At 36.0% G+C, this 72,089-nt stretch overlaps 3 protein-coding genes and 1 long non-coding RNA gene across 4 annotated transcripts; 3 read left to right on the top strand and 1 right to left on the bottom strand.

The window, feature by feature from the left end:
• Window positions 1-25,269: 25,269 nt before the first annotated feature.
• On the top strand, window positions 25,270-25,792 carry LOC130461712 (kxDL motif-containing protein LO9-177-like). Its single transcript, XM_056829891.1, is given in 2 exon segments — window positions 25,270-25,467; window positions 25,469-25,792. Coding segments are annotated over 2 exon segments (471 nt in total). The 3' UTR covers window positions 25,742-25,792.
• A 2,158-nt stretch (window positions 25,793-27,950) lies between these two features.
• On the top strand, window positions 27,951-48,457 carry LOC130461713 (protein FAR1-RELATED SEQUENCE 5-like). The gene is made up of 9 exons (XM_056829892.1): window positions 27,951-27,980; window positions 28,315-28,459; window positions 42,086-42,101; window positions 42,148-42,242; window positions 46,951-47,233; window positions 47,363-47,487; window positions 47,583-47,871; window positions 48,174-48,338; window positions 48,454-48,457. Exons 1-9 carry the CDS (start codon window positions 27,951-27,953, stop codon window positions 48,455-48,457), a joined length of 1,152 nt encoding a protein of 383 aa, XP_056685870.1.
• Window positions 48,458-57,080: 8,623 nt separating this feature from the next.
• Window positions 57,081-58,010, top strand: LOC110802027 (uncharacterized mitochondrial protein AtMg00810-like). The gene has a single exon (XM_022007454.2). The coding sequence runs from the start codon at window positions 57,081-57,083 to the stop codon at window positions 58,008-58,010; it is 930 nt and encodes a 309-aa protein (XP_021863146.2).
• Window positions 58,011-64,478: 6,468 nt separating this feature from the next.
• Window positions 64,479-66,794, bottom strand: LOC110802008 (uncharacterized). The gene is made up of 2 exons (XR_002537052.2): window positions 65,824-66,794; window positions 64,479-64,885 (listed from the first exon to the last, which is right to left on the bottom strand). It is a non-coding gene; the product is annotated as an uncharacterized lncRNA (long non-coding RNA).
• Window positions 66,795-72,089: the final 5,295 nt, after the last annotated feature.

The raw sequence follows: 72,089 nt of genomic DNA on the forward strand, positions 1-72,089 counted from the left end.
ACAAAGATCGCTCGCACTTACGAGCACAATCCCAAACACGATCAAGGACATTACAAAATGCGTATCCCCAGGGAACCTCTTTGACAAGAAATGACCGTCAAGCACGAGTGCTTGAGGGCTCGAAAGAAAACATTGAGTATACAAAGTTAAAAAATATTCCCAGATTACGCTGTACGAAGTCCCGTGTTTGGATAAACTCAAAATATAAAACTGGATTACGACCTCAAGACAAAGGTCACCGTTGATACTAATACATAGTCCCCTAATCAAGGACCCACGTAGTGGCAAAATTGAGCCGCAAAGACTAGCTCAAAACCATGAAAGGTGATGACCACGAGACTATGGTCCATCTAAACAAATTGTCAACCCACATTCAGGTTGCAACTAAATCCGAGCATCCCTCGAAAGAATTCGCTCCTGCAAGAATGAATGAAAAGAAATTCTCAAAAGAAATCACAAGAAAAAAATAAAATAGGGACTTGCCCACCTCAATCGGGCAAGATCGCGGCACACGAATCCCAAATCGAAAAGACGAATTCAGGTTCGCTCACCTCCAACGAGCGGGGCGTCCACCCTCAGCGGACAGGGCTCTCCCACCTTCAGCGGGCGGGGTCTGCGTCACTAGCCGCGCAGGTCCTCAGTTTTCGACAAAAATAAAGTCTTCAAATTTAAAATAGGCTCGCCATCTTCAGCCGGCGGGGTCTACAGCGCAAACCACGTAGGTCCTTATTTTCAAAAAAGAAAAATAAATTTCAAAATAGATTCGTCCACTTCTATCGGACGGGGTGTCCACCCTTAGCGGACAGGTTCGCCATCTTCAGCCGGTGGGGTCTACGTCATATACCGCGTAGGTCCTTATTTTCAAAACATCAAAACAGATTCATCCACTTCTATCGGACGGGGCGTCCACCCTCAGCGGACAGGCTCGCCATCTTCAGCCGGCGGGGTCTGCGCCATTAAACCGCGCAGGTCCTTAGTCGCTGCAGCGATAAGTTTTGCTGGATTTTCCTTCGTTTTACGTCCTATAAAAACAAGGGTGCTGGATTTTCCTTCGTTTTACGTCCTATAAAAACAAGGGGGTTTTCTCGTTTAGCTAGCCCTGAAAATGAGAATCTTAAAAAACGTTTTACCTCGTGATTGGGCTTGGCCAGACCCAATTACACTTTATAGCTTTGATTTCGAAAAACTCTGTAGCTACTCCCAATGACAAAGTGAGGGAGTTTCTACGCACCTTTAGATTCTTCCAATGACAAAGTGAGGAAGTTTCTATACTATCAGTTGACAAATCCCAATGACACGTGAGGGATATGTCGACACTTCAAGTGATGACCCTTAAGTCAAATGTTATCACTCGGGGGCTCGTGAGACCCTCGCAAAACAGGTCACATACACCATGGCTTGTGTGACGCACTCCGTCTAATACTTTGACCATCGTCTTACTCCAAGACTCAGTCAAAGTGGGGGCTAACTGTAGACACCTACTTTTGTCTCCGTTCCCGCAAGGGAAAGGTTCGATGATGAAAACGTAAATCTCCACTTGACAACGCATCTCCTATAAAATAAAAGAATCTCGATTCCCCATTTCATTTCACCCGAAACCTGCTATTTATGGAAACCTGCTAAAAATAGTAACTGTCGTAAAAGGTAGTTTCTAAAAGTGGTAAATCATAAAGGATAGAAACCTGTCAGAATTAGGTGTTGCATTCCAACATAAATCCTAAATGAGATAGAAAACTGCGAGAATCCTATTTCTAATATGATTCGAAAATAAGAGTTACGTATTAATTAAAATCCTAACGAGCCTAGAGTTCGTAACGGGCCCAGACGCATTCCGTCATAAAATTGATACGCGCTAAAAGACTCGATTAAGTCTCGAACTCTACGGATTTCAGGAATCCGAATCTGACCAAAGAATTCTGCCAGACCCTATTTTCAAAGCCCAGCCCTGGGCGCCGAAAATTCCAGCGCCCAGAGCTGGGCGCCGAAAGTACCTGGGACGGATTCTTTTCCTAATCCGTTTTGTATTCAAATTCCTGAAAAACTATCTTTCTACGCCACTTTTTCCTAGAAATAGACCCTTAAGTTCGACGTGAAAAGAACACACACACAACAACACACAATTATATTCTGAGTATTGACTCCAACCCTTAGCCTAAGCCTCTCGCTGCGAAACTGTTCACGCGTTCTGTCGCAATCGATCCATAAATCGAACAGAACGTATCCTGTCCCATAATTGAGATTCGTTAAATAAAAAGGAGAAATAGCAAAGTCAAAGTGGTTAGTTTTCTGAGAACCGTGACGCACCTCTCAAGGGTGCGTCGTAATGTGTCCCTTTTCGATGATTTAACTGCTTTCCTCCCCCTTTTTATGAACTGTTAAACTAACCTAACCTGATTGTTCTATCACGCCTAACAAATATAATATTTTTGGGAAATCGGATTATCATGCTAGGTCCCTTAATGCTATTTAAATCAGATAATCACGATCGAATTAGTATTATATGTTGCATATTGCTAAAATCAACTCAGATTAGTTTAATAGTTAACGCATGTCCCTTCAATTATTTATGCTGAGCTAGTAAGGATATCCTGCCTCTGGAGTTATCGACGAGCGAAGTACTCCTCTCGGTAGTTACAGTCCCCCGAACCCTCAATCTCTACCTTGCGGGTGTATATTGAGAGATCCCCACACCAGGGATCACAAGGGAACCTACGGCCGTCGTGGTCAAACATAATTGCACTCCCTTTATGTCACGATAACCGGGTTTTGTCAGTTTTTCTCATTGTCGTTAAAAACTGAATGGCGACTCCTATATTACTAGTCAATTGGGTGTATACTCACAGGAAATCCAATTACACTTGATTGAATAAAAAGAATCGTCACACCCACGAGGGACGAGGTCACGCATTAGCCTCGCGCTTTTTCGACCCCCTCACACAGGGGACGCGAGAGGAGGAGAGAGCAGGGGAAGGAGTTGTGGTGATGGCATGGTGGTGTTCGGTGGTTCTGGGTGGTCGGGAGATGCGGGGTGGTGGAGTGGTGGTGAGGATGGTGGTGCGCGGTGGCTGCCGGAGGTGGTGGTGGTGGTTGGTCCGAATCAGGGAACAAAAAGAGGAGAAAAATTGAAATTGAATTTGGTTTTTGAGATTGAGATTGAAATTGAAATTGTGTTTTGTTTTTGTTGTTGAAATTTCACTTTAATTTCTGAATTTGTAAGTAGGTATACTTGGGGTCCAAGGATTGAATTTGGACTGAATTGAGGGAAGGAGAGGAAGTCAAAACTTCCTGGTTTATGCGTGGAGAGCAAGCAGAAATTTTTCCCCTTTTTTTTTTTTTTTTTTTAAATTTAATAAATTCACCATATTTGGCAAAAATCCAGAATTTGTAATTAATTTTCAGAAATAAAAATGTTTAACTAAAATAATTCCTTAAAAAAAAAATTATCGTTAACGAAAATAAATAAATAATTTCAGTTTATAAATTCGTCGTTTAAAATAAATCGTAAAAACGATTAAAATAACGAAATTCGATTATTCGTAATTTAATTAAAACGAAATCAAGTTAATAAATATTTTTAATTTTAATAAATCGAATTTAAAATTTCGGGGTATTACATCCTTACCCCCTTAGAAAAAGTTTCGTCCTCGAAACTGGAGCTCAGTAGAACTAGCCATTCATAGAAATCATACAATTCGTACTTATTTGTTCTATTCGCTATACAAACATGGAGGAATAACATTATAACATAATCGTTCAAATAACATATTAAAATTCATACATCTTATCGTTTCTAAACGAATAACTGAGGATATTTCGCTCTCATTTGCGCTTCGACTTCCCATGTAGCTTCAGATGTCAAGTGATTAGCCCACAAGACTTTAACCATTGGAATTACTTTGCTTCTAAGTCGCTTTTCTCTTCGTTCAAGAATTTCAATTGGTTTCTCCTCGTAAGTCAAATCGTTTCGCAACATCAAGGGTTCGTGCGTAATCACATGGCTAGGATCAGGAACATATTTTCTTAACATCGACACGTGGAACACATTATGCACCTTTTCCAAGTCGGTTGGTAAAGCTAGTCGATATGCTACTGCACCTACTCTTTCTAGTATCTCATATGGCCCGATGTATCTTGGGCTCAACTTTCCCGTTTGACCAAATCTCATTATTCCTTTCGTTGGCGAAATTTTCAAGAACACGTGATCTCCAACCTCAAACTCTAGTGGTCTTCTTCGTTGGTCGGCATAACTCTTTTGCCTACTTTGTGCTGCCATCATTCTTAATTAATTGGATTAAACGAATCTTGTCAGTAGTTTCTTGAATCAATTCTGGTCCTATAACACGTGCCTCATCGATATCACTCCAACATAATGGTGTTCGACATTTCCTTCCATAAAGTGCTTCGTAAGGTGCCATACCAATGGTGGCCTGATAACTGTTGTTGTACGAAAATTCAACCATAGGTAGAAACTTCTCCCAGGTTCCTTGAAAATCCAAAATACATGCTCTCAACATATCCTCGACAATTTGATTGGTACGTTCTGTTTGTCCATCAGTCGTTGGGTGAAATGCGGTACTGAAGTTAATTTTCGTCCCAAGAGCTTTCTGCAATTCTTTCCAATAGGTTGATTGATACCTCGTATCACGATCAGAAACAATCGAACTAGGCACTCCATGCAACCGCACAATAGTGTTCACATATAGTTCAGCAAGTTGATCTAAACTCGAATTGTTCTTCATGGCTAAGAAATGAGCTGACTTTGTTAATCGATCAACAATGACCCAAATAACATTCATTCCCTTGGTTGATCTTGGTAAACCTATGATAAAATCCATTGAAACTGAATGCCATTTCCATTCTAGCACATCCAGAGGTTGCAACAAACCTGCTGGTCTTTGATTTCTCGATCTTGATTCTCTAACATGTCAAACATTTAGCCACATACTCTGCCACTTCTTGCTTCATGTTGCTCCACCAATACACTTGCCTTAAATCCTTATACATCTTATTTCCTCCAGGGTGAATCGAGTATGGTGAACTATGAGCTTCTTCTAAAATTCTCTTTTTCAACTTCTCATCATTAGGCACACATAATCTTCCCTGAAACCTTAACGTGCCATCCTCTTGAATGACAAAACCAGGTGACTTCCCATTTTCCACTTCACTCCTTATTCTTTCTAATCGCAAGTCCTTACATTGCGCTTCCTTAATCTCATCAATCAAAGTTGGTTTCATTACCAACACATTCAAGCAAGCATCTCCTTTGATAAACTCAATTTCCATCTTTTGTAGGTCATCTTGGTTGACTCAGGAGAAAGTTAGGATAGAATTTAAGTGAGACTTTCGACTTAATGCATCTGCAACAACGTTAGCCTTTCCGGGATGATATTGAATATCAAGATCGTAATCTTTAAGAAGTTCTAACCACCTACGTTGTCTCATGTTGAGTTCTTTTTGGGTGAAGATGTACTTAAGACTCTTATGGTCGGTGAAAATTTGACACAAAGCTCCATACAAATAATGTCTCCAAATTTTGAGGGCAAAAACAACAGCTGCAAGTTCAAGGTCATGGGTAGGGTAATTTTGTTCATGGACTTTGAGTTGGCGTGAAGCATAAGCTATAACTTTTCCGTTTTGCATCAAGACACATCCTAACCCATTCTTGGAAGCATCACTATAGATTACAAATCCGTCAGTTCCAGATGGAAGGGTAAGAATAGGGGCTGTGGTGAGACGTTTCTTAAGTTCTTGAAATGCACATTCACAATCATCATTCCACACAAATTTGGTATTCTTTCTAACTAATCGGGTTATGGGTAAGGCAACCTTAGAAAAATCTTGAACGAATCTTCGATAGTATCCAGCTAAACCCATAAAACTCCGTACTTCGGGTACATTAGTTGGTCTAGACCATTCCACAATTGCTTTTATTTTCTCAGGATCAACAGATACACCTTTCTCAGAGATAATATGTCTTAAAAATGATATTTCCTTAAGCTAGAATTCACATTTAGAAAACTTAGCATATAACTGGTTTTCAATCAACATATCTAACACTTTTCTCAGATGCTCCTCGTGTTCCTCATTACTCTTCGAATATACCAAAATATCATCAATGAAAACAACTACAAACTTATCAAGGTATGGTTTAAAAATACGGTTCATCAAATCCATAAATACAGCTGGCGCATTGGTTAATCCAAAAGGCATCACAACAAACTCATAGTGACCATATCTGGTTCTAAAGGCTGTCTTTGGAATATCCTCGGGTTTAATTCAAAGTTGATGGTAACCTGACCTCAAATCAATCTTAGAAAACACTTTTGCACCTCGAAGTTGGTCAAACAAATCATCAATACGGGGTAAAGGATACTTATTCTTAATGGTAATCTTGTTTAACTCTCGATAATCTATGCATAGCCTCATAGTTCCGTCCTTTTTCTTCACAAACAAGATAGGGGCTTCCCAAGGTGAAACACTAGGTCGAATATATCCTTTTTCAAGTAACTCATCTAGTTGTTTCTTTAATTCTTGTAACTCAGTTGGTGCCATTCTATATGGTGCCTTAGAAATAGGGGTGGATCCTGGAATTAATTCAATGCTGAAATCTAATTCTCTTGGTGGGGGCATACTAGGTATTTCTTCTGGAAAAACATGGGGGTACTCACAAACAACGGGTATGTCGGTAATGGAAGGTCCAGAGGTATTTAAGTCAATAACACTACACAGATAACCAGATAAACCACTCTCAATCATTTTATGTGCTCTCAAAGCATGGACAATTTGAATCGTTGGTTTTCTTACTAACTTATGGAATGAAAATCTGTCTCCATCTGGCGTTATAAGGGTCACACTTTGCCTCGAACAATTTAGGTTAGCTTCATACTTAGTCAACCAATTCATTCCCAAGATTACATCAAATTCAGATAGGTCAAAAGCTATTAGGTCTGCTCGGAACTCAACTTTCTCTATTACAATAGGGCAATCCTTATACATGGTTCTACATTTCACAATTTCTCCACTAGGAAGGGAGACACTCATAGCATGAAAGTCACAACATGGTTTCAAATTTAAATATTTTGCAAACAATGGAGAAATAAAGGAATGTGAAGCTCCAAAATCAAAAAGAACATGAGTTGGTAAAGAATGGATAGAGAAGGTACCGGTGATAACATTATCATTCTCATCTGCCTCATCCTGTCTTATCACAAAAACTCTTCCAGCTGGCGGTGGTCGGGGTGGGTTGCGGTTTGAACCTCCTGTGTTGTTGTTGTTCCGACCACGATCGTTGTTAGTTGAAACCGGTCCTCTCGTGGTTGGGGTTACCTGCTTCGGAAAATCTCTGATGTAATGATCATGGCTCCCACATCGAAAACAAGTGTTCGATCCTACACGGCATTCACTCTCGATGTGGCCTCTTCTCCCACATTTGGCACATTCTTGCGCCCTATTATTCTGGTTTCCACGATAACCTTGTCCTTTGATTCCAACATCGTTCCTCCTTTGGTTTCCCTGATAGCCTTGGTTAGGCTTCTTTGCTCCTCCTTGACTTTGGTTTTCATTTCTCCTTTTATACCCAACATTCTTCGCTTCTCGAAGCAGTACCACTCGCTCTACATTAGCTGCAATATCAACCATATCCTGATATGAAGTAAACCTCTGAGTGGACAACCTATCCTGGTACTTAAGGTGAAGACCTCGCTCGAAACGGTTCATCCTGGACTGCTCTGTCGACACCAGGTCTGGTGCAAACCTTGACAACTCCATGAACTTATTTGCGTATTCCAACACGCTCATTGTTCCTTGTTGCAAGTGTAGAAATTCATCTTCTTTTTGTTTCCTCAAGGATGGTGGATAAAACTTTTCTCTCATTAACTTCTGTAGTTCGTTCCAACCAAATCCAGGCCCATTCTTTCGTTCCTTGTTAACTTTCCACCATAATCCTGCTTGACCCGTCAAGTAAAACACTGCGAAATCAACTCTCCATTTCTCAGGGCATTGCAGGGTTTCAAACAACTGATCAATGCGACTTATCCAATCCTCGAACTCAACTGGATCGGGCTTGCCATCATAGGACGGTGGGTTGAGCGACGAAAAGTTCTTGAACATCGTTGCGCTCTCGTTCCCACTAACATCTTTCTTTTTCCGAGAATCATGGACTAATTCGGCCAACATTGCACTCACATTTTCCAATCATTCCATCCTTTCCTAATGGCCATTAACATGGACATACTCCTCGTGACTAATGTCGTTATCATCGTGAACATGATGCTCGTTGCGAGCTCCGTTGGTAACATCGTTGATAGCATCAATGGTCGACATTCTGCATAACATATCTTATCAGATTGAAGCGAAATAATAGTATAAAATAAACCCTTTGATCCCGTTCCTACACTCACACTCATATTCATTTTAACTTAGCAAGATTTTAGAAAATTCTTTTTAACTCATTCCTTAAAATTCTTTACTTAAAGCCTAATGAATTCTATTCGTGCGAAAACTCGTAAGGTTTAGCACTTATGGTCCAGAACCTTTGCTCTTGATACCAAACTGTAACGCCCCGACCTCTAATTCAATTATTAAAGCATAATTAGCAGCGGAATTAACCTAATTGGGTCAGGGCATTACCTGCCGTAACTTCCTTTTCGGAAATTACAAGGCAACCATCAATCATAAGCCTTTAAATACTCCAAAATATATATATATATATATATATATATATATATATATATATATATATATATATATATATATATATATATATATATATATATATATATATATATATATATATATATATATATATAATCCTTTATATTATCAAAATGAAAGTACATAACTTACTAAAAGTCTTTAATTAAAAATTTTAAACTATTAGAACCGTAAACATAAACTAGGTGGATAATATTAAAGTGAAACTCCTCGCCACTACTCGTGTCCATCATCCCCCGCAGTACCTAAAACGGAAAACAAAACGGTGAGCCGAAGACTCAGTAACGAACTATTCTAGCAGCGTAAATTCATTTCAATTCATTTTATTTAACACAGGGAGAATAGAATAAGTAAAACATTTAATAAAGCATCATATTCAATTCATTCATAAACTTTGCAATTTAACATGCTAGTTGTCGGCAAGTACGAACCGTGAAGGAATTCTCCACTGGGCCTGGGCCCATAAGAGCCTGGGCTCATCGTAACATGGGGCCTGGGCCCTGAGCCTGGGCTCATAAACCATGGGAGCCTGGGCTCGTAATCCATGGGTGGACAGGTGTCCGTGGTGCATGCATGACCGGTAGATAGGAAGATGGTAGTTTATATACCGCCAGACAAACCAGGTCTTTCACTTTCATTTATCATGTTTTATGTATTTTTACCAAGCCTTGGCTTGTATTTCAGTTGAAATAACATAACTCATTTTATATCATAAAACATCATTTAGATCCTGGGATCCATAAAACATCATTTCATTCAACGCATCATATAAACATCATTTTATGAGAAAACTCAATCAAATCATATTATAAAGAATAATTCAACAAATCATAATTCATTCCCACAATCCATAAAACATGTCAAAACATTTAATTCATAAATCCAATCATAACGTCATAATTTCATAATACATTTATAAAGGGATTGCGGGTACTAGCCATAGCCGTTACCTCACTTCCACGACTTTGCTACGGATTTTCGTTGGTTCGTTCGTCCTGAGCTCCGAGTCCAATTTCTTTAAAAATATTAAATAATTGAATTAGTACCAAATTGATAAATAATTTAACTTAATAATTTCGAAACTTTATAATTAACCAATTTTCTAATAATAATGTTAAAAAAAATATATAATCTCATAGTTTTAATGAAAATATAATTAAACGCCAATTTTAGTGAAGAATATAATTAATTGAAATTTCAATCGAAATATATATATATTTTCCTTAATTAATTTACACGAAAATCTTATTTAAATTTGTCCTTGATAAATCCATTTAGTAACTTATTTTAGTAAAATCGATATTTGATAATTAAACCTGAAAATAAAATCAATTTATTGGTAAATAATTATATCATAAAAACTAATAAAACATAAATATTGCTAAATTTAAAATCTGAAAATTCAGATTGGTCTTACCAAAGGCCCAAATGGTTAGTTGGCCCAATTTAATAGGGGTTTGAGGAGAATAAAACAAGGCCAAAGAATCTGATTCTTATTTTGTTTGGTTTTGGTTGAGGCACGAGCAAAAAAAAACAGAGAAGGAAGAGAGGAGAGGAGGAGGGAGGAAGAGGGCGTGGAGGCTGGCTGGGCTGGGCTTCGTCGGGGATTTCGACGGCGATGGTGGAGGTGGTTTAGCGGCGGCGGAGCAGTTAAGGGAATGGGGGGTGGTGATTTGCGAAACAGGGGAGGGGAAGGTGCGAGGGAGAGGGGGGGGACGCATGGTGGTTCTGGGCGGTGATTTGGTGGATGAGGTTGTTAATGGTGGTCGGAGGAGTAGAGTGGTGCTGGTGGTGTTGTGGTTGTGGTGGTGTCGTGGGGAGAAAGAGGAGAAAGAAAGAAGGAGGCAGGGGACGCGAGAGGAGGAGAGAGCAGGGAAGGGAGTTGTGGTGGTGGCGTGGTGGTGTTCGGTGGTTCTGGGTGGTCGGGAGATGCCGGGTGGTGGAGTGGTGGTGAGGATGGTGGTGCGCGGTGGCTGCCGGATGTGGTGGTGGTGGTTGGTCCGAATCAGGGAACAAAAAGAGGAGAAAAATTGAAATTGAATTTGGTTTTTGAGATTGAAATTGAAATTGTGTTTTGTTTTTGTTGTTGAAATTTCACTTTAATTTCTGAATTTGTAAGTAGGTATACTTGGGGTCCAAGGATTGAATTTGGACTGAATTGAGGGAAGGAGAGGAAGTCAAAACTTCCTGGTTTATGCGTGGAGAGCAAGCAGAAATTTTCCCCCTTTTTTTAAAAAAAAATAAAAAAATTAATAAATTCACCATATTTGGCGAAAATCCAGAATTTGTAATTAATTTTCAGAAATAAAAATGTTTAATTAAAATAATTCCTTAAAAAAAAAAATTATCGTTAACGAAAATAAATAAATAATTTCAGTTTATAAATTCGTCGTTTAAAATAAATCGTAAAAACGATTAAAATAACGAAATTCGATTATTCGTAATTTAACTAAAACGAAATCAAGTTAATAAATATTTTTAATTTTAATAAATCGAATTTAAAATTTCGGGGTATTACAATAGTACTCTATAATATTTAGACAACTAAATTCGATAAATATAACCGCCAATTATTCTACTGTTTTATATGTAGTATATTTAGAAACTAATTTCAATAATTATCACCGACGTTGATAGTAATTATGTAACTTTCTTAAACATGAGTAAAACTTGCGTAATCTAATCTATATAGCTAAGTCTAAAAAATAACTTAAATTTTTAAAATATATATTGACATTTTACTTAGGCAAGTACTAATGTACTATGTATCTATTATTGTTTTCATTTCTAGCACCATTAAAAATCGTGAACTTTTTATCTTACAAAAGTATATACTCTTGATTTATTAATTTAATAACCATTTCCTAATTATATACTACGAAAGTTTTATAGACAAATTTATCAAAAGTTGGTGGGAAGATTTGCACAAGGAAGTGACACGTGTCACTCCTGGTGTTTGTTTTAGTATAATGTAATAAATATTATACTACAAATAATTAATCCATTATATAGAGTATGCAGTAGTATTTTTATAAAATTTTAAGAGTATTATATTGATTTGTACTTACATAATTAAAATACAAATAAATAAGAGAATCAACCAAGTCCGAATAAGATTATAAGGGTCTATAAAAAAATTACTATAGTACTCTATAATATTTAAACAACTAAATTCGATAAATATAACTGCCAATTATTCTACTGTTTTATATGTAGTATATTTAGAAACTAATTTCAATAATTATCACCGACGTTGATAGTAATTATGTAACTTTCTTAAACATGAGTAAAACTTGTGTAATCTAATCTATCTACTACTCTATTGCGCAATAATTAATATAATTCGTATATATTTTTCCTAACATCTTCTAATTACTTATGGTAATAATTGATCCTACTACGAAGTACGTACTTATTTACTTATGTCAATAAATTTCTTAATTTAAATATATATCTATGTACTCCCTCTGTTTTTAAATATTAGTCATCTTTTGACTTTTTCACCCGTTTCAACTCAATATTTAAACTTAAATATCTCCAAATACGTATGTTAAAAAGTATAAAATTTCGATATTGTACTAACCAAACATTGAGAAGAACGAAATAAAATATCATATAAATATGTTTTGAAATACTTATTGAAAATAAATTAAAAGATTTTCTTCAATTGTGAATAGCTAAAAGATTCCTGCAGATAGGATTAATATTCGAGAACGGAAGGAGTACTCCATATATTATAATAAAAGAGAGGTAAATCGACGTGGTGGAAAAATGTCACTCTCTGATTTTCCTCTCTTATAATGTGAATAGCCGAGTATCATGTTTTGTTTAGAAATTGTGTCATACTGCGTATAATGGATGTGAATAATGTATAATGAACGTTTACCTTTGATCGTTTATTATTTGTAATCCAAAGTAATTTTTTTGCATGAAATTTATGATAACCGACCGACATAGAAAATCTTATTATAGTTGAACATGTACTATCAATTAAATTATTATAATACTATCAACTTTTAAAGAATTTGTGTCATACAATAAATCAGGATATGCATAACAAACGATAACTCTTGATTTAGTATATTTAACAAGATTTTTTCAAACATTTTAGAGGCCCGATGTTGACTAACAAAATGAGACCCTTAGCCACATACTTTTTTATAACGGGCCCTGACCTATACTTAATCTTAAATATCAAAAACAAAAATTGCCACATTCTCATTATCATAATACTTTTATACGAAACACGGATAATAATTTATCCGCTCATATTATTGAACTCTTAAGGGCATATTGATTGAAATTTAACTAATCGTAATCAATTATTTCCAAAATCATAAGATTTAGATGATTAACTTTCCTTATTATTAACATGTTTGCAATGTCACATTAAAATGATTGCAATGTCACATTAAAATTTTGTGCAAAATTAAATTTATATATGTAAATGGTGCATCACAATTGATGATGGCGCGAGTTTCAATTTTAGATTGGGCTGACTACAAAGATAAACGTAGATGATTGCCTAATGTTGACTAATGCTGACTAACAAATAGAGATTTGTTGTTGGTAGACAGGTATACATGTACTCACTTTAGTGATGAGGAGAGTTTGAATTGATTTTTTTTTTTTTTTTGATAATTTGTAGTTGTTTTATTTATTATGGCTTGTTACCCAAGTTGGTACAGCCAATCAGGAGAGTTGTAATACATGATTACATGAGAATATGAGAAAAGGAACGTATATGTTACAACCATGCGATGAATTCATCCTGTCTACGGAGTCCTTGTTTCGCTAGGGCATCTGCCACCATGTTTGTTTCACGACCCTTATATATGATATCAATCCCCATTCCTTTTTTCCTTGCATTCTGTATGTAGTTGAGGATGAAAGTGAGATTCCAGGGACCTGGCTGTATATTTGAGCACCACTTAACTGCATTTTCCGAATCGGATTCCACCACTAGCTTGTGTTTATGAAGGTGCTCGTAGGCCATGAAAATTTTTATTGCTCTGTGTATTGCGAGGACCTCAGCATGGTTAATTTCTACTGGTGGGATAGGGCTAGAGAACACACATACAAAGTTGCCTTGGCAGTTTCTTAGGACTCCTCCGATCGACGCTCTATGCCCTGTCAACTTTAGGGATGCGTCGACATTCCATTTTAATGTACTAGTGCTTGGTGGTTTCCACAAAGGCTGACTTATGGACATATTTTTTGCAGACTGCACTGTTATTCTTTCGGCCCATTGGAGGCATTGCGGGTTGCGTATGATCTCGTCAGTGGAATAGGGGAAAGTTTCACCCCACCCCTTGATCCACCAACTTAGCCTCAAGAGAATAAGGACTTGGAGTTGTGATGTGGAACAAGCCTTATTTTCAAAGCATCTCGAATTTCTCTCCCTCCAAATAGTCCATAGGATGATAAAAAATGATGATGTCCATACCTTTTTGAAGAAGCTACCATACGCAGGATGTGACCACTGCTTGAAGGCTTCTTGGGTCGAGGTCGGGAAGGCCCAACAAAGTTTCCATAGGCCCAGCCACCAATTCCATAGGCTCCTTGAAAATCGACAATGGATAAATAAATGATCACTGCTTTCACTTTCCTCGTTGCATAGGGCACAATATGTTTCAGTTAGAGGGATAATGCCGCAGCGAGCTAGTTTTTCCTTTGAGATGATTTTTCCCTGTAGGGCCAGCCAGACGAACACTTCCACACGATGGGGGACTAAATTTTTCCATATTCCCTTATTGACAGTTATGGGCCGATTGGGTTCGATCTTTGCAAGTTCAAGTGCGAATGATTTGACAGAGAATTGGCCCGATTTGTGAGGGCACCACACCAGTGAATCCGCATTGTCCTGGGTAAGGGAGACCCTATCTAGGATTTGTATTAGCGTCGTCTGTTCACATATATCACGAGGTCGCAAGGCCCGGTTCCATGAGAAGGTCCATCTCCAAATAAGTCCGTCCCAAAACCCGTATGATGATATCATAGCATTCTGTGGAATGCTGATCAGGAATAATCGCGGGCATATCAGTTTTAGTGGTGTTTCACAGACCCATGTGTCGTGCCAAAATAATGTGTTTTCGCCATTTCCAACCCTTTTCCTTATTTTTGTCCAGATAAGGGGACCTGCGAGATGATGCTTTGAAATGGTTGAGCATATGTTTCTCCATGGACCACCATGAGGGGGGATTGTGATGGTCGGTGCTGTAAGTGTTGGCCCATAATCATATTTTTCTCGGATTAGACTGCTCCATAGAGAGTTTGGGTTGGTTAGGAGTCTCCAGTACCATTTGAATATCAATGCCAGGTTCCTGTTAAGGATGTTTCCAACCCCTAATCCCCCAAGCAGTTTAGGTAATTCTACAATTTTCCAAGAAATTGGAGCCATACGCTTCTTCTCCGGTGAACCACCCCATAGAAACTCCCTCTGGATTCTTGTAATTTTTTCCGCAACACCCGTGGGAATCGGGAAGAGGGACATGTAGTACAACGGGAGGCTTGATAAAGAGGCTTTGAGGAGGGTTAGGCGTCCCCCAATAGAAAGAAGGCTCCTTTTCCAGTTTGCAAGTTTCTTTTCCATCCGGTTTATCACGGGGTCCCATGAGCTAATTCGAGACACTGTGCCCCCTATAGGGAGGCCGAGATAAGTGAACGGTAATGCTCCTGTTTTGCACAGTAGAGTTTTTGATGTATCTCTCAACCAGTTTTCATCAATGTTGATTCCCATGATGGAACTCTTATGGAAATTCACTTGGAGGCCCGATGCAAGGTGGAAGAGAATGAGAGTTTTCTTTATGTTCATGAGATATTCTACATTGGGTGGGCAACACATGATGATGTCGTCGGCATATTGAAGATGTGATAGCTTGGACCCATTGCGGCAAATCTCGAGCCCTTCCCATAGTTGCATTGATGTAGCTTTTTGGAACATGAGACTCAGCGGTTCAACCGCAATATCGAACAAAAAGGGTGAAAGGGGGTCGCCCTGACGTAACCCCCGTTGTAGCTTGAAAGGGGTGGTGGGGGAGCCGTTAATGATAATTGACGCAGAAGCAGACATCACACAAGAGTTAATCCAGTTTCTCCATTGATGTGGGAAGTGCATTTGCTCAAGTACCCATTCAAGGAACTTCCAAGAGATGCTATCAAAAGCTTTGTGGAAGTCGAGTTTTAGAAGTGTCGCTTTCTTTTTGTTCCTCTTGCAGCTGTCTATTATCTCCCCTGCGATTAATGCACCGTCCAGAATTTGTCGATTTTTGATGAAAGATGACTGATGGTGCCCTATAATGGTGTCCATGACCCCTTGCAGTCTTCTAGCAAGTAGTTTTGTTATAATTTTATAGATACACCCTACCATGCTGATGGGCCGGAAGTCTTTGAGGCCATTGGGGCATTCAAGCTTCGGAATTAGGGCAATGAAAGCATTATTGCATCCCCTGGGGAGGCGAGAGGTCCTCCAGAATTCATCTACGATGTCATATATGTCATTTTTTATCACTTCCCATGCCTTTTTGATGAATGTGAAGTTGAAACCGTCAGGCCCCGGGGCCTTCGATGCGTCGCAAGAGGCCACTGCTTTGTCAATTTCTTCGTGGCTAAATTGGGCCGTAAGGGATGATTGTTGTTCCAGACTTAGGGTTTTGAAGTCTAGGTTGTTAAACACAGGTCTTTTCTGGTGACTTTCCTTGAATATCTCCTTGAAAAAAGTTACTGCTTCCTTCTTTATTTCATTTGGGTCTGTGATTTTTACTCCTCCCACCTCTACATGCTCAATACAGTTTCTTCTTCTTCTTATGGATGCTGTGGTGTGGAAGTAACGAGTATTCTTGTCTCCCTCCTTTATCCATTTGGACCGAGAGTGTTGACCCCAATACATTTCCTTCCGTTTTAGCCACTGCCAAAGCTGTATTTGTGATTCCTTTCTTTCAAGTAGTTCTGTTTCGCTCAGGCTCCTGACATTTGCTAGAGTGTCAATTCTTTGAATGTTCTCTTCAATTTCCCCAATTCGCACATCTATTCTGCCAAATTCCTCCAAGTTCCAAGCCTTGAGATTGTTTTTGACTTGTTTGAGTTTCTCTGTGGGGACCAGACCCGAGGAGTTTTCCCACGTTTCTTTAATCTTCTTCATGCATCCTGGGTGAGTTAGCCAGCAGTTCAAGAAACGGAATGGGCGAGGTCCCCAATTTCTGTTTTTGGTGGTTACAAGCAATGGGCAGTGGTCAGATAGGCCGCGCTTGAGTAATTTGACATTCATGGATGGAAAGTGTTCAACCCACTCTACGGACACAAATAATCGGTCAAGTTTGCTTTTTGATTGACCCCGGAACCATGTGAATTTTCCGTTTGATGGTGGGATTTCCAGTACCTGAATTTCCTGCAAAAAATTGTTAAAATCATTCGAGCCATTAGTTGAAAGTGTTTGACTACCTCTCTCATGTGGGTGTAAGGTCTCGTTGAAATCCCCAATCAATAAACATGGTAACCTGGAAGAAAACCAAAAGTCAAGTATGCTTTGCCAGACAAGCAATCTTTCGTTCACCGAGCAAGGACTGTAGATGTTGATGATTGTGCATTGGAGGTTTGAGGAAGGAATTTTTCCAGATAGGGCAATCCAGTGTTGGCTATGGGAGGTGGAGTTTATCTCGAAATAAGACTTGTTCCACAGGGTGATGATTCCACCAGAGCTTCCTATTGATGGGCTTGCAGCCCACTGAACCTCAGGGTCGTTCCATATGGATCCGACCAGTTTCTGATTGAAGTTTTCTATTTTGGTTTCCTGAATACATACAATGCTAGGTTCATGTTTGGCTATGAGTTTTCGGATTGCACTGCGCTTTACTTTGGCCCCGAGGCCTCGGATATTCCAAGACAACATCATTATCACTGGTATAGGGGGTAGAGAGAGGGTGGAAGAACTAGCATTGGGTGTTTACCCATTCTGAATTTTGCCGTTCGAGGATAGAGTTAATCATGTTATGGAGAGTCGAGATGGGCCCCTCGAGTTAAACCCAACCTTAATTATCTATGTTACTTTTAAATATATTTTTTTATCAATATTATAGCTAATACAATCAATTAAAATACTTTGTAATAAACTTATGTCAATACATTTAAAAGTTAGTTGGAAAAAAAAGTTGATTGTTTATCGATCAGATTGTTAGTGGGACGAATCTTTTGGAAGATCCCCCGTAGATCCCCTCCAAGTGGGCAGGGATGGAGGAAAATATGGTGGATGGTGGAGGTTAAAAATGTATATGGCGTGGTTGACGGGGCAAGAATGAATTTTAAATTAGTCCCGCCGGCGTCTCTAATCCTTCGTCTAATTGATTACGAATATTTTAAATAAAATTTACTACTAACTTATATATATTATAATATTTTGTTTATTTTCTCAATGTAATTACTCTTATTAGACAAACAAATTGTCAAAGACTCTAGAATAGAGTTGTAAAATTCAAAACTCCTTTATCAAAGTTTAGTCTAGGTGTGGGTTTGAGGCGGGTGTAGATACATGCGAGGGGGGGTGATGAAGAGGGGATGAATTTTATTTTGTTCCTCTCGAGACGGGGATTGAGAGGGGTGGGTATCGTCCCACGTGGATGGAAAATGATGGGTATGAGAACTATAGGGGGGCATGAGTGTGCAGGCCCCGCTTCTCCTAAAAGTCATCTTTAACTTAGTTCATAAACGGTGTAGGTAGTTGTTAAGAGATCGGGTAATGAAGTTGATTGGGATATTTTGCGAGTATTAAGTGCGTATTACTAACGAAGTAAAGAGTGGGTACTATACTAGTTACTGAACTAAACTAACTAACCAGAAAATAAACCAAAAAGGAACGGAGCCTGTTTCATTTCCTTTAAAAAAAAAAACACTACATAAATGGAATTTTTCTTAAACACATAATTTACTATTATTACTTTATTAGGTTAATAAAGAAAATTTCCCTAAAAAAGGTTAATAAAGAAAATTACATGTGTAAATACATTGTTTTCCTAAATGATTCTCATCCATTGTATACTTACACATTTGCTTTGATCCGTAGAATGTAGATGAGTGAGTATTAAGCAGACACATTAGAGTTTATCTTATAGGTTATGAAATTATTATTTATTACAAACATTAATTTACTTTTCTTTTATCGTGCTAGCTAGATGAAATATTTTTATATTCCATCAGGTAGCTGGTAATAAGAATAAATTTAAGTGATGTTTGATAAGAGTTGAATAACAACGACCATAATGTTCATAATAATGAAACTTTATCTCCAATTTGATGTTACTCTTCGTAAATTTCAGGCCCGGCTAGGAGAGGTCCAACCGGAGCTACATCACAGGGCCACGAAATTTTTGGACACAAAATTGCTGGTTAAACCCCAAACATTATAAGGTTATATATTTTCAGCTTCTTTATTAAACAACAAAAGACCTTGTCCCAGTTGGTAGGGAGGCAAAATCAATGACCTAGGACCCGAGTGCAAGACTCATCAACCTTCTCCCTTTTTGTTTTCCACTTTATCCTAGTTTTCCTTACTAAAAAATTACCCTTTTGTCAAACATTTTCATTCTTTTCTCAAACTAACCCTCATAAAACGTTAATATATTATTAATTTGACACTATATTTTGTATAAACAAAAAAAAATCAATGTAAAAGTTATGTATTTTACATTAAATAATTACCCGTAAAAGTTTATAGGGGCCCAATATTTGTATTTAGCACAAGGTCACCAAGTAGTCGGAGACGGCCCTGGTAAATTTGCATTCTTACCCAATACTACTCACCAAATGGTAATGGATGATAATGAAAATTTTATGAAGAAAAAATAGTTTTTTTCAATGAACTAGAATTACCATGAGAACAAATACTGATTTTCCTTACAAATTTTTACTTATTGGGATAAATTATTTTTTACGACCTAAAAAAATTGACAAATTATTTTTACCACATAAAAAACAAAAATATTTTTTACCCCCTAAAAATAAAATAAAAATTGTCTTTCACCCCCTCTTAACTACAAGATGGACAAAACGTTATGTGAATTAATGGAAAGTAAGGGAAAATTATAGCTTCTATACATAAAAATCGTGGGAGAAGAGAAGGACATACAAAAATATAGTCGTTGAAATGGGCCCGCATAATATTTCTGTCCATCTTTCCGGTTAAAAGGTGGTAAAAAATTATTTTATTTTTAGATGGTAAAAGATAATTTTTATTTTTTAGGTGGAAAAAAAATAAATTATTAATTTTTTTGGATGATAAAAAATAATTTACCTTTTTTATTGACTTCTTTATGATCGGCTACCCACACCTAGAAATGTTTACAGTCGCTAATTAACCAGCACGGATGAGAGGAAACAAAAGAGTAAATATAAAAAGAAGACAATTTGATTTTGACAATAAAAGGGCATATGAGGACAAGAAACAGTTACGAAAGAAGAGGCTGTTTTAGCAAATTAGGGAATGATAAAGTACAATTGTATCATCTTGTGCTGCAGCTCTCAATGTCCCAGTTTACTTCTTTCATTTATACTTTCTGTTTTCCCCTCCTTTTTCCTCTTTAGGAGACACATTATTCAATTTTATAAATGGATATTAATTCCTACCTTTCGGGTTATAACTATAACCCACATTGTATTTTCTTTATCCTTTATACTCATACTCAATTCACATATCCGGTACACATTTGGTTTTGTTACTCAACACTCTAGCCGAGGAAGTAAATTCCCATAACTATTATGGAGTATTTATTGCCAAATATATATATAACATGACAGTTTTTTGTTCTCTCCGGTATTTTTATTTTTTGCTTTTGACCTTTTATACGTTTATTAATGACTAATTAATGTGTATTGAGATTCCCCAGTTTTTTTTATTTAAACAAGATATATTACGTTTATTTATAATATTTTCACTCTTATCAAAATTCTGATATTGGAAAAATTAGAAAAATTGAATTTCCCAATAGAAATGTGTGAGAGATTAAATGACCCAATCTGTTTAATTGGTCAGAATTATCATTTGATACAAATTTTGATAGAATATTAAATCATTTTTGGTATAAAGTAGCTAATTTATTTACCAATTATGTATTCTTTGTATTTATTAATTAATGTTTGGTGTGACAAAATGACCTTGACGGTCTTTTTTTGTATAAGAAACTAGATTTTAGCCCGTGCGATACACGGATTTTATTAAAATTTTAAGTTAAAAATAAAACTCCTATTACAGCTGCTATATTTTATATATTAGATTGGATTAGTGTTTGATTTTGAATTTAATTTCATTTTGATTTTTTTAAAAATTATTAGAGTGTTTGATTTTGGATGGAGTTATATATATATTAGTAATTAAAAGCACCTAATTATTTATCTACGTTGCACTTGACTTTTTTAATTCAAAAATAATTTAGAAATCTTATTTTTCATTGGCCGAAATCATTAGATTTCATACGTGGCGACTCTAATATTGGATTAATGTTTGACTTTGGACAAAATTTTATTTTAATTTAGTGTTTGATTTTGGATTCAATTTTATTTTAGAATTATTTTTTCATTATTAGAGTATTTGATTTTGATTGGAATTGTACATGTTATTCATTAATTAATTAAAATATTTATGTGACACCTAATTATTTATCTACATGGCACTCGAACTTTTTATTTCAAAAATAAATTAAAAATCTTATTTTTCATTGGCCGAAATCATTAGAATTCCTACGTGGCGCCCCAAATAATTCAACAAATCTGTCTCATATAAATATATTAGCTAGATTTCTTTTATACTGATGTAAATATTTTCATCAAGTATAAGATTAAACAATCTATAAAACCCAAAAGCTATCCAGGGTGAAACGAAAGATAAGAAGAAGTAACGATATTGTTCACTTTAACAAAGCGATCAAAACTTATTTTTACTAAAACTGTAAACCAAAATGTGATGACAAAGTTAGGGAGGGAGAGAGTATTCAATTCAATTCCGGGAAATGATAAATCCAAGGAAGAATTTCACTTCTTCCAAGGAAATCACCTTTAAAAAAATGTGGATTTCCTTGGAAGAAGTAAAATTTTCCTTGGATTTATCACTTCCCTTCAATTCCCCATCGCAATAAGTATAGTGATGCCAAAGTTAGTTCAAAAATAACATCCATTAAAGTAACATCTCTTTCATAAAACTCCTCCTCATAATTACATTTATTTATTGACAAATTAAAGTATATTTTAAAAGAACATAATAAAATTATTTATGTTGCTTTATTTGGTTCTTGCTTCATTTCCAATACCTATAATTTTTGGCATATGAGAAGACCTTTGTTGAGGGTTCACATTAGCCTTCCATTATTGAATCCGAGCTACAGTAAAACCTAGATTAACTTACTATAGTAAAATTGGTAACCGTTTTACCATCTTATGCATACAATGTTTATATACTAAGCTCGTTAACACCCACAAAATTATAATTTTACATTACCATTTATTCAATTGGGAAAGGAATTTGTTAATTAATTAAATTATCATACATTGTTTATTGTATCGTTATGAATCAAAATAGTTGTGAAAAAGGAGTCTTCTGCCCCATTTTATCAATAAACACGACAAAATTCAAGAAATAGTAAATGCAACTATTAATATTTATAAATATTCATCTTTTTTGGGGGGGGGGGGGTAACAACACAAGTGAAAGAAAGTATAATCACTTGAATTTAGGATAAAAAAATTATATATAACAAAAACCATCATGTATACGATGACCTAATTTCATGAAATGCTTAATTATTTTCTTATTTTTAATAAAAAAGTGAAAAGTACTAAATTGCACCACAATAGAAGTTCAAAAAAAAAAAAAAAAAACTAGTACCTCGTACAATAGTTTGCATAAATATTTGACAAATTTGATATATGATCAGAAAAAAGGCATTAACCTCACCATTTGTGTTAAGCGGCACAAACCCATCCATTTTTTTGGCCAAAGACCGAAAAAGGGCAAAGGGTAATTATATAAACAAATCCGTATGATAATTTATATGGAAGAAGCACTAAGATATTGGCACGGCTCAATCAAAAGATCAAAAAAAGAGAATTTTTGTCTTTCAACAACGATTTTTCAAAAAAAATAAAATAAAAATAACATCTCTTATATAATCTCTTGAGTGAACCGGGCCAACATCACAATGACCCTTCCAAAATAAAAAAAAAAAATTGGGAAATTTAAGAGAGAGAAAGATATAGAGAGAGAGAGAGGGATGAAGAAAAATGTGAGAAGAAAAGGGAATGTCTCGATCAAATTTAAGGAGAGAAGAGAGGAGAGTGCATTAAACAAGGTCCTCTACCAAAACCCAAAGATAGGACCAGAGCATTAATATCACACGGCCCCCCATCTTATTTAATACCCCCCTCCCCATCCCACCCCCCCATTTGCTTAGCCTACTTTCTCTGTCTCTCTCCCTCCCTCTTCCATAGGTTATGTAAATCTAACAAACTAAGGAAACACTCCAATGAAGTTTTAACCTAATAGTTAAGATTAAAATTTTTGTTAACTCGGGCCGGTCGTGACTCGACACAACCCAATATAAAAAAAACACGACGCATAATGACATAGGGCTCGATCTTGGCCAGGCCCATCCAGGTGAAAGGAACACGGGCTCGACAAGAAACACAACCCACGACCATCTTTCATTAAAGTCAAAGGTGTGTGCGTCCCAGGTCGCAAACTCGTATTTTCTCTTCCTTAGTTCTAATTTGTATTGTCGTTGTGGCTCATTCGAGGAAAAAAAGTTTGTAAAACTTGAATAACATTTATAAAATGATTTTTGCGAGGTTTGGTGTATGTGTTTTGTCTAACTCAAGATGAATAATAAGTGGTCAAGGAGACTCTAGGATATATGGTTTTACCATTGGATTATAGTGTTCTATTGTTTGACAATTTTATGTAATGCTGGTAGCAACCGGGCAAGTTAAAAGAGTGGTAGTGTGGTACGGTGTTTTTTGTGTCTGGATTAGTCAAGAAGCAATATAAATTATAAACGAGGCTACGAATTTTTTATTTATCTTACAACCTTTAAAAGTGAGGAGTTGATTTATACTATTCATTCAATAGTGTAGTGACAGAACTGCCCTCTACTTCCTTCACAATTTCGTTTCTGCCCTCCTCAATGTTAAACCCTAATCTCGCGTTTCACTCTCCCTCAGTCCCTTGCCTCTCTTTCCTTGCCTCTCTCCATGAGTCCTTGATATTCAGATATTTTCTCTCTCTCCTCATTCTTCTTGCTTTTTCATAATTCACTCCATGAACTACCACACCATTCTCATTCCTAACTATCAATTTCTAATCGAAATTTACAAAGTGGATGAACTTCTGAAGATTTTTGCAAATTAGGGTTTCAAAGTAAGGATGATCCGGGACTATGGATTTCGTTTCTTACCTCTCCTTCTCCAGCTCATAACTCGCGCTCATCAGGTTGACGAGGTCTCTCTACTCACTATCAATTCGTCCTATTTCTCCTCGTACGGTTTTCACCATTTTCTTCGATCTCTCTTCTCTGCAACAACAAGATGATTGTGATTCAAAAGATGGTGCTAAGCTTCTTGACTTGGTTCGCAAGGTAATTTTTCTCTCTTTTAATTTATTTTTTGTGTAAGAAATGGTTGGTAATTAGGGTTTTGTTGGTAATTAGTTTGAATTGTGTAGGTTAGGTTAATTTAATTTGGAGTGATTTTGTTGGTTTGTTTGATTAGGTACATACGGGTATACTCTGTTTGGAATAATATCTATATCCGTCTTTAGTTTAGTGTAATCTGGAAAAAGTATCTCTGTTTTTGCAAGGGTAAAGTAGTGTGCTTTAACCTTCCTATCCAAACATTTTTATTGGTGTTGGTTTTAGAGGTCTTGGGGTAATATAAAAGTTGATCTGGGATTGAGCTATTTGAGCAAGTAGTTCAGAGTTCAGACTTCAGCCTATACATCAGAAGATGGTTAATGGCTCACTATTCTGTTGTTAAAGGATCGTTTACTGTCATTTGATTATGGTACTGTATTTTTGTTTGATGATAGAGAAGATTGATCGAGTGTTGGGAATAATTCTTTGCTCCATCAGTTGATTACTATTGCATCATCTAAGTTCCCCAGGGGGTTGCATTGTTTAATCCTTTTCTCTATCTTATTGATTTGCATTGCATCATTTAAACCTTTTCCAAGGGGTTGTAATATGTGTTACAGTGTTTTTCATAATCAAGGTAGAAACGAAAAGTATAAAGCAATCAAGCAAAAATGAAGCTGACCACTGTGTTGGTTTCTTATTTGAACCAAATTTCTTACTGCTAGATTGATATTATTTGCTAGCGTCAGATTATCTACTAGGCACCAGTTTGGAAACACTGAAATAATGGCAATTCAACATAGAAGCTCCATACTCTTATCAAATATTGTGCTCCTAGGAGGCCAGAAACAACGATGCTTGACTTTTACGATTTTGTCTCTGATTTTATGTTTAATCACATATTAGTGTTATGCTGTAAGAATTTATTACAGCTTGCTTGTTGTTTCCTTTTGAAATGACGTATACTGACTATATCTTGTGCCTCTATTTACATATGAAAGTATCGGAGAGGACATCGATAAGGGCTGCATCTAAGGAGGTTTCTCATGAAGTGAAAACTCTGATGGATACGGAGGCTATAGATTCATTCAAGCAAACACAACACCTGCTATTAGGAAGGTTGCAAGATAGCAATGCAGTGCTTTCACATTTTGATCAATGAATACTTAGACAATTGCTAAGCAGATGTCATGACTGAGTTTTCAAAAAATACACGTCTTTTGAAATCAATGAAGAGTGACCTTGACTACATATTTCTCAAGTTGAGAAACATCAAGTCCAAGATTTTCGCCACTTATCCTGATGCGTTTCCAAATGAATCCTTGGAAGTTGTTGACACCAGACCAGACCTTGAGGTACCTGTGTGTGATATGAGTTCGCAAGATCATGCAAGTCCGACAGAATCCCATCAACCACCATCTGTATAATAATACATCTTTCTGAACATCAGTTCGAGTTTGTACTTTTAAACCTTGTTGAGCAAGAAACTGAGAACAGGCTTGTTCACCGTGGAAATATATATTGCTCAGTTCATCATGGCATCAATGACCACACTCGGTAAGCCATTTATTTTAAAAGTATTCCTTTTAAGTCTGAAACTATTCCTTTTGAGTCTGATATTGCTGTACAAAATAAAGGGCTTATCTATTTTAATCGGACTATTTTCCTACATGGTATACATATAGTATCTAGCTTCTTAGCATTTGGAAATGTGACACATCCCCTGTACTTATTCTATATTAATTGATAGGTGAGGGGTTATTCTTACTGTGTGAGAATAACTTCGATAAAATTTAATTGGATTAGCATTGTTTGAATGTTGAGCTTTTTTGACATAGATGTGGTGTCTCTGTTATCTGCAGTTGGATGTAGTTTTGAGATTCTACACCATATATGCATTCGCGCTTTAATAATTTATTTGGTTCATTTATTTGCAACTGCGTCAAATATCTTATGCCAATGTATTGCTTCATATGGTGGTTATTGTTGTGGTCCAGCTGGTCTAGCTTAGGCAGCAGAATCGGCTAAACTTGGATTAAAAGTTGGCTTCTTGGTTACATATCTAACTTAGAGCTCTATGCCGCTTATTAATGCTCTTTTCCCAAAACAAAGTAGGAAAGAAAGAAATTACAGGCATAACCACTACTACAAAAGTTGTATAAACCAACGCAGGTTTTAACAACACCCTTAAATGGAACCGTGGTAATAACTACTCCCCCACTTTTTGGCTCCCTCCAACTCCTCAGTTGTCTTCCCGTCCAAAAAAATATAACTCCCAGATCTTGAAATCCCTCAAACGTCCTAATTACACACACGAAACTTCAGTTTTCACTTCAGTGTTTGGTAACTCGGAAAGCTTTGATCCACAATGGTTTCCAAAAATTTCAGTTACAAAAAGGCCTTCTCCATAAACCTGGATTTGATAGTCAATTGTCTTGTCAAGGTTAGAATCTTCTTTAACATCGGGCTTCACTTTGCTTGAAATTTACCGTAGAATCTTAGGGGATGGATAATTAACGAATTGAATCTCTTTTTAGCGTGGATGGTCAAACCAGAAGAAACTACAAATTGGGATTTGAGAGGGATTGGGACTGTATTTGGTTTAAGTAGATTAACATACGTTAAGATTTAAGCAGGTTTTTTTAATATTAATATAGAGTCGTTGTATTTGTTTTAAGTATATTAAGGTTCGAGTGCGCTAGACTATAATCAATCAAGTGGGTTGGAATTATATTTACTAGGACTTTGGAGACCATTACACTAACCATTTGGCATAGATTAGTACAATGTATCATGTAGGAAATGGGGCATAGTTCATGCGATATTCATTTTCTTCACTTTTTAGATCAATTTTTCTCTTCGTATTAAGTTTCTCTCCAATTTCTGTATTTTTAGAACCTAATTGAGTATCTTTTTAGCTACATCAATTTCTTTGGTGTCATTAGTAATAAAAGCTTGTTCTCCTTTCTAACAAAAAATTTGAGTCCGACACTTCAACCCATACCCAAATCGAACACCTGTATACGAGTCCGAGCATCCTAGGAAGAAATGTAAGAGATCAAGAGTCCCATATTCAGTAATGTTCTGCAGGAACAGACTCCAATGGGCTTCCTGCCAACTATCACTTTTCAGTTTTCACATCTCAAAACCAAACCCAATTGGTGCCGAGATGGATACACCTGCTGCAACTTTGCTTTCAAAGCTACAGTCATTAGGTTATATACAAAAGACAGTCCTCGTGTCATCTCTACCCACAAAGTTCTAACCAGCACATCCACCCTGATCTAAAAAAGAGCAACAAAATAAATCTGCCTGTGACCGCGTGAGAGTTCCTCCGGCCTCTGCCACTCCTTGCTGGTCCCAAGCATGAACAAACTTTCATTTAAGAGTTGTGTATGTGACAACCAGAGCAAACAGTCACATCCATGAGCAAACAGTCACAACCAGAGCAAAATCCCTTGTATTTGACCATTGGACTGACTGCAGAAACCAAATTAATGTCACAGTGATTGTCAACCCTGTCCTCAGTTTTCCTACATTGCCCATGCCCTTCTCTTCCATTATCTCCACCATTTCCACTCATTTTACCGGTTCCGATTTTCAGGATAATCTATGAAGAGTTAGAACAACTAAGTAATGGTGGAGATGTGGAGTAGCCACCCTGCTGTAGTGGGGCTACTCCACTTACAGAGAATAGGTGGTAAGATGTTCTAACGTACAACATGGTGGAGATCAATTGATTGATGGAGATACAATAGGGCTTAGACTAGAACAACATTATGGTGTTATAAGTTAGGGTGTGAATAGGGAAGAGAGATAAAAATGGGTTGTGGAATTAATTTAAAATGATGCACTACACATAAAAGTAATAAAAGCCTGTTCTTTCTAACAAATAAAGTGGGGGGATGAACTTAATTGTGTTTCACTATTCATCCAATAGTGAAGTATCTGAAATTCCCTTCAATTTCTTCCAATTAATTGTTTTTGCCCTCTTTCTCAGATGTGGGCACGTCTTTGCATCTTGCTCCTCCACGTTGCTTCAGCCTTAGACCCTCTCTTTACGTTCAGCCCTGACCTAGGTCTTTCTTCCTCTTCCTTTTGCTTTCTCGAGCTTCCCGTTCTATTTCCTCCTGCTTCTCTTCTTGGTATAATCTCATCCCCCATCTCCTACTGATGATTCTCTGCCTTTGAATGGTATGCTCTCCAGATCTGAAATTGTTATCATTTTCAAATGTTTTAGAAGATTTACCAGTTTTTTCTTCGATATATTTGTTTAATTTGGTTTTGATTAAAGTGTTAATCTGAATTATGGTTTTTCTTCCTCTCGAGGTCTCTCTTTCTCTCTCCTCTTTTTGTTCTTCGTAATTGTAGTTGTTTTTCTCATTTCCGGAAATTTCTTGATGTTTCAAGGTAATGTTGTGTTTGCAATCTGATTGTGGATCTGTTGAGCTTGAATTTGATCTCGATTGCATTTTGCAGGGTTTCTATTTCTAGATCTTTTGATTGGTTGATGCGGCAGTGAAAGAAACGGAGCTTCAAGTTGCTTGAAGTTCAGTAGGATAAATTACGCGAATAAACCCTTGAAGGAAATAATGCCCTTGGTCCAAGTATGCATTCTATGTTAAGTCTAATAAATGCGGTTCAGTATTAATTAACAAGTTAATAATTCAGTGAGATCAAGTGAGCTGAATGCCTAGCTAGAGGCCGCTTCAGTTCAAGTGGAATTAATGATATTAATCCACAGCTTACTCTTGACTGAACCCGTAGGGTCACACAAATAGTACGTAAACGGATCAAGTATTTAATGGTATTAAATACTCCATCTATGAATATTCGGAACCGACGGATCTTGGTTTCAGTGGGAGCTAAGATCGTCACAGGCAAGAAATGAATACTCCGGAAACGATGATATTGCCGGAAACGGAAATATGGATCGTATCGGAAATATGAATATTATCCAAGTCGTAGATGTTGCCGGAAACGGAAACATGGTACGTATCGGAAAATATTATTGGAAATGGAAATATTACCAGAATCGGAAATATTACCGGAAACGGAAATATTGTCAGAATCGGAAATATTGCCGGAATCGGAAAATAATTCCGGAAACGGAAATATTAAATATTTGTTCGAAACGGAAATTAATTCCGGAATCGGAAATATTAAATATTGTTCGTATCGGAAATAGATTCCGGAAATGGAAATTTAATCGGAAGCATATCGTACGAATTAGCATCGGACGAGGCTTGCCGGACGAAGGCCCAGCACGAAGCCGGGGCCATCGCCCAGCAAGCATGCGCGCCACAAGCCCAGCCAAGGCAGCGCCCAGGCCTACCGCAAGGCAGGCCCAGCGCGCGCCAAGGGCCACGGCTGCGTGGGCCGTGCTGCGCGGGCTGCTGTTCGCACGCGCATGGGCAGCCCTTGTGGCTGCCGTGTGTGTGTGAGTTTGTGCTCATGCGTGATTCCTGAATCTACAAGAGTCAGTGTATGATTAAATTTCTATTCCTAATTGGATAAATTAATTAAATAGAATTCATGTAGGATTCTAATTCCAATTAATTCGCATCCTACTAGGATTACGATTCCTTTTCCATAACTCTATAAATAAAGGTCTAGGGGTCATAATTTATACACAAGTTTCAAAGTATTCAAAAGTGAGTTTTTTGAGAGAAAATCAAACACACATCTTGCTCAAAAGTGCCGAAATTTTCTAGTACCTTAAGGGCGATTCTAGTTGGTCAATCTTAAGGCGGATCCGGACGTGCTGTGGACTATCTACGGAGGGACGACACTTGGAGTCCTAAAAGACTTGTTCTTGTTCGGTTCGGGCGCAGCTAGGGAGGGCACGCAACAAAGAGTATGCATCTAAATTATGCTATATGATTATGTGTAAATAATATGTTGTCCTGGGTTAATGGTTGTTTCCGCATGATTTATGTAATGTCATATGTATCATAACCTAACAGTGGTATCACGAGCCCCTTATTATTTTCATAATCTAAATTGCATGAACATGGTTAAATATTACAAATTTGCAAGAATTAAAAGGGGTGATTAATTTTCGTAATTGTTAATTAATTGCAAATTGCGTTTATTTAATTATACGTACGCAGTTTTTCGGCAGTTTCTTCGTTACTCATCCGAATTGAGTGATTTTTGTGTCAATTCCGCATGTAAAAGGCATTCTAAAATTTTGACAAAAAGAGTATTTTTCTGCCGAACCCAGAATTCTCAAATTCGAAGCCTAACTATGACTTTTCGAAGGTTTTAGTTTTTCGAATGCAAAATTTCGTAAATTTAAGATGTTAAATTAAATATTTGCTATTCCTGTTGATAAATCTTGAATTTTTGATTGACCTACTGCATATGTTTAACAAGTTTGAATGCCTAGTCTTGTTAATTATGCAATCTAATTTGTAATTATGATTAATTTGTTGAAAATTAGAATAATTTAGAATTAATTTGATTTTCATAATTAATTGTAATTTAATTAGAAACCTATGATTAAAAACCACCATAAAAATTGTAAATTTACGATAAATTTTAAATTTTTATGACCTAGACTTGAATCCATATCAATCGGAAATCAATTGGATAATAAATTTTCGATTTTTTCGCCCTAAAATTATGAAATTAATAATATTTATTAATTTGTCATTAATTTTAAATATAAATTTTAAAATTTTATGCGATTCGTTCAAATAACTTGCACGCACGAAGCAATGGACGCTTCGTGTTACCCTTAAGGGGTGTTGTATAATGCGGGCATGCGACGACGAGCAAGGGAGCTCGTCGCCCGTGCGGCACGAATGCAATGAGCAAGGGCGTAGTGCACGAGCACAAGACAGCAGCCCTGCCTTGTGTCGTGTGCCACGAGCAATGAACGAATGGGCATGGGCGAAGGGCGAGCCAAGGCAGTCGCGTGTGGGCAGCAAGCGAGCTGCGCCACAACGCGCGCTGCCTCGCACAAGTGCGCGCAGCCTCGCGCGCAGCGAGCGCAAGCTCGCGTGCCACGAGCGCTGCGCCCAGCACTGCTCGCGCGCGCAGCGCGCGATGTCGCTCGCCCAGCGAGCGATGTCGCTCGCCCAGCGAGCGATGTCGCTCGCCCAGCGAGCGATGTCGCTCGCCCAGCGAGCGATGTCGCTCGCCCAGCGAGCGATGTCGCTCGCCCAGCGAGCGATGTCGCTCGCCCAGCGAGCGATGTCGCGCACCAGCGAGCGATGGCTCGCGCGCGCAGCGCGCGATGTCGCTCGCCCAGCGAGCGATGTCGCGCCCCAGCGAGCGATGGCTCGCGCGCACAGCGAGCGAGCCAGCGCGCCCAGCGAGCGATCTCGCGCGCGCACTGCGAGCGGTAGCTCGCGTGCGATGGGGCGCTGTGCGGAGGCTTGCGATAGGACAGCAGCAGCTATGCGACGAGCGCATGGGCTGCGCGCACATGGCCAGCAATGGCTGTGTGCGTACGGCCCATGGGCGTGCAACGCGTAGGGTGTTTGCGTGACGATTAGATCGTTTTGAATGTTTAATTTGAAAATTTCAGTTCACGTAATTTTAATTAATTTTAAAATTAATAATTTGAATTAATTTCTTGGATTTTAATTTTGAATATTATAATTATAATAAATGGAATTTATTCTAATTATTTTACTAAAATTAAAATCATGAATTAATTTAAATGCGACTGAAATTAAATTAAATTTTTGGATTCAATTATAAATTTATATGAGCTTTAAATTTTAATTAAATTTGTATGTTTCCGGTTAGACTAGAAATACAATTTTATGTTTAAAATTAGTAAAGCATATGAATTTATTGGTTTGAGTGGGAGCGCTTTTTAGTCATAAACTCTTGATTAGGTCTACAAATCCTTAAGGTTAAAACAACTTGATTAGAATTAATAAGGACTGAATAATTGGTAGATTATTGGTGCCCTTGATTAATTGCTGCAAATGTTTACGTGATGCATAATGTGTTTTACTAACCAGCTATGTGGGCCATTCATGATAATGAATGGGTGAATGGTATATATTGTATATGTACTGTTTTGCAGGTTATGAAGTGACTAGTATGGCCCAAATAGGATAGAAAATATGGTCTGCGTACCATTAATTTGAATGTAATTGGTCTAAAGTACCAAAGTTATTTTTCAATTCAAATATGGTCTGCGAACCATCAAATAGTTGTAATTAGTTATAGCTTATCCTATTTGAAGAAAATGGTGCCTCCCACGGAGATTTTCAAGACGGACTTTGAAGTCAAAGCTTCAAGATGAAGTCGGGCCATACTAGATCACAAATATCTTATGCATGTTTTAAGTTATTTATTGCTTTTAAATATGTCTTAAAATGCATGAGATCAAAAGCTTGATTATGTTGCATGATTAAGGATTTTAGTTCACTTAAAATCTAACCAACATAGTAAGAGCCTTAAGTTCCAAACTTAAAAATTGAGTTAAAAGGTGCCATGCCAAAATATACACTTGCTTGGATATCCTTTACATCAATCTAGTAATAGTTTTCGCTCAGCGAGGTGTTACTTATTGGTCCTAAAGGGGCAAGGTACACAAATAATTGTGAGTACATGTTAGTTTTGGTGAAACTCAACGATATAAGTAAGGAGTCCTTTTATGTCGTGGCAAATTCGATAGGTTTACCTAATAAGTTCTTAGACGTACCTATCAACCAAGAATAGTTTCTAGACTATTAGCAAAAGGCTTTTGCTTACCTAAGATGTTCTAGGATTAAGTCGACAAACTGTGCTTAGTTCTTCAATGATTTTAGGATCTTGGAATCATTTTATTCACACCTGCCGGAACAATAAAATCGAATAAAATGCTAATAACTTGTTTGAATTGCATGGTTGCTTTAATTTCAAGTTATTATTCATGATAAATGTTTAGACTTTGCATGCTTCAATGTATGTTTTAATTATTGTTTATAATTAAATATCTTGCACTGCAATAAATCCTTTTAGAAAGGTAACAGTAAATTTCCTCGATTGGTAGTGAATCCAAGAACGATTCACGGAAATGAGAGAAAGTGAGCAATTTAAAATGTACGTTTCTTATAGCGACTTTTATGGTTGTTTTCGAATATCAAAATCGAATGGCAAACCAATTGGTGCTTGTGAATTCAAAATACAATGTAGTTTTGAGATCATAAAGCATTGAGTTTAATACGCTCAGCTTTACCAATGGTTAACAACCTAATATCTTTGTCCATTTAATTCTCGAATGAGTCTAGTCCCTAGACATTCGAATAGATCGATGCTTAGAGAACTTTAGAAGCTTCTGGTAAGATCATCTAGTTGAAACAAAATATTCAACATAAATTAAAATGGTAAAGAACCTTGTTGGTGACATTGGACATGTCTAACAAAGTATAAAAGTCAACACTAAAGAATTCAATTCTTAAGACTATAAGAAAGGGTACAAGAAATAGGAAAACAAGGAACAAATGAAAGGAATTTACGATTCCGTTTCTACCTATAAGTTTATGTTTAAAGAGAAGTGACCTAGCAATCAAACTTCCTTGGTATCATATACCGCTTGAGGTTCTTACTTCGGTAATAACTCAAACAATGGAAGCTAGGATACACTAATGACCTACAAGTGGGAAATGAAGCATGGCAATGCTACATTAGTTGTAGGGTCATCTAGTTTGTTTTAAGTCCTTTCAAAGGCTGGAACTTAATGGCTATTTTGTTCCATAATCAACATACCTAAATTTCTGTTTTCAAACACAGAAAGACTCACATTCAAAAACAAAGACAATGTTTGTTTGTTTATTTGAATGAAATGGTCAATTACAGGTTGAGTCAATATGCTTGATTAAAACAAACAACTCTTTAAAGAACTTTACTAGGTTCAAATCAACCCCTTGATTTGAGTTCCACTAATCTTTGGCATTGTTGCTTAGACCATATCAATAAATTAACATTCAAAAGCTCTATTTTGATGGACTTTTGAAAGTTCATTGATTTCTAGATCAATTTAAGACGACTAGTCTTACTTGTTGAAAGTAACAAAAGATATGAACTACTGTTAGAACGCCTAGACAATAGAGTTCAAAGCTAAAGAAAGGTTTTATGACTTTATTATTTCACATGGATTTGAGTGAATATAGGTTTATTTACTCAAATGTGATATAAGTTGAATCTGTTTGGCTAGTTCAAAGATTCAGAAGTATAAAATCCACTCGGCAAGAAATCATAAAGATCTAGGTTAGATCATTTTGATGATTACTTGAGACCAAATATGATCATCAATGATTGTGTGTTGTAATTTCACAATCTAGCTCCATAAGATATGGCATATCTACGTTGGAATGATCGAAGTCAATTAGTACTTGATTCGATCAATGATGAATCATAAAGACTTTTCCTATAATTTCTAAAACAAAATGCTCAACTACCACCAAACTAAACCAAATTCGTCAAAGCTATTGAAAAGTAATTTCAGAATATCTTTTCATAATATATCTAAAGAGTTCCTAAACTCAGTGGGAGCTTAGTGTTTGTTATTCAACAAACTAAGGCCCAAGTATAGATATATGTTTCATTGTGATTTATTCAAATGAGACACAAGGGTATTGTTTCTACCACGAATTTTTGAGAACATAATGTTTGTTTGCTCGAAATAATGTCCTTTTGGAGATTCGTTTCCAAAATGACAAGTGGGAGAAAATAGACCTCGAAAGTTTTCGAGGCGAACAACAAACATAAACGGACATTCCGGAGGCTTTTCGAAGTTCTTCAGAAAATCCGAACTTATTCTTTAAGGACTTTAGAAGTGGCTTTAAAGAATAGACATCTCTTAGAAGACTTTACAAGTGCTTCAAGGAGAACAGAATATTCAAAGGACTTTAAGTGGCTATTGATATTCTAATGTTTGATGTTCTATACCCAAGTAGGCATAGAATTCAAGTCACTGAAACTATGAGATTCTTCTATTAGATAGTAAAGAAACATAGAGATCAGGTCAATGAAACTATGAGATTCTTCTATTAAATAGTGAAGAAACCTACAACTTGCAGTCAAACTATTATCATGTAGATTAATGAGTTTGTGACTTGTAAGAAAGCTATGACGAAACCTAGATTCCCTAAAATGGTTAGAGGCCATATATAGACTCAAATGTTTTAAATGGTTAGAGGCCATAAAACATACTCAATGTTTTGATGACAAAATTGAAATTTTGTTGATTTGCAAGAATGGGTTCACACCTATTGGTTGCAAGTTTGTTTTAAGGATAAAAACCATCAAACATGGAATTATGTTCACACACAAAGCTAGATTAGTTGCTAAAGGTTACAAGCAAATTCATGGCATGGATTGTGTTGAAACCTCATGCAAAATCGTAATGCTTAAGTCTATAATTCAAGCAATGATTGCATATTGGTACATATGGCAATTGGATGACAAAACGTATTCCTCAATCAAATGATGGAATACAATATGTACATGGTATATCATAGAGTTTGTGGATCCAAATAAATGCTTGAAAAGGAAAGCTAGCTTATAAAATCTAAGTACAGATTTAAGCAAGCAATTGGGAATTGGAACTGTATTTTAGTGAAACTAATAAGTATTTTAGTTTCATAAAATATACATGATTCTTATAGATATATAAGAAGTTTAGTGGGAGTACATAAAAACTTATTTGGTCCTATGTGTATCACACACATATCTCTCTATTGTGAAATAACATTCAAATGCTAATGACTTAGATTTGAAATTATTCATCAATGATGGACCATGGCGAAACTTAGTACATACTGGGTATTAAGATCTATTTACAAAGATCTTATAATATTGTTTTAGATTAAGTAATGGCATTTACTAAATCAAACACGAAAGTCTCCATTGGAGATATTCGACCCATGTGGATAAATCTAAGTAAAGAATGTTTGAACTATGTATAAGCATTTACTAAGTTAAACATCAAAGAGTCTAAATGAGATTCTTAACCTATATTATATGTTAAAGAATTTAGCTGGATTCAGTATCTACTAAAATTGAATGAGCTAAAGTTACATGAATAGAATTCAATTGGGAATTATTCTGCAAAAGAATTTATCATGTATGATATAATATGAGGATCGCCAAAAACGTATCGTATGACTTTAGGCATGACGAACATATACCAATCTCTATTGATCTAAGTGAAGATCAACTAGATTGAGATCAAGAATACTTATGGTACTTGAAAAGGTACATAGGAATAGTTCTTGATTCAAGGAAATAAAGCTACGCTAAATATTGATGCTACACGCATAAACACTGGCAAAGGATCAAGCAAGACCCTTTGGAGTTAACCATTGATAAGGACGAGCTATAGAGCATCGTGTTTTGAAATGGCAACATGGATTGGAGACCATGAGTTGTTGCGTGGGAAATTAAAATATTAATTTCTATGTTCTAAGATATAGTTGGAGAGTCTTCCACATATCTATGAACTGCTTGGATAGGTAAATCCAAACAAAGCATCACTAGCAACCTATACAGTTGAAGTAAAAGTAATTATTGCCTAAGAAGCAATAAAACAGGGTTGTTTAAAGTTCTTCACTGAACTTGGGTAGATCACCTATCTGCTGGCTTGATGGTTCTTCATTGAAAAATGCGTAGAACCACTCTTGAAGCAAGAAAAACGTCTGCTAACTTGATGGTTCTTCATTGAGAAATGCGTAGAACCACCATTGTAGCGAGAAAGACTAGATCACATAATAAACAAACTCGAAAAGATCTTATCATCATATCTCGAAGAACATTCGATGAAAAGGATATTAAGATTGGCAAAGCATGATAACTAAACCTATGCAACAAGTGAGAGACAACACTCACATTGTAGCACTGGAAATCAAGCATAGCTTTGAATTCCATGAATTGTTTTAGAAGATGGGTTTGAGGCCCATGGTTATAAAACATTGGGGTTGAACATTTATCATATATGAAAAGTATTTTCATATTCCATTTAATCTTGGTTTAGTATTAAATGATGAGTCCCTTCAAATTTGACGATATATTCAAGATAGACTGTCAGGACCAGTCCTGTGACTAAGAAATGTCTATCAAGTGAACTTGAATGTCAAAGGTTGAAAATGGTCCCTAATTGGAGTTTTCTATAAAATTGGACGCATAGAAAACGTTAGACGATTAGAGTGCAAGATGACTAGTAGTTCTGTTTCTTGAACTATGTGGACATGGCAATGTCATAATCATTTGCATAGATACTTACTTTGGGAAGACTAGTATCGGACAAGACCTATGAAACTTTACTGTAAGAGATGAAAGTCTGTCATAAGTAAATTTCATTAAATTATTAGACACTAAATCCTCAATACCTGAGTGATTTGAGATTACTTGTTTGAGAACTGGTTGCTTTGACGTTGACCAACCGTCGCACCGTAAAAGGAGGCTATAAAGGCAACGCTCAGGTAATCACCTATCAAACGAAGTCTAATCTCAAGATCGCAAGATTGGGATTGTCCTCCCATAAATCGGGATGAGATGCTTAAAAGTTGTACAAGGCCACTCGGAGAGCTAGAAACTGTGAAATGCATGGCCGTGCTCGGATGAATCATAGGCTATGATTATCTGTTTATTTGATCAGTTGAACTCTGAAACCGAGGAACACCTCTGGACATAATAAGGATGACAACTCTTACCTTATGTTCAAGAGCAAGCATCGAGCGACAAAGGAATTAGGAAATGCACACTTGTCCCTAAGGACAAGTGGGAGACTGAAGGAAATAATGCCCTTGGTCCAAGTATGCATTCTATGTTAAGTCTAATAAATGCGGTTCAGTATTAATTAACAAGTTAATAATTCAGTGAGATCAAGTGAGCTGAATGCCTAGCTAGAGGCCGCTTCAGTTCAAGTGGAATTAATGATATTAATCCACAGCTTACTCTTGACTGAACCCGTAGGGTCACACAAATAGTACGTAAACGGATCAAGTATTTAATGGTATTAAATACTCCATCTATGAATATTCGGAACCGACGGATCTTGGTTTCAGTGGGAGCTAAGATCGTCACAGGCAAGAAATGAATACTCCGGAAACGATGATATTGCCGGAAACGGAAATATGGATCGTATCGGAAATATGAATATTATCCAAGTCGTAGATGTTGCCGGAAACGGAAACATGGTACGTATCGGAAAATATTATTGGAAATGGAAATATTACCAGAATCGGAAATATTACCGGAAACGGAAATATTGTCAGAATCGGAAATATTGCCGGAATCGGAAAATAATTCCGGAAACGGAAATATTAAATATTTGTTCGAAACGGAAATTAATTCCGGAATCGGAAATATTAAATATTGTTCGTATCGGAAATAGATTCCGGAAATGGAAATTTAATCGGAAGCATATCGTACGAATTAGCATCGGACGAGGCTTGCCGGACGAAGGCCCAGCACGAAGCCGGGGCCATCGCCCAGCAAGCATGCGCGCCACAAGCCCAGCCAAGGCAGCGCCCAGGCCTACCGCAAGGCAGGCCCAGCGCGCGCCAAGGGCCACGGCTGCGTGGGCCGTGCTGCGCGGGCTGCTGCTCGCACGCGCATGGGCAGCCCTTGTGGCTGCCGTGTGTGTGTGAGTTTGTGCTCATGCGTGATTCCTGAATCTACAAGAGTCAGTGTATGATTAAATTTCTATTCCTAATTGGATAAATTAATTAAATAGAATTCATGTAGGATTCTAATTCCAATTAATTCGCATCCTACTAGGATTACGATTCCTTTTCCATAACTCTATAAATAAAGGCCTAGGGGTCATAATTTATACACAAGTTTCAAAGTATTCAAAAGTGAGTTTTTTGAGAGAAAATCAAACACACATCTTGCTCAAAAGTGCCGAAATTTTCTAGTACCTTAAGGGCGATTCTAGTTGGTCAATCTTAAGGCGGATCCGGACGTGCTGTGGACTATCTACGGAGGGACGACACTTGGAGTCCTAAAAGACTTGTTCTTGTTCGGTTCGGGCGCAGCTAGGGAGGGCACGCAACAAAGAGTATGCATCTAAATTATGCTATATGATTATGTGTAAATAATATGTTGTCCTGGGTTAATGGTTGTTTCCGCATGATTTATGTAATGTCATATGTATCATAACCTAACAACCCTCGCTCTCCCCAAGCCAAGGTTTCTCTCCTTGACTCTCTCCCTTTCTTCTTTAATTTGCAGATTATCTTTTTTAGGGTTTATGGTATCAATTTTGAAGCTAGGGTTTTGTTTGATTGGGTATTTGAGTTGGCATAGAAAAACGTTTTTGAATTTAATAATGTACATGTGTGTAATTGGCGATGTAAGCACTCTAATTGGCAGAATTAGACAATTATCCATTGAAGAAAATTGAAGAATTATGTTGTTGAAATATGCAGAAATTGATTGAAGCATATCTTAAGCAACAAAAAATGCTACAGGAGATGGCAATGCATGTTCCTTCTCACACAACCGTGAAATCTATGTTCTTCAGTGCCTGACTTCAATTACCAGTGAGTCAATACTTTACTTTAATATCCCTTCCCTCCACCAACTAACGACAGATGAAGAAATGCTTGCAAATTTGAGTAACTTTGTAGTCTTCATTCAGAAGAATATAGTTGATTTATTTGCTTAAAACTTTCGCTTTATCACAATGAGAAGGCTATTGTCTCTTCAAAGAGCTTAATGAATTATTTTGTGATTTCCAAAGCTTGTGTTGCCTCAAATAATATGTTTTATTTTAACTTTTGACCCTGACAATGTTATGTTTGTGCATCAGCTTCCTGAACTGCACCAGTTGATGATTTAGGCTGCTGAAATATTGAATGTTGAGGCTCCTGATTTGTACATTCGCCAGAGCCCAACACCAAATGCATATAGTTTAGCCATCAACGGTAAAAAGTCTTATTGAGCTTTTGTCTCGAAAGTTGCAGACCGGAATCAATACCATATTATCCTTTCTTCTCTTGCCTCATTTCCCCTCAGTTAGTTCGATAGAAGTGTTTGGGTGTTGTTATTGACTTATTGTGGTATGGCTAATGAGTAAGAGACATCCTTCAGTTTAAATTTACAGGTATCTTTCCTGACATCTTCGTCTGAAAATGTCAACAAGCTGTCATGGCCCACGAGTTGGGTCATCTGAAATGCGACCATTGATTGTGGCTGACATATGCAAATATCGTTGCTCTTGGGGCACATACAATACCTGGCAAGTTTTACTTTGCATTTCTACATGGATATACATACATAAGACAATATGCTTAGTTTCTGACTTAATAAGGATAGATATCAAATACATAAGACAATTTACTTAGTTTCTGACTTAATAGGATAGATATCAAATACATAAGACAATTTACTTAGTTTTTGACTTAATAAGGATAGATATCAAAATAGGATGGCTTGTCTTACATGCATACGTGTGGTATTTTTCCCTGTTTGGTCTCATATGCTTCGATTGTACATTGTGGTAACATTTTCCAGCGTATCATATTGTCATAGAATGATTGGACTATGGACTTGTAAGAATTATGGCCTTCTGTCCCGTATATGTAAAACCTGGAAGAGTGAACTATCAACTGATATACTACGAGCTTAATCTTGCGTGAGTGTACCTTTGGTATTTACCATGATGTTATCGGCTTCTTAGCTTCACGGTACATTCTCTGGACTAAATGATTCAGTTCCCTTCTGTCGTAGTGTCATGTACCTTACACTGCGTCTCTGCAGGACTGAGAAAAGTTTGACTTCAGAACATCTGAGGGAAATTTCAGAAAGAATTGAAACAGATGGTTTCGATACATTTTTCCCTCTTTTGACATGAACAAAGCCCACAAACATGTTTCCCACAAACATCTGAATACATCAATAAGTAGAAGCTACTTGTAACTGGTGTCATTTTGTATATTTTTAAACCTTCTAAAAGCACATTTTTACGTATTTACTAATTTAAATCACATTTTTATAAACAATAAAACACAATCTGTTTTAGAATCATATTGATAAGTACTCCCTCCGATTTAGGTTTATGGGTCATTTAGATGTTTATGGTCATTTTCATTTATGTTCCTGATTTTAGGTTTATGGTCATTTAGGTTTAATAGCGAGTTCATTCTGCTATTTCTAATCCGGTAGTTTTAGGTTTATGGTCATTTAGATGTTTGGTTTCAATTTCAAATGGTCGTCATCTAAATGCTCGATTTCAGTTTTTGTGGCATCTAAATGCTTGGTTTCAGTTTTTGTCCTGTTTTTGTGGAGCCTATTCTGTTAACTCAAACTTGATTTGTCATTTAAATGCTCGGTTACAGTTTAAAATGAATGTCCCCCTTTACATGGTTGGTTCAAACTGAAATGCTCGGTGTCATCTAAATGCTCTTGTTAGATTTTTATGGTCATTTATGTTGAATACCGAGTTCAGTTTTCTATTTCTATGCTCGTAATTTTAGGCTTATGGTCATTTAGATATTTGGTTTCGATTTCAGATGGTTGTCATCTAAATGTTCGGTTTCAGTTTTCGTGGCATCTAAATGCTCGGTTTTAGTTTTTAGATGACCCCGAGCATTTAGATAGCGTCTAAAACTGAAATGCTCGGTGTCATCTAGATGCTTGGTTTTAGTTTTTCCCCTGTTTTTGTGTAGCATATGATTTTAAGTCAAACTTATTGGTCATTTTTTAAAATGAATGTCGCCCTTTACATGGTTGGTTCAAACTGAAATGTTCGGTGTCATCTAAATGCTCTGCTATTCCTGATTTTGTTAGATTTACATTTCTGTTCCTGATTTTAGGTTTATGGTTATCTAGGTTTATACTGAGTTCATTCTGCTTTTTTTTATGCTCGTGGTTTTAGGTCTATGGTCATTCAGATGTTTGGTCTCGATTTCAGATGGTCGTCATCTAAATGCCCGGTTTCAGTTTTTGTGGCATCTAAATCCTCAGTTACAGGTATTTTTTACTGTTTTAGTGGAGCCTATTCTTTTAAGTCAAACTGAAAATGAACGTTGCCCTTTACATGGTTGCCTTTTTATTTATTTGTCCGTTTTTTGTGGAGCCTGTTTTTTTATTTAAACTACTTGCGCCCACCCCTGTTCTCATTGAGTGTACCCCTGATATAGCTCTGAGGCAATACTCGGTTTTAACCCCGTCCTCAATCTGCTCAGGCTAGATGCTCAGTTTCAGCTTGAGGTAATTGGTCATTTAAATGCTTGGTTTCAATTTTTAATGTTAGGTTTTATTTGGAGTCTTGTCATTTAAATGCTTGGTTACTTTTTCTCTCCTAAGGTGGTTATTTCAACTCATGGTTTGATATTATAGTTGATTTCCAGGGTATATGATTGTAATTATGTGAAATAAATGTTGCTGATGAATTGACATGGATTGGAATTTTTTGAGGGATTTGTGTGTGGTTAGGTAATGCTTTGGAGCTTGATTAATGACTGCAAAGGTTTTATGTCTGTGACCTATTTTTTAAGCGTCGAATTCATCGTCGATTGATTAATGATTAAACCCGTATTATCAGCGATAGATAGTGCTTGCATAAACTGTTGAAGAAAATATGTTGTTTGAATTTGTTGTTTTCATTTGCCGTTTATATCTCTGATTTATTTATTGATTTTAGTACTTCAGTTCCCCATATCTGAATTCATTATTTTGTAATTCGGGAACTTAATTTCTTCATTGTTTCCACTGCCAATGTCTTCATTTGTTCGTCTTTTGGTGAAATCGTACAGTGATTTGAATAGAGTATTAAATTAAAATATGTAGTCTAGAAATTAGATGTAGTATACTGGGAAGGGGTGTATATATTCTTCTTATTTGGCTTTTCGAGGAACATAGAAATGGTTATACATTTATAAAGTGTCTTTTCGCTGATCTTCTTTATGCTCGGGTTTTTTTGGAAACTGATTATGGTGTTTTAGAATACTTGATTGTATATTTTGATCATAAATACTTCTCTCGAGATTTTTGGTTGGTTGGCCTGATAAATTTTTTTCTAATTTATTTTATTGTCTTACTGCAGAAATAGTTTTTTGTTTTTGGCAAAGTGAAGAATTGCAGTGTGCAGACTTGACATGGTGATCAAGCAGTTTGCAGACTTGATATGGTGATCAAGAAGCGCTGGTCCTTTTCTGTTCTTTTTAATCTTCTGTTTTATGTAATTGAATGTTGATGTTATATGAAGTTGCTAATTGTAATAATTTTTTTTTAATGAAAGCTAATTGTATTGATAGTAAGATCTTGTTTGTTCTTTTGCAATTAAAGTTAAAGCTACTTGCAGTGGAACATTAATGAAGTATTTGTTGTCATATTATTATTATGGATATTGTTTATGATGGTTGAATAATTCTTAGTGCTTTTCAATAAACAAATAGCTAAATTAGTCTGAATAAAAGTTCTGAAGATAAGCACATGACGAACCATATGCATAATATTACTCGTAAGTAAGACGCGAAGAGTGAGAAAGAGGAAGAGGAAGTAGTAGTTTTTAGTTTTGCTCAGCATCCTTCTATTTTAAGGATTGATTAAGTACTTGTTATTGAGTTCTAGCCCTTCAACAGAAGGCTTTGCTTCTATCCGTGAAAATATAAGATGGAACGTAAGTAGTGTGTTTCCCAAGATTAGGTAACTACAACTGTAGCTTATTGCGGCAAAGTTAATGATTGTATATTTCTTAGAACTTAGTCATTATTTATATACCTCTTATATTTGAATAATATTACTTTAACTTTATCATTTCGAATCCTCGTGAGTTATTATTAAGTGTTGAACAAGATAACATATGCAATCTCGACAAATACAAGTGTTAGTAGTTCCTAAACTATATGATTTTTTCTCCAAACAAACATTTATTAACCATAATTGAGATACTTTACTAAAAATAATTACACTATTAATTTTTGACTATCTTGGGGGACGGCGCGCGATAGCGCGTTGGCCAACAACTAGTAGTACACAAAATCTTAGACATTTAACCACTAGCCTAATACCTCGTTAGTTGGTGTTGTGAACTTTTGTGGTGTAACTATATTGAAACATACAACTCAGTACGTGTTGCAACTTCAAACACAATAACAATATAATAACAATATACGAAGTACATACAATTGAGGGGATGATTGTACCTTATTTATCTACAAAATATGAAAAAGTGTAACACTTTTCTACAAATGTACACATTGGATGATTAGACAATCCGTGGACTATGGACCGTGGTGCACATAGAGCATGGTGCACCATGGTGCACCAAAAGAACATATGTGCATAAGCAAAAGAACATGACACTAACGGTAAAAGAACATGTGATATAATATTTCACTTTATTTGTTATAAAAATAATATTTTATTTTACTATTTATTAAAAAAAACACCCATGTTCTTTTCTCGTAACCAGATGTTCTTTCAATTATATACTAGTGTTCTTAAGGTGCACCATGCTCTATGTGCACCATGGTCCACCTTCTAAATTGCGATGATTAGAAGCTTCTTCAAATTGCGTATTTAATTATTTATGAACCAATTCGAATTTGTTCTTACCAAGTGTTATACAACAACACATACAAATATAGGGTTAAGTAAATGGTCTAATTAGAAAATCATTGCATATGAAAGAAATTTAAATAAAATACTACGTACAGCAGTATGTAGTGCATCTGAAAGACTAAGAGCATGTACATTGGTTGGCTTTTCAAAAGAGCTCTTGGAGGACTCTCCCCTCTCTCTCTACCACTATCTCTCTACAAGACACTCTCAAGAGTTCATTCTTAAAAACACCGAATACTGGTTGGTTCCTCAAATGAGCTCTCCATTATTATTCTTACCATTTGGTGGTCCACAATTAATTGTGTTTTTTAACCAAAGTTACTAAAAATTTTCAAAGTTACTTCCCACTTTTCAACAAGAATCAACTCTTGAAGGGCTCTTGGGCAAGAGTTACCTTGAAGTAGCTCTCCATGAAGAGCTACTCAAGAGCCCCAATGTTGGCCAAGAGATATTTCTTGTTGGAGAGCTACTTGGAGAGCTACTTAGAGAGCCACTCCAAGAGCCCCAATGTATATGCTCTTAAGTACAAGAAAAGAATGCAAATAAGGTAAATAATACATACAAGTGTACAACATGAATTACGTTCAAAGCTTGCTTGAACTTGTAATGTCATGCATTTCTCTAGCTCTACCCGTCATTTGTTTCGTTTATATTGAGTATTTGAATGTTTATTGGGGGCAGATGACTCAATATGTACTCGAAGCTCCGTTTCTGGCTATTGCGTTAATATTTGTTAGGAGTTAATGACATCTCTTTGATGAATTTGTTAGTATACGATACTTCTCATGCTTCGACTACGGGAGTGTCCGAGTGTGGCAGAACATAGATAATAATAGGTGATGTACTATATTATATGTTAAAAAACGTTTCTATAAACGTTTACATGCCACGTGACGTTCTTCCTCAATCCACAAATCCATGCTATGTATCCACTTTCATTTAAAAAAGTGATATATGGTTTGCATTAGATTCGAACTCACAACCTCCTCAATTTTGATGGTGCAGGCATGTGCACGTAGATGTAGGTGCATCGGGATCAAAACGCAAAGAATTTAACACAAAACGTGCGTCTTCATTAAATGCCCAGATAAAAATAACATCTTCCGATGACCAAAAGAACATCTAATGCATTGTTCTATTCAGTTCAGTTTTTCGCGTTTTTTTATCTGTTCTTCTTTTCGCTCCTTTTTGCGGGCACTTATTCGTATGGGTTTCATATTTTTGAATTCACAAAGTGTGAAGTGAAGGGAGAAAGTTAACATTGTTCTGTAAATTTATTTTTAGAGAGAGAAAGTAATGCAAAATTCTCAAATATTTCATAATTTTTCTGCTTCAACATGAATTTCGAATGATTCTTCTTCTTCTAATTTGAATTCTTCAGCTGATAATCAGAATTATGAAGGGATTTTTTCAATTTGTAATAACGAATTGCATTTTTTGTTATTTGATGATTTCGATTTTGTAATAATCGTATTTTTTATGATTTTGATGATTGTAATTACTTTTGATTAATGTAATATCGAATTTCATTCTTCGTTGATTTTGGAGATTGTTTATTATGAAGTTTAATCATTGTTTTTTTTGTTAATTGTGCATTATGACATTTATTGGTTGAAATCGATTGTGTAATAATTCGTATATTTAAGGAATATACGTTTGGTTTGCAGAAAAGAAAAATTTATCGTGTTTTAAAGAACATATGCGTGTTTCAAAAAAGAACATGTTGAATATACATTTTATTTTATATAAAGATGTTGATTTTGAATATTTTTTACTATTCAGAAAGAACAAGTGAATGTATTTAACGTGCATATGTTTGTTTGAAAAGAACATATTGAATTTTGCGTTTTAATGTGTTCTTTCGATTGAATTCTTTTTCTGATTATTATGTTATTTTATAAATTTTCAGATATTTTGAATAATATGTTTGATAATTCAGAACAAAATGATGCTAATGAGGATCCATAATCCTATGTGGTTGTTGGCCAAGGTACTTGACTTGCTCTTTTACTTGTTTGTTAAAATGTTCTTTTACTCTTGCGGCCATTTGTTCTTTTACGTTACTAGTTATGTTCACTGTGTTCTTTTTATTTATTTATTATTATTCATGCAGATTTTGAAGAACCAGTTTTACTAGAGGGTAGTGTAGTTAAGGATGATGATGAGGCGTATGAGTTATACAATAGTCATGCATTTAGGGATGATTTTGGTACTAGGAAGGGTAAAAAGGAGTATAGAAGTGGTACTAGAATAGTTCGACAACGGTTTTTTGTTTGTGCATATGAGCGGTTTAGAAATCCCGATGGTATTACGCCTAAATATTTTTTTAAAAATTATAGGAGAACTGGATGTAAGGCTTTAGTTCAGTTTGATGTTGATAAGAAAACCGGATCAGTGTATGTTCTTTCCAAACATTGTCGTATGCATAACTGTTCAATGGTTCCTGCTAATAAAAGATATCTTATTAGGTCACATAGGAACATTTCAAAAGAATAGTTGGCTTTTCTTACTACTTTTACTTGTAGTGGTACTAAGCTTGCTGATATTCTTAGAGCTATGAGGAAAGAAGTAGGTGGTGAGGCTCATTTAGGTTTCACTGTTCCCGATGCATATGATGTTGTTACAGCGGAGAAGAAGAAAATTTTGGATGGTTGTGAATCAAATCAGTTGATCAGATGGTTCGCTACGAGAAAAGCTAATGAACACGACTTTTATTATTATTTTCAACTTAATGAATTTAATCAGTTGACAACCTTTTTTTGGAGAGATGGAGAATGTGGTCTGATTATGAAGCCTTTGGTGATTTATTGATTCATGATACAACTTATCGTACTAATAAATACAATATGATTTGTGGGCCTTTTTTTGGAATGAATCTTCACACCGAAAATATCATATTTGGAGTTGGGTTTATATTGAATGAGAGGACAAGTACTTTTGAGTGGCTTTTTAATTCTTTTTTGACTTCTATGGGAGGGAAGCAACCTGTGACTATCATGACAGATCGATATTCTGCCATGGACAAGGCTATAAGGTATTGTTCGTTTATAATGTGAGTATGTTTGTTTGTCTTTCGTTTTTGTTCTTTTATCTTATTTTATGTTCTTTTTATGTTTTTTTCTTTTTTTGTAAGAATATTCTTTTTTATGTTCTGTTTATATATATATATATATATATATATATATATATATATATATATATATATATATATATATATATATATATATATATATATATATATATATATATATATATATATATATATATATATATATATATATATATATATATATATATATATATATATATATATATATTTGGTTGATATTTTTTTAGGGATGTGTTTCCCAAATCGAGGCATCGGTTGTGTACGTGGCACATCGGAGAAAATGCTGCTGTAAACATCAAAGTTGTTATGGATAAAGAAGGATTCAAACGTCGATTTGATTGTGTTTTGAAATATACTGACACAGTTACTGAGTTCGAGCATTATTGGAATAGGTAATAATTCTTTTTGCTAACAGACTGCTTAGTTTGATCTTGTAGACTTTTATTTTGTTCTTTCCTTTCCTTCACATGTTCTTTCATTGTTATGTATTGTTCTTTTTATAACTAGATGAAACTTGTTCTTTTTATCTGATATTCTAATGTTCTTTTCTTTGATTAATAGACTCCATACTTCTTGTACCGTGTTTCTTTGTTTTTTCTTTTCCCTCACATGTTCTTTCATTTTCTTTGTTTTCATTTATTTTTGTATCTGGCTGAAACTTTTTCTTTTTATCTGATATTCAATTGTTCTTTACTTACTTGTATATGTTTTATTTGTACCGTATGTTTCTGTTATTGTTCTTTTTGTTGTTTTCATTTGTTCTTTATTTTACTCAAGGTGTTCTTTTTGCTTCTCTTATTGTTCTTTTTGTAGTCTTTTGGCTGATTACAATTGCGCTAAACATTCATGGATAATAAGGTTATATAGTTTGAAGGAGAAATGGTGTCCTTCATATAACAAAGATTGGTTTTCCGGGGGTGTTTTGTATTCTAAAAGGAGGGAGACTACAAATCATTCCATTTCTATGAGGCTGCATAAAACCAATGGTTTATGTGAATTTTACAAGTATTTTATGGATGTAATTTATGAATGTAATGTTAGGTTATGATACATATGAACAACATAAATCATGTGGAAAAACCTTAATGCCAGGAATCATATTAATTGCACATAATCATATAATTAGTCTAGGATGCATACACTTTGTACCGTGCCCTCCCTAGCTGCTCCCGAACCGAACAAGAACAAGTCTTTAGGACTCCAAGTGTCGTCCCTCCGTAGAAAGTCCACAGCACGTCCAGTTCCGCCTTAAAATTGACCAACAAGAATCGCCCTTAAGGTACTATTATTTTCGGCTAAATAAGGCAAGAGTTTTGACTGATTTTTCTGCTTAAAAATCCTAGCTTTGAATACTTGAAATCTCGTGTATAAATTTGTGACCCTAGGCACATATTTATAGAGTATGGAATAGGATTTAGAATCCTATTAGAATACTAATTAGTTTAATTAGAATCCCTTTAGGACTCTATTAAATAAATTCTATCTACTAGGATTAGGATTTAATCATAGAACGAATTCCAATAGCTTTAGGATTCGTATCGCACACAACCGCACAAGAGCACGAGCACCTCACATCCCGCGCAAGCCTCGCGGCCCACGCGAGCTGCACAACTCGCAGCCCATGATGCGAGCGCGCCATGCCTTGCTGGGCCTGGCCTTGCGCTAGGCCTGACGAGGCTTTGGCAGCGTGTGTTGGGCGCTTGGCTTGCTGGGTGCGAGCCTGGCTTCGTGCTGGGCCTTCGTCTAGCAAGTCTCGTCCGATGCTAATTCGTACGATGCGCTTCCGATTAAATTCCCGAATCCGGATTTCATTTCCGATACGAACAATATTTAACATTTCCGATTCCGGAATTAATTTTCGTTTCGAATAAATATTTAATATTTCCGTTTCCAGAATTATTTTCCGATTCCGATAATATTTCCGATTCTGACAATATTTCCGTTTCCGGCAATATTTCCGATTCCGGCAATATTTCCATTTCCGTTAATATTTTTCGATACGTACCATGTTTCCGTTTCCGGCAACATCTACGACTCTGATAATATTTATATTTCCGATACGATCCATTTTTCCGTTTCCGGCAATATTATCGTTTCCGAAGTATTCATTTACTTGCCTTTGACGATATAAACTCCCACTGAAACCAAGATCCGTCGATTCCGAATATCCATAGATGGAGTATTAAATGCCATTAAATACTTGATCCGTTTACGTACTATTTGTGTGACCCTACGGGTTCAGTCAAGAGTAAGCTGTGGATTAATATCATTAATTCCACTTGAACTGAAGCGGCCGCTAGCTAGGCATTCAGCTCACTTGATCTCACTGAATTATTAACTTGTTAATTAATACTGAACCGCATTTATTAGACTTAATATTAAATGCATACTTGGACCAAGGGCATTATTTCCTTCATGTAGAAGTAAGGAGAACACTAGAGATTATAATTCTTCTACTGGTAATAAATATTATGCATGTTCGGATAACATGTTCTGTTTTCATGCACGGGATGTGTACACGATTGCAATATATTTGATGTTTGAGCAACGATTCATCAAAGCTGTGAGTTTGAGGAGTGAACGGTTTCGCTTTGAGTATCTAGTTTCTGAGTATATTGTTGGGCATCCTACAAAGGACTTCATCAAACACAATGTCATATTCAATAAGTTAGAGATGGTTGTTGATTGTACTTGCAAGTCATTTGGAGAAATATGCGTTCTTTGTTCTCATATCCTTATAGTTTTTATTCTCCTTAATGTTGAAAAGCTTCCCAATCGATACATTATGAAGAGATGGACCAAAGAGGCTATGAATACAATTGTTGAGGAAGGAGAAGATAGAGATAATGAAGCAAGTGTTGCTTCTGCATCGGTGTGGAGGATGAAAACCATAAGGAGTTGCATCAAAGTTATTAATGAATCTCAACACTGTCCGGCTGCAAGGAAGATTATTGATTCGGGTGTGCTGGATATGTCAACTAAAGTAAAGGAGTATATTGGTGGAGTTGAAGGGGCTTGTGATTCATCAAACAATTTTGTGCGTAATGAAACTCTACTTGATGCTTTTGAACCTTCAACATACCCGGTTTTGCAGGAAATTGAGGAACCGTTTGTTGAAAAACTCATTCTAACTGTGACTAAAAATCCACTAAAGAGAATAAAGAAGAATAAGAAAGGGACCGAAAAGGATAATGAGAGGAATGTTAGGCCAACATGAATTGTTGAGAAGAAACGCAATAAACCGAAAGGTTGGAACAAGAGAAGATCAAGAAAGACATGTTGATGATTTGAGAGAGGAAACTCAGTCTACTGATCAGGTAAACTGTTCTATTTCATAGTTCAATTGTTCTTTTTATTTCTCTTCTTTGTTCTTTGTCTTCGTCATTGTTCTTTTATATTCTTTAGTATGTTTTTTTTATATTATTTTTTCACTTAGTTCATCTTTTCTATTCAACTTGTAATGTTCTTTTTCTTCCCTATAATGTTCTTTTGTCCCCTTATTATGTTCTTTTCTTTTTTCCAGTGTATCATAAACTTACCTGTTGGTGGTGTTTTGGTTCATCCAACATCTTCGAAATCACAGTTGGAAGCTTTTGTTCCAAATGATTATTTTGGAGTACACATACATCCCTTGTAGATTCATCTCACGATTGGTATTTTTTTTGTTTTCAATGTGTTCTTTTATGTCATTTATATTTTTTGGATTCTTATGAATGTTCTTTTACTTTTTTTATTTAGATTTTTACGTGTTGTTCGTGTTTGCCTCAATCGGTATATTTGAATGTAGATTTTTCAAGTGCTTAATATGTAGATTTTTATTACGAGCTACTGATGTTTGGCGCAATAAACATTTTGAAATGAAGATCTTTAATTGCATAATACGTATAGTTTTTTTTTGTCGTTTTACTTTTCTCAAATTAGGATATATATTATGGAATATGGTTTAAAAAAATAGAATACGTCAGGAAAATTAATATTCTAAATTTTTTCAAAAGAACAAAATTTCAACCCCTAAAACATTGTTGTATACTATTTCATGCTTAAAGTGTGAAAAAGAACATTCCTCAAGAGATAGGAAGAACGTGCTAAAAGAGTATAAAAAACATTTATCAAGTTATAGAAGAACATGCTTCAACAAGGAAATGAACTTCTTCAAGAGTGAAAAGAACAACTTTAAAACCTTTAATTGAAATACCTTGAGTAAAATATCCAAATTACCTAAACCCTGATATTCACAGGAATCATATCTACAATTAGTAGAACACCAGACAGTTTACAAACGAACCTTCCACTAGTTCAAAAGAACAAACCAAACCATAAAAAGAACAACACTGCCACTGTTTTAAAAAGAACTACCTACACCCTGATATCAACAACATAAGCCATTGTTTTAAATAGAACAATACTGCCAACTATATAACTATGTTTCTACATTGTTTTCTGCCTTCATGAATAACAACCCATCTATTCTACTTGATTTTCTCTCTTCAATGCCAGGTAGTTTATCTCATACTTTTTGTTCAGGTGGCTAGATAAATTTCCCCGGCATACCGCATCCTTAGTTTGCAAATAAAATCGTCTTGGAAATAATTAAGAGTGCGTTATTAAAAGAACACCTTTAAAATTACCCAAGTCCAGAAATTCAGGTGTTACTTACATTTTCATCTGTGTTTGTAAAGCAACAATTCTAAACTGGGTTGCCTTTGTAGGTTTCCATATGCCTCATAGCATAAACCCCACAATCAACCTTGTTTTTTCAGTTCTTCCACGACATCTCAATCAACAACTTTTTATACTGCAAAATTTGCTGCTTCTTTAGTGGGTGACCCTCTGGGTTTGAAAATGGCAGCCATCCGTCAAACTGAATGAATTCGAAGCCAAAAAGAACAAAAGAAGTTAGTAGAAAAACAAACATTACAAAGAAAAGAACAAAAGTACATGATAACATATGTAAGATGAAATTGAGGGACAAATAGACTTATAGTTCTCTATGCATATCCGTAATATTTATCCTCAAAGTTTATGCTTTATGGTAGATTGAGATTGTCTATGATCTCAATTCTTTTTTCTTTATGGTCGATAACAAGTAAATATAAATGATCACCAGACCACACGGGAAAGAACAACTACAATAAGTAAAAAGAACATTAGTCAAAGAAAAACGGACATTTATTAGAAACAAAAGAACAATTGGATAAGAAAAAAAATGAAATTGTCAGTTTTACCAGATGGTATCCCTTCAAAGACCGAACACCAACAACTTTGTACTCATGCCTTATTGTTGAGATGTTATGATATTTTTAGGAAAATATTTGCTATTGTTTAGGATTGTTATTTCCTATACTTAATTAGAATGTTACAATTTTGGATGATATAATTTAACGTAATTGCTATTGTTTAGGATTGTTTCCTAAACGTAGGAATTACATTAATTAGGATAGCTTCATGATGTACTATATATATGCATACATTAATATCAATCAAGGCAAGATTTTAATCCTTTAATCATTTTTCACATGGTATCACAACCTGACATACACACACAATAAAACAATGGCCTAACACCCAAAAAAAATAAAAATAAAACAATGGCCGACGACGATGAACAACCACCATCGCCGCCACCTAAAAGGGAGATGAAGTCACCTTTTTTTCTCGGCACAGGAGACCGACCAGGTGACTTCATCACTCCCACTCGCTTACATGGAGACAATTATGATGATTGGGCTTCAGATATTCAATTGGCACTGCAGGCGCGCCGCAAGTTTGAATTTTTAGAAGGCACTATTACCGGACCGCAACCTCCTTATACCCAATCTGATTGGAACACAGTCAATGCAATGTTGGTTTCTTGGATTACAAACACAATCAATCCTGAGGTAAAGAGTACCCTGTCTAAATTTCGTGATGCGAAACTCTTATGGGAGCATCTTAAGAAACGATATGCTATGGTTAATGGCCCAAGAATTCAACAGCTAAAGACTTCAATTGCCAAGTGTGAGCAAACAAAAGCTATGCCTGTTACCAATTACTATGGAAAATTGAATGTATTATGGGAGGAATGTTTTAAGCATGAACCACTGATTTCTTGCACTTGTTGTTCGTCTTGTACTGCCGCATCATTGCACCAAGAAAGACGTGAACAAGGAAAATTACATGACTTCTTGATGGGACTCAATAATGATTTGTACGCTCAATTAAGGATCAATATCCTTTCTCAAGATCCCTTGCCTTCGCTTGATCGAGCGTACCAACTGGTGATACAGAATGAGCGTGTACGGCTCGCTAAGGCAGCCATAGAAGATAAGCCATCAGAGGTCCTTGGATTTGCTGTCCGTACAAGCGCTGTAAGAGGACGAGGAAAAATGGAGAGGCCCGTGTGTAGCCACTGCAAGAAGCAGGGGCATGATACCTCGACTTGTTGGTCCCTCATTGCTTGTCCTCACTGTCATAAGCATGGCCATGACAAAAATAATTGCTATGAAATAGTGGGATATCCTGAAGGGTGGTCTGATAAAAACAAGACTGATGTGGGTTTTGCTCGTAGTCATCAGTAGGCTGGTCGTGGACGTGGTTCAGCTCGTGCTAACCCGACAAGTAGTACACTTGGAGCATCCTCTACTAAAATTTCAACCGATCAACTCTTCACACCTGAACAATGGAAAGCTCTTGCGGGCTTGATTGGTAATTCTCAAGGTTCGGATGACAGGTTGAATGGTAAGTTTGACACGAAATCATGGATCATTGACACCGGGGCAACTCATCACGTGACCGGTGATTTGTCTTGGTTATTTGACACTATGGCGTTGTTTGAGTGTCCGGTTGGACTTCCTAATGGTGAATATATTGTTGCGGCCCAATCTGGTTCAGTTCGATTGTCGGACAAAATCACTCTTAAAAATGTTCTTTATGTGCCGAAACTCAATTGCAATTTACTTTCGGCTTCACAATTGAATGATGACTTATATTGTATTGTCCAATTCAACTCTTATATGTGTGCTATACATGACCACACCAGGGAGCTGATTGGAACGGGAGTTAGGAGAGATGGAATTTACTACTTCGACGGAGCTGAAGGTGATTCGATACAACATGTTTCTGTCTACAACGCAACATCGACTTTGAAGTTGTGGAATAAAAGGATGGGGCACCCTTCAGAGAAAGTAGTGAAGTTACTCCCTCCAGTTCGCAATCTCAAGGGTAGTTTAAATAAAGCTTGTCAAATATGTTTTTGTGCTAAGCATCCTAGAGAGAAATTTCCTTTAAGTGACAATAAGGCAACCAGAATTTTTGAGAAAATACATTGTGATTTGTGGGGCTCTTATAAACATGTCTCTTCTTGTGGAGCTCGTTATTTTTTAACTATTGTTGATGATTTCTCAAGAGCTGTGTGGATTTATTTGTTGGTAGATAAAACGGAAGTTTTTCGGATGTTTATGTCTTTTATTGCAATGGTAGATCGATAATTTTCTCAAACTGTGAAAGTTGTTCAAAGTGATAATGGTACGGAATTTAAATGCCTACTTGACTATTTTTCTGCAACTGGTATTTTATTCCAAACTTCATGTGTGGGAACCCCGCAATAAAATGGGAGGGTTGAGAGAAAACACAAGCATATTTTAAATGTGGGGAGGGCATTACTGTTTCAATCAAATATGCCTATTTATTTTTGGGGAGAAAGTAATCTTGCCGCCGCTCATTTGATAAACCGCACACCCTCTCCTTTGTTACACAATAAAACACTATTCGAAATCCTATTTGGCACCCCTCCTTCATATGAGGCAATTCACACCTTTGGTTGTCTTAGTTTCGCTCATGATCAAAAATCCAAAGGTGACAAATTTGCAAGTAGAAGTAGAAAATGTGTGTTTTTGGGTTACCCGTTTGGAAAGAAGGGGTGGAAGTTGTTTGATTTGGACAAAAAGGAATTATTTTTTCTCGTGATGTCAAGTTTTTTGAGGATATTGTTCCGTTTGGTAACCCAAGTGTTGTGAATATTGTCCCGGAAAATATTGTGCCTTTGTTAACTAGTGAAATTGATAGTGATTTTGCTGATTTTGTTGATTTGCCTAACCTACAAGCCCAAACACAAAACCCCAACCTCATCCAACCTGAACCCCAAGCCCACCAAGACCAAGCACTCCACTTTGATACAGATCTAGACCTGGGCTTGAGGGAGGGTGGTCAGGCCCACACCGAAGCTTCATTAGCGCCAGAAACTGAGACTTCTTCAACGAGTCTTTCACCTGGGCCAGATGTTGTTCCTACTGCTAGGCCCGTTTCACCAGAGCTTGACAATAAAAGAAATGGGCAGTCTGCTCGTATGGGAAGGGGTATGAGGGATAAATTTCTTTCGGTTCTATTAAGAGATTTTGTTACTCATATGATGGTTCCTGAAAGTCCATTTCCCATCACTCCGTCTCCACATCATCCCTCAGGTACTCCTTATCTCATAGCACATTATATAAATTCTAACAATTTTTCTATAAAATACCGAAAGTTTCTTGCAGCTGTTATTTCGAGCAATGATCCTAAGTCGTTTAAAGAGGCTATGAAAGATGTAGGTTGGCAAAAGTCAATGCAGGAGGAGATTCGTGCTTTGGAGGAAAATGGTACATGGACTCTTGAACCTCTTCCAAAGGGTAAGCGTGCGTTGGGAAGTCAGTGGGTTTATAGAACCAAGTACTTCTCAAACGGTGATATTGAAAGGCTCAAATCCAGATTAGTAGTTTTGGGGAATAATCAAGAAGCCGGTATTGATTATAATGAGACATTTTCTCCCGTTGCCAAAATGACTACGGTGCGTGCTTTCTTGGCTATTGCGGCTTCCAAAAATTGGGAACTTCATCAAATGGATGTTCACAATGCCTTTTTGCATGGAGATCTTTAGGAGGAAGTATATATGAAGCTACCCCCAAGATTTGAGCGTTCCGATCCAAACTTGGTCTGTAGGTTACGAAAATATCTTTATGGGTTGAAACAGGCTCCGAGATGTTGGTTTGCAAAGTTGGTCAAGGCTCTTAAAGGGTATGGTTTCTTACAATCCTACTCTGATTATTCCCTTTTTACTTACGGTAAGGGAAATGTTCACATAAATGTGTTAGTGTATGTCGACGATCTTATTATTTCTCGGAATGATTCCGCTGCACTTAAGACCTTTAAAGCCTATCTCGGTGATTGATTTTAAGATGAAAGACCTTGGTGCTTTGAAGTATTTCCTCGGAATCGAGGTGGCAAGGAGTTCGGCTGGTTTGTTCTTGTTGCAACGCAAGTACACGCTTGACATTGTATCGGAGGCCGGATTATTGGGAGCCAATCCATGTGGTTTCCCTATCGAGAAAAATCACAGATTAGGACTCGCAAATGGGGAGCTCTTATCGAACCCTGAGTCCTATCGCAGATTAGTAGGTCGACTCATTTATCTAGCAGTGACCAGTCCAGATTTGGCCTACTCGGTTCATATGCTATCTCAGTTTATGCAGGAGCCTAGAATTAAGCATTGGGAGGCGGCTTTGAGAGTCGTTCGTTATTTGAAAGGTACTCCGGGACAGGGTATCTTGTTACATGCACATAGTGATCTGTCCTTGCAGGGTTGGTGTGATTCTGATTGGGCAGCATGCCCAATCACTAGACGCTCTTTGTCCGGGTGGATTGTGTTCCTTGGGCAATCTCTTATTTCTTGGAAGACAAAAAAGCAACACACAGTTTCCCGCTCGTCTACAGAAGCGGAATACCGATCTATGGCAGCAGTTACTTGTGAGCTCAAATGGTTGAAAGGGTTGCTTCTGAGCTTGGGTGTGCACCACCCAAAGGCAATGAAGCTCTTTTGTGATAGTCAATCAGCCCTTCATATGGTCAAAAATTCAGTGTTTCATGAACGTACCAAACACATTGAGGTTGATTGTCACTTTGTTCGGGATGCGATAACAGATGGTTTGATTGCTCCGTCATATGTTCCGACTATTACACAATTGGCGGATATTTTTACAAAGACTCTTGGAAAGAAACAATTTGATTATCTTCTCGCCAAGTTGGGCAATTTTGAACCTCGTGCTCCAACTTGAGGGAGGGTGTTGAGATGTTATGATATTTTTAGGAAAATATTTGCTATTGTTTAGGATTGTTATTTCCTATACTTAATTAGAATGTTACAATTTTGGATGATATAATTTAACGTAATTTCTATTGTTTAGGATTGTTTCCTAAACATAGAATTACATTAATTAGGATAGCTTCATGATGTACTATATATATGCATACATTAATATCAATCAAGGCAAGACTTTAATCCTTTAATCATTTTTCACACTTATACTTGCAATAAATTTCTCCAATCGCTTCTCCTCAGTTGCTTGACTATCTTGTGACCCACCGTATTGGTCGTTCTGGCAAAACATGTTCTTCAAATAGAAAAAAGAATTTTAATTATATACTTTAGAAAAATAATAAATGAAGAATTATGAATAATGAAAAACTTAAGAAAGGAATTGTGGAGAAATAGAATTTCATGCTTGTTTTGGTGCATTGATTTGGATCATCATTCAGAATTCTTTAGAATGCGTCAATCACATTATTTATTACCCATACACCCTTAACTGTTGTAAAAAAACAAAATGTGTATAAATTAAAGGAACACGCAAGTGATATAAAAGAACAATTAAAATTTTAATGAAAAAAATTGTACCTAGAGTTTGCATATCAGCTATGGGCACTACATTCCAATCATCATTGAACAACTCCTCACTGTTTTAGGAATTAATTTTATATCATTGTAAGAAAAGTAACGAATATAAAAAGAACATCTAGATATAAATATTGGCAATAGTAAAAAAAAATACTTAATGTGCTGGCCCCTCTCCAAAGGCATAGTCAACTAAGCAACGGACGTCCTTTTGCTCTTGATCCAATTCCTCTTCGGATACAAGAAAATGTGAATATTGAGTTAAGAAGGGTGACTTTAACACGATAAGAACATACTTGATTACCTCATCCTTTCAGGTATTTGTACAAAATTTTCAACACTTAAAGAAAAAGAACACATTGTTTAAAAGAACTTACGAGGGAAGAAAAAGAACGCAATGATTAATAAAAAAGAACAAAATATTACAGTTAAAAACACTCACAAAAACATCTTATAATATCATAATATTAAAAAACATAAGATATTATGTATTAAAATACAGTAGTCTTACTTCAGGTACGCATACAGAGTTACATTTTCAGTCTGTGAGTCAGCAGCTATTGGAGTCCTAAACTTTGATTCTTCAGCTGTACGCATTGGAGACTTTAGGGTGGCTTCTGCAGGTCTTTTGTACAAATCATCCAAATCAGACCTTACACTTCCAGGCTCTCTGTGCAGAACATAACAGAGTAAAGAACATTTGAGCAAGAAAAAAAGAACACTATGAATTAGACTAAAAGAACAAAGGTTTAATTAAAAAATATATAACGCATAATAATAGAAGGAAGATATTAAACCGAAGATAGAAAAGAACATAAAGAAATAGATGAAGGGAAAATTCTGAATAATGAAACAAAAGATCACATAAATATTTTTATCAAGAAAAAGAATCATTAAAAAGAACAAATAAGACAAATAAAAGAACAAATAATTGTTTATAAAAGAACACTCTGAATAATGAAAGAAAACAGTCACATATTTATTATACATGTATATGTGAAACTGTTTTAAAAGAAACAGTCACATACAGTACTCAGTTTTTTCTGCAGGTTGCTTTTGTTTGTTAGCGTCATCTCTTTTCTCCCCAGAAATAGTCTTGAAACTTGTTCAGTCAAAGATTTGTTAGCCAAGATGGCTTCCAAATTCATTTCCTCCTCATACTCATGTGCAGGAGGAGGAGGATTTGAAGCGGAAGCCATTCCAAGCTTCAATGTCAAATCACTTAACATATCTGGCTAGGATGGCGGAGTGGGAGGTGTGAAAAATGGAGGCAATTCCAATGGATCATCCTCAGGTTTTTCTATTTGTTTCCCTTCATTCCACATCGTTGCCTTCCGTACTGCTTCATCAAATAAAATTGTGAAGTAGTGAGAGCTGAAAAATCCTTGTCTTGACTAACGATTGAACCAATCTCCTCAGTATTCCTTCCCTCTGGCTCCTCCAGTGTAGACTTTCCCTTCTCAAAATTGACTGGAATTTTAGTTTCAGAGCACTTCGACCACATTTTTGCCATATTGAATGGCAGACTTTGTTTGACATCACTTGTAGTGTCAAAAACCTTTCTGGACAACGACAATAAGTCATTGAACTTGTTCATGAAACTCTCTGCATGAAATTCCTTTTTAACAATAACAAAAAATAAGGAACGTCATTTAAAGACTGAATGATAAAAAAGAACATTCAAACGAAAGAAAAGAACAAGGGAGAGAGTTGAAAGAACATGCTTCAAGAGTTAAATAACATGCTTAAAGAAGGGAAGAACATCTTTGGGAAGAACATCTTTAAAGTTATAAAATAACATGTTTAAATAGCATGCTTAAATGTATAAAAGAACATGTTTTAAGAATGTAAAGAACTTCTTGCTAGATTGAAAGAAACATTAACATTGAATGCAAAAGAACATGGTAGGAAAAAGAGAACATTTATAAAATTTAATAGAACATAAGTTTTAGAAAAAATAACATTGGAATAAAAAATAGTCAAAAACTAAATGTAATGGTTGTGTTAAGGGAATTTTATTTTTACCTCAATTGTTGAAGGTATTTTGACTTCCTCAGTGGTGTTGGAGTGTGCCTGTTGCTGTGGCATTTCCAGGTCATCACCGAGTTGATTCACCGACGAACCCTGATGTGCTCCAATCAAATCATTCAGAAACTAGTTGGGTTGAGGCCCGTGTTGTTGTTGCAGTTGTTGTGGTTGTTGTTATTGTTGTTGTTGTTGTTCTTGTGGTTGTTGTTGTTGTTGCTGTGGATGTTGATGTGGCTGTTGTTGTTGTTTCTTTGGTGGTGGTTGTTGCGGTGGTTGAAGAAGAAGTGAATGTTGTTGTTGATAGAGTGCTTGTTGTTGTCTTAGTAGTAGGATCTCCTCCCTATACAGTTATAACTCAGGTGGAACTTGAATTCTGTCAAGTATGACTCCATGTCCAAAGCCTGTATCATTATCATTCCTTACCCTGTTCCTTATCATTTGTCTTGACCAGCAGAAATAAGGGGGAAGTTCCTAGGAGGATATTCTTCCATGACATTCACCCGATCAAAATAGCATACCTAATTTAACAAAAATAACATATTTTTTTGTTAGTTAGATTAAAAAAGAAGATGAAAGTAATATAAAAAAAGGGGAAAACTATTTTAATGATTGAAATTTAACATTAAAAATGGTAGTGGACCAGCAAACAATCTGCTTATGTCCAAATTCCAGTACTTAGCTGCCCAAGAAGGATGGTATAGGCATACTGGCACCAATTCAAATTCCTTACTTGATCTAACAGTGCTAGCAAGGAATCTGAAGTTTGGCTTTGGAAATAGAAAAACATGAAAGAAAAGAACATTAATTATGTTTTTTAATAGAATAAGAAAATAGAACATTAAATAGAAAAGAAAGGAACATTAAAGAGAGATAAAAAGAACAATGATAATCAAAGAAAAGAACATTGAATTCAACACAAAAGAACACAACTGAAATCCAAATCAAGAAAAGTACATTACAGAAAAATCATACGTACGCAACTAAAAAAATAAAAGAATAGCAATAAAAAAAGAACATCAGAGCCAAATAAAAGAACATTAACGAGAAACAAAATAATTTTGAAATATACCGTTAAATTGGTAGTGGATTTAATGAAGGTGTTAACTGCAACCACTGGAAAAAATCTCTTCCAGTTATCATCAACTGAAGTCTTCTTTTTTATCAACTTTTCAATCATTGTATTCAATTTTGGGCATCCAGACTTCACATTCCAATACGCCCAAAATTCAGAAAATGCCCTTGAGACATCCGTACCTTTTTCATCGGTCTATTCCACCACCGGGGCTCCTCCAATAGGTAAACCGTAGACCAGGTATACATCCTCTATGGTAATTTCAATAGCAGATTTTGATAGATGTTGGGACTGGTCTGACGAGTTAATTAACAACCAACTAAGCTCGCAGGGGAATGGATTTTCATTTTGGGGGATGTCAAGGTTAAGAAGAGATCCAAACCCTAACTCCATGATGGCTTGTTGTTTTTCACGATCAGTTTCAGAATTAGATGCAATTCCTCTCAAGAAGCGCATCATCAGTTGTGGAGTTTGCCCGAGGTTCAGTTTCTGTTAATGAGATCTTCCATGTATTCATCATCAACCGCAATTTCTTTACCTTTTTTACCTCCCTGGAAAAGAGAATAATAAAAAAAGTACATTAGACAGGGTGTAAAAGAACACTATATGAACGAAAAAGAACAAATAAAAGGGGAACTATTTGACCTTCTCATCCATTCTTTTTCCCTTCTTCATAACAGGTGCACTTTCTTCCTCCTCTTCTTCTTCAGCTTCGTCGCCCTCATAATGAGAATGAACAACTATCTGATTTTTTTTGCCATCCCTCTGAACCAAAAAGAACATAAATGAGGGTGTAAAGTACAACAAAGTGAAACAAAAGAACATTCCTTTATATAAAACACAGCAATGATCTCTATTACAATATAAAAGTGAGGGAAATAAAAAACAATAGAAAGAGGGAAAAGATAGCTGAAGTTTACCTTAGTTGCGGTGGTCTTTCTCAAAGTTACTCCTCTCCCCTTCCTACCAACTGGGGCAATTTTTTCTTCCTCCTCATCTTTTTCATCGTCCTCAGTGACAACCTATTTTCCTTTCTATGTTTTTTTGGCCTCTTCCTGAACTTTCTCAGCAGGTAAAAGGGTTTTGTTCCTCTGTGCAGCATCCAATTCCTGCTTCACCTTGTGGATAAGCTCAGGGAATTTTTCCATCAACATTTGAGCTCTGTTGACCAAAACAAAAAAATATTACTAGTACCAAATGCAACATAAGATAAAACTAAAAGAACAACATTTATTTATATAAAGGTACCTTGTTATTTTTCTATTTGGTATTGATTTCTTTTATTTCCCATTTGGTTTTTGAGGTTCTTCAGCAACTTCTTGTCCAGCATTCTTCCCTTTAGTAAAAACAGAAACGCAAAAGTATGTTTAAGAACCGAAAAGAACGACTACAATGTAAATAAGAAGTAGAAGTAAGAAATACAGAATATACCTCAGAGCAAATGTTAACTTCTTTTTTCTTTCATTTTGTTTCTCGGCAATTATTTCATTGTTTTTTTTCTTCAGCTTCATCTTTCCTCTCAGGTTCATCCTGCTCCTCAGAAACTTTTACCTCTTCAATATGTTCTTTGGTTTTGTTGCTCACTTGTTCAAGAACTTCCGCTGGTTTTGCAGCTTGTTTGTTATATTATCTTTTTGTGATGTTCATTCAACATCTTCTCTTGTTCTATTAACTTCTTTTGAAGTTCTTGCACCATTTTTTGCTCTTCTAGTGCTTTTCTTTTCTTATCAATTTTGTTATAACAAAACAACATAAGTAACGAAAAAGCAAAGAAGAAAAAAAAACAAGTGCACAGTTCTCATTATGCCAACTTTAATTTTTTTTCTTACTTTGTTGTTATTTCATTTTGATTTCGTATTTCTCAAGTCTATATATATATAATGTTTGTTCTTCAGAATTTCAATCATTAATCATTCTATAGTTTTAGAAAAAACATTTTAGAGAGAGAAAAAGGAGAGGTATTATATTCTCTCAACAAAATAGATATTTTTAGGCAGAGAAAGAGTGATATACAGAGTGAAAGACTGAAAGCGTAAGAAATGCAATTTCTACTTTCTTCAGTTTCTAAGTTTCTTCTGTATTGTTTTTCGTTTGTTGAAAATGAATGAATTAAGGAAAATACTAGTTCTTAGGAGAGGAAGAAATACAATTTTGCTATTTTTCGAAGAAAGAGAATCGCAGCAGAGCATGATATTTTGAGAGGATTGTGATTAGTTTCTGAAGATTTATTAAATAATCACTACTACAAAAAAGGGCATAGAGTACTGTTGAAATACACTTTATAGGACGCCTTAGAGGCGTTCTCCAACTCAGCGCACTATAATGTTTATAAAACGGGTAAAATAAGCGTTTTATATACCTAATCATAAAGTACAGTGATAAGAGATAAGCGTCCTCTATTCCTTTCCTAAAATCAGAAAATAAAAAAGGAATATAGAACGGTTAACGTACACAACCGTCTCTTATACTCCATAATAAAGCGCGCCTTCCGTACATAACCGTCATCTATTCTTCGTAATAGATATTGAGATATAGAACACCTTCCATACATAGGCGTACTATACACTTCCTGTTTAATATTAAAATAGAAAGCAGTTTCCTAACACAAACGTTCTATATTCTACTCCTTTTTAAAAAAAAAAAATTCAAAAATTAACAGCTCACACATCCCTAATATAGGATATTACGATCCTAGCTCCAGTATGTAAACTAAGTCTAAATAGATAAAATAAAAATGATATCCACACAATCTTTCCAAAAATCATTTCATTCAATAACAAAATAAAATTGTTCATACAATAACAAAATCCTATCATTCATGACAAAATGATCCATACAAGGTATGACAAAAAAAATAAAAAAAATCAAAGACCTTTCTCTGCAGCAGCCACTGGAGCTACTGTAGCAGCAGCAACTGGTATTCTGTAGCAACAGCAACTGTAATCGTCTACTGGTGGTAGACTTGGCAGTTCGTCTGCAGGAGTGAACCGAGGTGACCATGCATCTCCTTGAGCTAGCTTAAGTCACACTAGATCATCATCATTATCTTTGCCATCTTCATCGTCATTTGGTTGGTGATATCCGGTAAAGTATGAGATCCCCCTCTCCTTTAGCTCGTCAATCGTATTTTGAAAATACGTGGAAGTTTTATTAAAATACTACAACAAGTTAAAATGTAAAGGAGTCATAAATGTAACACTAAATAATGGGTATATGCACCAAATAAAAATTAGTGGAAGAATAACATAGTTCCTAATGTCACAAATGTGCAGTGGGATTGTAATGGATCGTACTAATGGTCCACCGGAAAAGGCATAAGTCCAGACAAACAACAGCAGCAACAGACTTGCAGGGAGTTGCAGACAGGCAGGCAGGGAGGTAAAACAAAGATTTCAGAATCACTCACTCGCTCGATCTTTTGGTAAATCACTGGTGGTATCAATTTTTTTCATCCCTCATTTTGGGAGAAGGGGGATAGAAGAGGAACGCACTTTTTAGATGTAATTGGAAAAGACAGAGCAACAATATAACATTCCAGAAAAGCTGCATATAAGTATAACACAGAGCTCAAATTAATGATATTTGATGATTGAGCTCATCATATTCTCTCTGAGGACCATTTTTTAGTGTTAGGAGATATCATAGGCTATTTATGACTGCCTGCAAAGATGGTCGTCAAAAGAGAGGGGCAAACGGTCCTCGAAAACTCCCATGGCCTCTCTAAACCTCATTCTTAAAAGTAACCATGTTTATTACTTAACATCCGAGTAATAACTTATTTTACAAGAGATACAAATATGTCAGTGTGAAATGCAATGTATAAAGAATCAAAAAATCGAGGATAAGATATGGGCATCCACATTCACAAGCAACTTAACCAGATAGTAACTCAGATTTTTAGCCATTACTTAAACATATGTGTGTATATATATAAGGAAACTTTACAGATGTTGCAGCTTTATAATTTGATGGATAAATTAACAATCCTAGTGGTTAGATATTCTAAAAGTACACTTATTAATGTAAACAGCTGCGACAAGGACTTCTGATTTGACCACCAAAAGGCATGTGAAAATTAAACAACAATGCGACTCACAGATCTTGCACTTTGTGTCCAGCAATGCAATTTAGAACCCATGAGTTGTTTTCCAGTTTTGCAGCACTTGAAATGGTAAGAGCTTTTGCATCAGATCGCCTGCAGTTTAGAATTGTATCCTTTTTGCGAAGATCACAGTTAGCAGGAGGCTCAAATCTCAATGCTGTAGACTATGGCAGTTCAAAACATCAGATGATCTCCCACAAAAACAAAATTGGAAATTGTTTCACTTACTTCGGTCTCCCTAGCTTCCACACTCTTTATTTCTCTATCTTACTCCCTTCCTAAGTTCCTATCAATCATGACTTATCTCCCAAACTATAAGATTACTTTTCCCCCTCTTTCTTTCTTTAACAGGAAATTTCAATACAATTCGACTAAAATCATATAAACTTTAAAAAATCAGTTTAATAGGACTTAGTTCATCAGATTTATTCGGCAAAAATTCATGAATTGTTCGGCTTAATTATAAATCGAGCATCAATGATTCGACCTTAAACTTGAATGGAAGTCTCTTCCACATACGTATAAAGAGTTTACACCAATAATTCCATACTTAGACATTGCAATTTGATTATTAACAATATTCATAATCCCTAGTGTTATTAGTTGAAGGGTAAATATGCAGAACAAAATTAAGGATACCAACCTTGAAATTCGGAGAGCTGGGGAGTCGATCGGCGTTCACCGGATATTGAAAAGGAGCGGCAGAGGTATTGCAGGACGGCGGTACGGCGACGGAGATCGGTAGTGGTGCGCGGTTTTGGTTTTGGTTTTGCGGGAATGGGAGATTGATTTTGGGGTTTGTTTTGAGTAAAACCCTAGAAATACGATCATACGAGCAGTTGGGTTTGCCTAATTAGAGTTTCTATTTAAATATGGTTTTGGGTTATGGGATTTGGTTTTGCGCTCAACTTTAAGTATTTTTAGAGTTAATTAGATATGTTTTAATTTCATTTTGCCGGCCAAGTTTATAGTATGCATGGATTAGCACCGTTTATATGTTATGAGCTGTATATATGTATTTAATTAAATTAATTTTTTTATTACGGTAAAAAATACGAAACTGTTAAGTAAGGCAAGCGCTCTATATTCTTTTCCCCACAAAACAGTTATCAGAGTTAGGCGTTCTATATTATCATGCGAAACGCCTACCACATTTAAGCGTTCTCTATCCAGTGTCACTTATTCTGAATTTTGTAGTAGTGAATATTTGAAAATGTTGATCAAGTGTTGATCAAGATACGCTTCATTGTTCTTTCTTCTAATGTTCTTGTAACGCCCCGACCTCTAATCCAATTATTAAGGCATAATTAGCAGCGGAATTAACCTAATTTGGTCGGGACGTTACCTGCCGTAACTCCCACTTGGGAATTACGAGGCAACCATCATTCATAAGCTATTAAATCCCAAAAGTTAATATAATAATCCTTTATATTAACGAAATAAAAATACATAACTTACTAAGAGTCTTTAATTAAACTATTAAAACATTAAGCATAAACTAAGTGAATATTATTCAAGTGAAATTCCTCGCCACTACTCGTCTCCATCGTTCCCCGCAGTACCTAAAACAGAAAACAAAAACGGTGAGCCGAAGACTCAGTAACGAACTATTCTAGCAACGTAAATTCATTTCAATTCATTTTATTTAATAACACAGGGAGAATAGAATAATGTAAAATATTTTATAAAGTCCTTTATTTAATTCATTCATAACTTTAGGGTGCACATGCTAGACGTGGCAAGTATGACATGGTGGAACGTCTTCCACGATGGACCGCTGTCCGTAAACATGGGGCCTTGGCCCGGGAACATGAGAGCCTTGGCTCAATGGGCGGATGCCCCATGAGTACATGCATGACCGAGAATCGTAACCTGTGAACATATACTGCCAAACGGACTAGGTATTTCACTTTCATTTATCATGTTTCGTTTAATTTTACATTTTAGCCTTTCTACTTCAGTTGAAGTAACATATTTCCTTTAGATCATGTGATCAAAATAAATCATCATTCCTGTCATGGTTTCTTATAAATATTATTTTATAAGAACATTCAATCAATCATAATATAAGGAATAATTCCATCAAATCGTATTATAATAAATAATTCAATAAAATCATATTTCATTTCCCGCAATTCACAAAATATGTCAAAACATTCATTTAATAAATCAATCATAACGTTGTAATTTCATAATCGCATTTATAACGGAATTGCGGGTACTAGCAATAGCCGTTACCTTAATTCCGCGTTACGTTAAGCTTTGTCCTTGGTTCGTTCTGTCTGAGCTCCGAGTCCGAATTCTTTCAAATGATTAAATTATTGAATTAATATATAAAATGATAAATATTGTAAAATTAATATCAAAACGATTAATATTTTCAAAATAATGTTATTAGTTTATAATTTATAAATTAAATATGAAATAACTTAAATAAAATGTATAATTAAATTCAAGGTTTAGGAAAAAGTTTTAAATCTAGAATAATCATCAAATTTGTTTGTATAACAATATTAGAATGAATAAGTGTAATAATTTACCTATTAAGTAAAACATAGTAGTAAAACATATTAACAATATTAGAATAAGGAAATTTGGGCCAAGATATGAGTTGGGCTTACTTGGATTGTGGAATAAAACCAAGCTCAAAAATAGGAACTTGGTTCCTAAAGCTTCACGTACACACACAACCAAACAGAGAGGAAAGCAGGGGAAGCAGCAGCAGGGAGCACGACAGAGGGAGGAGAGAAAAGGGAAGGCTGGGCGGTGGACGGTAACGGAGAAGGGGGTGTGTGTGGCGGTTCTGGGTGGTCGTGGAAGTGTTGGGCGGTCGGGGTAGTGCTGGGTTGTCGTGGTGGTGGTGGGTGCAGCAAGTGGTGGTGGCGGCAGTCACGATAGTGGTGGTGGTTCAGAATTGATTTTAGGAGGTAATTTAGAAATTTGAAATCAAAATTGAAATCGAATTTGAAACTGAAATTGAATTTATTAATCTGATTTGTGTTGCATTTGGGGATGAATGATCAGCTATTTATAGAAGCTTGGGTGCTCCATTGATGCCACAAATCATCTTGTTTGAAGTGCCAAGTGTGAGAGGTTGAGCAAGAAAATTGGTGATTCATATTGGCTACTCTAGTTTTAGGTTTACAGATTTGCAAGTTAGGTTTGCTGAATTAACAAGAGGATTGATTGTAGTAGAGACACATAGAAAGTTGGTGGTTGAGTTCTCCTACAATGGTGACACGATTGAATGGAGGAAGAGAAGAAGTTTGAAAACTGATTTCTTGTGAATAAGGGAAATTTGGTAATTACGAAATGTTAGACAAATTTTCAGAATTTAATTACTAATAACCAAAATTAAAATGACAATTTTGACTAAATTAATTTCTGAAAATAATATTTATAAAGTTCAAATAATTAAATTTAGTTTCCGAATAAGTCGTTAACGAAAACGTTATTTTATAATTTTTTTATAAGTTACGAAATATTTAAAACGTAATTATTGTCGAAAATATGAGATTAAATTTTATAATCTAAAATAAATCGTGAAATAATATTAAAAGTCATAAATAAACTTTTGTTAATTAAATATGAAATTACAACTTAAAACGAATTTTAAGAGAATTAAACTTAATTAATCGAGCTTTAAAATTCCGGGGTATTACATCCTCATCCCCTTAGAAAAAGTTTCGTCCTCGAAACTGGAGCTCAGTTGAACTTGCCATTCCTATACATGTCATACTTAATCGTTTTATTCGTCATGCAAATATGATAACATTATAACATAACAAAATTCATACGTCTTTTCGTTTCTAAACGAATAACTGGGGATATTTCGATTTCATTTGCGCTTCGACTTCCCATGTAGCTTCAGATGTCAAGTGATTGGCCCACAAGACTTTAACCATTGGAATTACTTTGCTTCTAAGTCGCTTTTCTCTTCGTTCAAGAATTTCAATTGGTTTTTCCTCATATGTAAGATCGTTACGCAATAAGAAGGGTTCGTGCGTAATCACATGACTAGGATCAGGAACATATTTCCTTAACATCGACACGTGGAACACATTATGCACCTTTTCTAAGTCGGTCGGTAAAGCAAGCCGATACGCTACTTCACCTATTCTTTTCAATATCTCGTACGGCCCGATGTATCTTGGGCTCAATTTTCCAGTTTGACCAAATCTCATTATTCCTTTTGTTGGTGAAATTTTCAAGAACACGTGATCTCCAACTTCAAATTCTAATGGTCTTCTTCGTTGGTCTGCATAACTCTTTTGCCTACTTTGTGCTGCCTTCATTCTCGATTGGATCAAACGAATCTTGTCAGTAGTTTCTTGAATCAATTCAGGTCCTATAACACGTGCTTCATCAATATCACTCCAACACAACGGTGTTCGACATTTCCTTCCATAAAGAGCTTCATACGGTGCCATACCAATGGTGGCCTGATAACTGTTGTTGTACGAAAATTCAACCATAGGTAGGAACTTTTCCCAAGTTCCTTGAAAATATAAAACACATGCTCTCAACATATCCTCAACAATTTGGTTAGTGCGTTCTGTTTGTCCATCAGTCGTTGGGTGAAATGCAGTACTGAAGTTGAGCTTTGTTCCAAGAGTTTTCTGCAATTCTTTCCAATAGGTGGATTGATATCTCGTATCACGATCAGAAATAATCGAACTAGGCACCCCATGCAATCGCACAATAGTATTCACATATAGTTCAGCAAGTTGATCTAAACTCGAATTGTTCTTCACTGCTAAGAAATGTGCTGACTTTGTCAATCGATCGACAATAACCCAAATAGAATTCATTCCCTTGGTTGACCTTGGTAAGCCTAAGATAAAATCCATCGACACGGAATCCCATTTCCATTCTGGCACATCCAGAGGTTGTAACAAACCTGCTGGTCTTTGATGCTCGATCTTGATTCTCTGACATGTCAAACATTTAGCCGCATAATATGCTACTTCTTGCTTCATATTGCTCCACCAATACACTTGCCTCAAATCTTTATACATCTTATTTCCTCTAGGGTGAATCAAATATGGTGAACTATGAGCTTCTTCTAAAATTCTCTTTTTCAACTTCTCATCATTAGGCACACATAATCTTCCCTGAAACCTTAACGTACCATCTTCTTGAATGACAAAGCCGAGTGACTTTCCATTTTCCACTCCACTCCTTTTTCTTTCTAATTGCAAGTCCTTACATTGTGCTTCCTTAATCTCATCAATCGAAGTTGGCTTCATTACCAACACATTCAAACAAGAATTTCCTTATATGATAAACTCAATTTCCATCTTTTGTAGATCATCTTGGTTGGCTAGAGAAAAAGTTAGGATAGAATTTAGGTGAGACTTCCGACTTAATGCATCTGCAACAACGTTAGCCTTTCCGGGATGGTATTGAATATCAAGGTCATAATCTTTAAGAAGTTCTAACCACCTACGTTGTCTCATGTTGAGTTCTTTCTGGGTGAAAATGTACTTAAGACTCTCATGGTCAGTGAAAATTTGACACGAAACTCCATACAAATAATGTCTCCAAATCTTAAGGGCGAAAACAACAGCTGCAAGTTCGAGGTCATGGGTAGGGTAGTTTCGTTCATGGACTTTGAGTTGGCGTGAAGCATAAGCTATAACTTTTCCGTTTTGCATTAAGACACATCCTAACCCATTCTTAGAAGCATCACTATAAATCACAAATCCCTCAGTTCCAGATGGAAGGGTAAGAATAGGGGCAGTGGTGAGACGTTTCTTAAGTTCTTGAAATGCACATTCACAATCATTGTTCCACACAAATTTGGTATTCTTCCTAACTAATCGGGTTATGGGTAAGGCAACCTTAGAAAAGTCTTGAACGAATCTTCGATAATATCCAGCTAAACCCATAAAACTCCGTACTTCAGGTACATTGGTTGGTCTAGGCCATTCCACAATTGCTTTTATTTTCTCGGGATCAACCGATACACCTTTCTCAGAAATAATATGACCTAAAAATGATATCTCCTTAAGCCAGAATTCACATTTCGACAGCTTAGCATATAACTGGTTTTCAATCAGCATGTCTAACACTTTTCTAAGATGCTCCTCGTGTTCCTCGGTACTCTTAGAATATACCTAAATATCATCAATAAAAACAACTAAAACTTATCGAGGTATGGTTTGAAAATGCGGTTCATTAAATCCATAAATACAGCTGGCGCATTGGTTAACCCAAATGGCATCACGACAAACTCATAGTGACCATATCTAGTTCTA

The sequence above is a fragment of the Spinacia oleracea genome, chromosome 5, assembly GCF_020520425.1.
Source record: "Spinacia oleracea cultivar Varoflay chromosome 5, BTI_SOV_V1, whole genome shotgun sequence".
NCBI classification, from domain to species: Eukaryota; Viridiplantae; Streptophyta; class Magnoliopsida; order Caryophyllales; family Amaranthaceae; genus Spinacia; species Spinacia oleracea.

Coding starts and splice junctions, on each gene's coding strand:
- LOC110802027 (XM_022007454.2), top strand. CDS start 57,081: ATGATTCCGCTGCACTTAAGACCTTTAAAGCCTATCTCGGTGATTGAT.
- LOC130461713 (XM_056829892.1), top strand. CDS start 27,951: ATGGTGGAGATGTGGAGTAGCCACCCTGCT. Junction 27,981..28,314: donor TGTGGAGTAGCCACCCTGCT/GTAGTGGGGCTA, acceptor CCTCTTTCTCAG/ATGTGGGCACGTCTTTGCAT. Junction 47,488..47,582: donor GAAGAAGAAAATTTTGGATG/GTTGTGAATCAA, acceptor GAATTTAATCAG/TTGACAACCTTTTTTTGGAG.